This window comes from Vigna unguiculata, chromosome 11, assembly GCF_037176805.1.
Source record: "Vigna unguiculata cultivar grain cowpea cultivar isolate G323 ecotype 2 chromosome 11, ASM3717680v1, whole genome shotgun sequence".
Taxonomy (NCBI): Eukaryota; Viridiplantae; Streptophyta; class Magnoliopsida; order Fabales; family Fabaceae; genus Vigna; species Vigna unguiculata.
This window is the reverse complement of record NC_140802.1, coordinates 11,721,736-11,793,824: the sequence shown is the minus strand read 5'-3', so window position 1 is coordinate 11,793,824 and position 72,089 is coordinate 11,721,736. Positions and strand designations below refer to the sequence as shown.

Here is a 72,089-nt window from a genome sequence, read left to right as displayed (position 1 = left end):
TAGATTAGTTAAATAGATAGTATTATAACCAGTAGACTTTAATCTGTTTAATCTCTTGACTGCATGTTGAAGCTTTAGCGGAGCTTTTCATGACTTTCTTTTTTAAAAGTTATGTTTTTTTGTTTGTATTATTTTATCTATGCAGAGTAGTGACCAGGAAGCTCTGATAAAATTATTTGCTGAAAATGGCAAGTCTGAAGAGGTGATAACTCAATTTGATTGAAGTATTTCTCTTTTAATTTGGATTTTTGTTCTATATCTTATTGTTTTAACATGTCTGTAATTGTAGTAGCATTATGAATAAAAAATATCTTCTGAATTTTGACCTAATTTAACTACTCTCTCTGGTTGTGTTTTGCACTTATTTAATAGGTTTGTAAAGCAACAGAAGATGTAGAAAATGAACTTCAAGAGACTGAGGAACGTGATTCAAAGAGAAAAAAGGTAAGCACACAAACTGTGAAAGAGATTGTATCTTAAAAAGAGAGAGTGGAGGGTGGTTTTAATGCTTCCTGTTAAGAAGGTTTTCAAAATTTTGCCTAAAATAGTGTGTTTAGTATTTCCTTCTTGGGTGTGATATAGTTATATGCAATCCATTATCTTTTTTATGCCATTCTAGATCTCTTAATCTTGAATAAAGGTACTGTAACGAATATTAGAATTGAGGATTTGATGAAGAAATGTGTTTCTAATTTTTTTTTTTGTAATTATATGTAAAGGAGTGTTTCTTGATATTCTTAATTTTGCCTGTCACGAATGTATACAGTTGAGCTTAAAGACATTCAGTGTAGGTTTAGATTATTTTCCAGGATTTATTTATGGTGCTCCATGAAGGAAAAATGGACTGGTGGCCCAAGTTGTTAGAATGTATTATTGGTTTAATGAATAGCTGGGATGTGAAACTTGTAATTAAGGGCTTAATTTACCAATATATTGTCAGAATTGTTTGAGTTCGTTGAATTGGTTAGCTTGTTAGAAAAGGTTAACTTATGCATTGTATCACCTATTTGACCTAGGTGTTGGTTGCTCATTACTTCTCTGTTTATCTTTGATGTAAGAGTTTCTATAAATGAATGAATTAGTTAAGAGATGAAATAATCTCTCTTAACCTTTTGTATTTGTTTTAACTTGTCTGGAGTAGTAGTATTATGAATAAAAAAAAATTCTAATGAAGGACTATTTTTTATGTAGTCTATCTTAAAAGCAAGTCATTTAATTGGACTCTATAAGTGCTGAAAAGATATGGGGTTGACAAGATTTTGGAATTGTTACTCGCACGGTGATGTGATTGTCTTCACCACTGTCCTTTAGGAAAGAGCACAAACTCATGGTGCTAGAGAGGCTTCTAGGGTTTCTAGAGTCTGTAGAATAAGTAATAAAGGACTAATTTGTAACTTTAAAACATTGACAATAAATATTTAAATACTAAAATAATAGTGTTACCTGCTACATCTGGTTAATATGAGTATTTACCTGTGATCCTAAGTTCACTTGGGATTATCACCACCTTATGATCCTGTTTTCCAATTTCTATTTTTCTCGGTGAAAGGCCTTATCTCTGCCAAGATTGTATTGTTAATTCTCTTTGTTCTTAATGGTTATTGCTCACAGTTGTGGACACCTGATGTTAAAGCTGCGGTGAGCATTAAATTTTCAGTTTCTGATGTCAACAGCAAATACAAGGTAAGGTTATACTCTTTTCTGTCTCTTTTTTTTTTTCGCGATGGCTCTAATGTCGGATTATCAATGTTATGCTTACAATTTTCTTTACTATTTTGATCTATTTTAATGTCTTTTTCATCTCGTGTTTGATTAAATTATTTCCTGATTCAGGATGCTACCCTTCTACCAAAATGGAAGGTATTCCAAACAGTCATATTTCTGGAACGGGTGAGATTAATAGTCGTGGTTTTCATTTGGTTGTATGTACTTTAGACAACTATAACCTTGTGCAAGATGCCTAATTAAAAATTCATTAGGAACATACATATAAATGCATTCTGATATGCTTAGCTTACATGTTTCCCTTGTTCAATGTACAATAATTTACAGGATGATGGTCTGCGTGATTCAAGTAAAATTGCTGCATTTGATTTTGATGGATGTCTTGCAAAAACAGACGTGAAGAGGTATTTCTTCATATGAAGTCATGACTTGTGATTAATAATGCTGTTGGCTTTTGTGGATCTATGGATTGGATATATTTTATCAAAATTGTTCTTTCAAACTGATATTATTGTTGTTGTTGATGTTGTGAGTTGGCATACATAATGCGTTTCTGATTATTAAGAAATTTATCCTTTTCATTTAGAGTGGGTGCAAATGAATGGACCCTCATGCATTCGTCAATTCCTGATAAACTACAGAGCCTATACAATGATGGCTACAAATTGGTGTGTCCCCAATTTTGGTGAAAAATACTTGATATTTACTGTGAATATTTGGTGGACTTTGGAACTTCTCTATGAAACTTACAGTTTGCATACTCTCGCTTTTGTTTTCTATAGGTAATTTTCACCAATGAATCCAATATTGAACGTTGGAAGAATAAGAGGCAAGTGGCTGTGGACTCAAAAGTTGGACGTCTGAATAATTTTATTGAGAGAGTGAAGGTTCCAGTTCAGGTGAGTTTTTTGGCACAACAGATGTATCTTCTGGTATTAACAATTTAATTATGTATTATTTGTTTTGCTAGTTGACTTAAAATACATTTACAGTGTTTTCCATTTCTGGACTTAGGATTACTTGATTGAGAAGTTCTTATTAGTGAAACAAAAGCGAGGTGATGTTAAAATTACAGTGTTTTCCATTTGGGGACATAGGATTACGTGATTGAGATTGATTTTTCCAGTGAAACAAAAGCAAGGTGATTTTTAAAATTAGAGATGCTGTCTTTTTGCGTAATAGGTAAATATTTTTTTCTTTTTCTACCGGATAGGTAGGAATAGGCAATTAGGTTTATAGTATGAATGTATGTTTGATTTACTAAAAAATAAGAAACAGCGCACTGAGCATGAAAAAATGTGCCTTACCTTTTTTGTTTTAAAAATAGTCTAAAGTACAGGACAAAACACAGGTGAAGGGGATAAACCGGTGAATATTTCCATGCACTAATCCCGGTGAGAAAATCTATGCACAGCATAAGGGTTATTACAATAAATTGTGCGTTGTTTTATCTGTACTTCTACTTATCAAAACATAATGGCAATATATAGTTGTGTAGTCCTGTGTGCATGGAATAATAACACAACGACAATTCCTACTTGTTTGTGTTTCGTCCCTCAGTATACCTCAAAAGCACTCTTAAAGTTGGCAGTTCTTCAAACTTTGAAATATTCAATCTGTCCTGTGACATCCTTTCTTATCTTTAAACAGTAAAATATCTTTGTCATTGGCAACAAAGAAATTTCTCTTAAATTGTATTCTTTAGTGGAATTTAAAACTTATTATTTGTAAGTATTATATCATCATATTTTAATTTTTCAGGTTAAATAGTAATCAGATTTGATAATGTTATTAACTTACACCAGTATTGTGATCCCTTTTTGGGAAATTTTATTCTAAATTAGTTTGTTTGGTGTTATTTAAAGTGAAACATTTGTCAGTACTAATATCTTCCTAGTAACGTTGTTTTTCGTTTCTTCCTCCAACAGTCAAGTAAATAAAATTTTACCGCCACTTTTAAGGTGATATAGTTTTAAATTAAAGTGGTTATCCATAAAGAAGTTAAGTTGGTATCTTTGACATTTTTACTGCCTTTTACTGTTTGCCATTCAAGGGATTTCTTCGTCAATCCAATCATGTCCATGCTAGTAGTTCTTCTATTCACGGCCACAGATATTCAAATTGAAATTTGAACCTTTTGCATCTTTGTATTATTACTGGACATTAACTTTTTCGACCTATGAAAATTTAAGTCAAAGGTCTCACTATCATTGGGTGGTTTGGAGGTAGCAAATTGCCGGTTTCATTCCTTATTTAACAAGAGTAATAATGGCATATAACTCTTTTAAGTTGGGTGTATCCATACACCTTGTACAAGTTATCATTGGATCATAACATAATAGATAAACATTAATTATAGTCCAGATCTCGTAAGGTGGACGGATGCACCCTAATTTATACTGTGTATTTTGGAGTTCTTCTATGTAACACATACTATCGTGGTAAAATCAAGACTTTGTAGCTCATTCGCTTTCAAAAATATTTAGGCAATGCACAAGAAGCTGATTCAGTATTTATCTGTACAGGTTTTTATAGCTTGTGGGGTTGGTCTGAAATCAGGAGCAGACAAAAAGAATGAAGATGCTTTTCGCAAACCCAAACCAGGGATGTGGCATCTTATGGAGCAGCACTTCAACTCTGACATTGTCATTGATATGGATCAGTTATTTTTTCTTCCATTCAGTAGTTCAATTGATGCTATGTTTTTTTTATTCCTTTTTTTCGAATAGTACCATATTTTATCCATGAAGTGATGATAATCTTAAAGATTCATTATCAATGTTGTAGATCCTTTTATGTCGGTGATGCAGCCGGGAGAAAATCAGATCACAGTGATGCAGATATTAAATTTGCAGAGGTAGTCGGACTATTTTAGCCATCAAAACCATTTAGAAAATGGTTGGCTTTTATGATTAAATCTTGTGTGAGCGCTTTTTTCTCTCTGATTAGTTTTGAAATCTATGGGTGTTTACTTCATCCAGTTGTGAATATTTTACATCAAGTTTGTACTTAATCTTATTTTACTGTTTGATTTAGAAATTGCTTTTCAAACTTTGCATGTTTTTTGTCTAATCTATTTATTTATTTTCAATGATTTCAGGCCATTGGTTTAAAATTTTACCTCCCCGAAGACTACTTTGCTTGAGTATCTAATTATGTCACTGGTTCATATGAAGATTGTGGTGTTGTGGACTTAAGGTGCTTTATTGTATGAAAGTTACATTACCAAGTGGAAGTGTATGCAACAGAAAGGATGTAAATGGATTTTATGGATCATGGACTAATTTGTGGGCAATCCCATGTTTTTGTTCTTCAATACACTATTTTATGTCCGAGTACCTTTATTCATTTTAAAATAGATATAACTTCGTTGTGGGGATAAAAAAATAAAATAAAAGGCAGGTGACTTTTTTTAATCTTTATATTTCAAGCAAAGGGTAATGTACGAAAACAAATGAAGTATTAGAAGAATTAAAGTTAATAACGACAGTATAAATTATAGTTGGATTCAATGTATTGTTAATCCTTTATGTTTTAGTATGAATGTGAATCTAAGTTCGTCAAAATTAAAGTTTGATTAGAATGATAGTCCGTTATGATGCATCGATATTTTAATTTGGGTAATGTATCCGTCTGACACATATCATGTTTAATACTTTATGATACTTTAATGATACTTATCAATGAAGTATGTAATTTATAAAGTCTTTGTACACTCCAATCAAATCTTTGAATAATGACCAATTTAAGTGACAAAAAATAATTAGTTATTATATAACCAAATTGACAACTAAAATAGTTTTAAAAAATTATAATTAGTTACTAAATTGATAATCGGAATAGTTTTAATTATGAATTAGTGTTTAAATTGATCACTAACATTAGTTACTAGGTATTGGTCACCAAAATAATTGGTCTCTAATTAGAAAATTTTGATTCACACATTAACAAACATATATTTATTATATTTGTAAGAATTATTGTATACTTTTCAATATTCATATATCACGTATCTAGCACGTATTGTATCCTATTATTTTGAAAATAAACGTATCGACGTATTGGATACGTGTTGTATCTGATACACGTATCGTATCTGTGCATCAATGATAGTCCAGCTTACAAATTTAGTGAAAACAACAAAAATTAGGATTTAGGAAAATGTGGGTTAGTCCGGTTTGTCCTGCTCTAGACTCGTGCGAACTTTGGTTCGATCTGCTTGACCCACTCACGTTGCTATCCTTAAAACAAATACACACCATGCTGCATTATAAACTATGTACTTACATAGTATTATTTTACTTGTTGTTTTGCTCTTGTAACTCAGACTTCATGGATGTATTCCTCTTGACAATAGGAACTGTGACTAGGATGGCAAAACGGTCCATCTCAGCCTGTTTTAGACCGTCTCGCATTAAAAAATGAGTGTACTTTCTTGACCTGTCTCGTCCTGCAGGTTGGCCTGCGAGCTAACATGCATTTGTGATGAGCAAAATAACAACTTTTTTATTTTCCCATAATGATTTATATTCATTTTCTGTCGAACTCATTCCAATTAGTATAACTAATCAAAGATAAGAAATAATAGCAGCGAAGATTATAGCTAAAGTACAAGTTGGTCGAATCACAATCGAATCATAGCACTTGGGTTGCTACACTCTTAAGTAGAAAGAGTTGCGCCTTGACTAATAGTTATAACTTTTAGCCTAGTGGTAAGCACTCGATCCAACAATTGGTACAAGTGATGAAAGATGTGGAGATTGAAAATGAAGAATATTTAATTTTGTAAACGAGCTACCGTGATAAATACACAATAGACACAATGTTTCCCTAATTAACATGAAATGTAATATATCTAACAATTATATTATTATATTAAGTTAGTTTAAAATATTTTTTTTAAACTTGAAAATACAATTTTTCACTTTTGTACTTCCTTTTTCTTCTTTTTTTGGCATCTCTCTTCCATAGCTCTATCTCATTCTCACCTCTCATTTCTAACTCAATTTTCAACCTCAATCTTTCATTATTTTCAAACTCAAGTTTCACTACATTGAAATTGAGGATTTAAGGACCATTTTGGACCGAACAATTTTTTTTTTTGAGTAAGTTCATTTCTACCTTTGTGTTTTGAAGCAATCTATTTTTCTTTTACATGTGGTTTAGGGTTTAGGGTAAAATATTTTTTTCTTTCGTAAGAGGGAGGTTTGCGATGAAGATAAAAAAAAAATGCATCTACATCAACTAAACTTGAGAAATTTCATGAGTTCAAGATTTGAAGAAAAGAAAAAATAACTCTCTAAAGTTCATAGAATTACATATAATGAATTTGAAAATTCTTTAACAAGTAGTATGATAGCTTAGATTGAAAGGAATATTGCAACAAGTTTTAAATCTGATTCAATTATTGAAGATTTCAAGTCTTTTAAAGAAAGCAGATGAGCACATTGACTAAAAGTAATCTTTGACATTTAATGATAGTTTTTTATGATTATTTTATGATATCATAATGATAATAATCATATTTTTTTTTGTATTTTATTATTATGTGTGCTTATTTTGAGTAGAAGCAATGAAGAGAGAAAATAAATATATTTTTTAATAAAAAAATAATCTATATATAAAAAATATAGTTTGACACTCTTAATCTCTTTGTTTAAGTTTATTTTTATATATTTAGCTTGATGAAAGTAAACTCCATGAAAAAATTAGAATATTGTAGTTCTTGTAAAAAAAATATTAATGTTTGATAATTATAATATTTTATTAACAAAATTTAAACTCTCAGTTGATATATCATGAAAAAACAATTAATAGAGGCGTACACCAAAATCAATTTTTTAATCTATGTTTGTTTTTTTATCACTGTTATTATTTTATTATGAATTTCATAAATACTTTGTTTAATAAAAATATTAAAAAAATAATTTATCACAATTTACATGTTTAAGTTTTATAGTTAAAAGAATATTCATATTAACTCATTTAATATTTTTAAATGTTACTTAAATTATTATCATTAACTTTTGTACATTTTAATTTTAAAAGAAGCTTTCATCCTTCAATATTCGAATGAAAAGAAGACATTCAATTAATTCACTATTGACATTAGTGACATTGACATTGACTATTAGTCTATCGGATTTTGACCAAAAGTGAGTAATATAATTTTGAGATCATTAGATTCGATCATTAGTATAATGCTTCAAAAAAATGACTTCAATAACTAAATAATTTGATCATTAGTATACTGCTTCAAAATATGTGAAGAAGTAGAATCTATCTTGTTTTCATCAATAATTTCCTTTTCATCACTTTTGAACCATGAATTTATTCTTTTATTCTTTAACAATATAGCTTTTTTAAAATAATATTAAAAAATATTTCATCATAATCTAATAAAAAATTGAGACACATAATTATTAAAAGAAAAATGTATTAGAGTCAAGTCACAATTAAAAATCGGTTATGAAAAACACATAATACATTATTTTTTTTCTATATTCATAAAAAATGAATACATAAAAAGCTCATGAGATAAAAAGATAATGTTTTATTATAAAGTGATACAAGAGACAAGAAAGGAAGAGGATAAATGAGAAATTAGAGCAAAAATAATGAGTTTGTATCTAACTTTTTTTCCTTTAAAAACAAAAAGAAAACATATGAGAGCGAGAGATGATTACAAAATGTGAAAAACTAAAAAGACAATGAGAAGGAAAATAAAAATTATATTAATAAATATTTTGTTTAATTACTCTTTTGATTCATGTTTTCGTTTAAAAATGTTAAGCTGGTTCTCTAGTTATTTTTTAGTCTCAATTTGGTCCCGATTTTTAAAAAATTGATGCAATTTGGTCTTTTACGATAAATTTCGTTAAATTTCTTGAAACAGATCAACGACTTTTTCATTAAAATTGAATCTCTTAATATGGATGATTTGCTTTCTTGGTGTAATTAACATAAATCTAGTATCAATTTTTGGCCAAAAACAAGGAGCAAATGTAAGGCTCAATTATTTTATGCTTTTATTTTTAAGGGCTGCCCCTAATCAGTTGGGCCTAAAGGCTGGCCCATAGGGTGCCAAGGCCCCTAAAGCAGCCAAGGTCCCTCATTATGCACTCACTTGCCAAAATCAGTGCTCTCACTCTTTTCTTTTCTCTCCATAGAAGCTCTACTAGGGTTTGGGTCTTAATCTTCTTCGCGTTAGCTAAACTCCATTCTTCAGTCCATGTAAGTTGATTCTCCATCGTACCTTTTTCATTCCCAGCTTTGTCATCATGATTCTAACTAGGGTTCACCATGGTAACCCATTTTGAATCTATTCCACTGTTTTACATCTCGTGAATCTGCTTTGTGGTCGGTAGTACTCACTTGCTTGGGTGTCGGGATATTCTACTAGCTTTTTCCAGGTAAGGGAAGCTAGAGTTTATGTTTTTAAAGTTATTTTGCCAATTTTTGGTCTGTTTGTATGGCTATGGTGCTTGAATGAGGCTGTTGGTCGAATAAAAATGTATGGTGTGCGAGTATGTTTGATTGATGTGGTGCTACTCTTTTTTCAACACTGCACACTTTTCGTAAAATGAAGGTTCCTACTTCGTTAATCGTTGGATCGAGTTGACATTTTAACAACTGATCCTTAACACATAGTTCTTGACTTTGACCTGTCGAATCTTGAATCAGAGCTTTGTAGTGAGAGTAGTTTTTATCACAAGGTCACTGTAGTTTGGTTGTTGACAACACTGCACACTTTTCGTAAAATGAAGGTTTCTACTTCGTTAACCGTTGGATCGAGCTGATATTTTAATAGCTGATCCTTAACATATAGTTCTTGACTTTGATTGGTCAGATCTTGAATTGGAGCTCTATAGCAAGAGCAGTTTTTATCGCAAGATCATTGTAGTTTGGTTGTTGACAACCTTGACCTTTGTTGCTTGTTTGGTGCATAACTTTCTTTATAGTTATTCAATTAAGTTGGTTCTTGTTTCATTTGGTTCTTGATTCAATCATATTTAATTTGAATATAAATACAAAATTTTTGGAGCTTTACACAAGCTGCAGTTTTATTTCTAAAATCCTAAAATCGTTTGCATAATGTGTTGTTAAGTTGGATTGTTATGTTAAAGCATGAGATAAGTGGATATGCATGAGTAAAATGGGTTATGGGTTGTGAATGATGAGTTTGGCATGATCTTGACATGTGATGAGTATGGGATGGTTGGTTATAAATGTGACATGGAATTGGTATGAGCAATAATGTGATATTGATTGATGGAACATGATGTTGGTATGGTTAGGACGTAATTCCACCATAGTTTCATGGTGGTGCCTGATTTGGTAAGGGCGTAATTCCATTAATCTCTAGGTGATATCTTATGGTGGTGCCTCATTTGGCCAGGACGTAATTCCATGACCCCTATTAGTGGGAGTTCATTATTAGTGGGAGTTCATGGTGGTGCCTCATTTATATAATTTAGTAAGGATTCAAGGTAAGCATTGCATCCTGACACTCTAAAGAGTCAGTTAGTCTCACAGAGAGCATACTGTCTCAAGTGGTGAGAGTAACAGGAGGCCTGAAACACTTTAAGGCTAACCTTGTACCGCTTTATCTTGGCCTTGTATTTTGAGTACTTTAGATCCTTTACCCTGTTTTGTGTCGGCATCGTGGTGTGCCCTTGATTACTTTCCTTTAAAGTACCTTGGATACTTGTAGGAGCGACGTTATACTCCTTGACTCAGCTTCTTATATTATTATGTGTAATGTTTTCATTTAATTATTTTATTACTTAAATGGGACGTTACAGCAAAAGAGAAATTAAATCTAAATATTTTTATTCTTTATTTTATTTAATTTTATGTTTTATTATCTATTAATATTAAATGTTGTGCTTTATATAAAAGAAATAAAAAAATACACAATTTAATTTTCATCAATTCGTAATATATACTACCTACAATTTTAAAAATTTAATAAATTTCAAACATACTTTTATATAATATATATATATATAATTAATTTTTCTATTATATTTCATTATTTTTCTTGCTTTCAATGTATATTTTTTTTTCTTTTCCTTTTTCTTTTTACATGTATATTCTTGTTTAGATTAAATTATACCTTTGTCCCCTATTTTCGTAGCAAAACATCAATTTGGTCTCTCAATTTTATTTAACTCAATCTGTCTCTTATTTTGGGAAATTTGATGCAAAGAAGTCATTTCCGTTAGTGGTGTAGTAATGGTGTTAAATGGGGTGTCACGTGTCAATTTCTGGACTTTTTGAAATTTATTTATTTATTTATTTTTTAAATTTTAAAAATTAAAAATTTGTCATGTGTCAAGCTGACATTGTGCCACGTGGCAATGATAGTGCCACATGTCACTATTATGGCAAGTGTAATTTTCTCATTCTCAATTTGGTCTCTATATTTTAATTTTGGTTAAAATACCTTTTTGGTCCTAATTTTCGTCAAGTTTTTTCAAATAAGTCCTAATTTTGGTTTTGTGTTCAAATAGGTCTCAATTTTCGTCAATTTTGTTCAATTGGGTTCTTTTTTGCTAACACCATTTAAATCAGTCATGAACATTGACTGCCACGTGTCACTTCGTGGTTTTTTTGAATTTTTTTATTTTTATTTTGATTTTTTAATTTATTTTTAAAGGTTTTTTAAAATTTTTTAAATGTACACGTGTCAACCCAGTAGCGTGCCACGTGTCACTTCGTGGTTGTTTTGAATTTTTTTTTAAATATCCATGTGTCAACACAATAGTGTGTCACGTGTCAATGTCAATGTTCTATCTTCAATTTGGTCCCTATATTTGATATTTTTGTTCAATTTAGTCCCAATTTTGTTTAAAATTGACCAATTTTGTCTCTATCAAAGATGTGACCAAATTTAATTTTTATATCAAAGTTATAATGATGTGAATTTTAATATATTATATAAAAATATTTAATAAAAAATGTGAATTTTAATATAAAAATTAAATTTGATTTTAATTTGGAGAAGGGCTAAATTGGTTAATGTTAACAAAAATTAGGATCTAAATGAACAAAAATAACAAATATAGGGACCAAATTGAATATAGAACATTGACTTTGGCACGTGGCACGCTACTAGATTGACAAGTGGACATTTATTAAAATTTAAAAAAAATAAAAAAAGTTCAAAAACATGACGAAGTGACATGTGACACGCTACTAGGTTGACACGTGTACATTTAAAAAAAAGTTTAAAAAAAATAAAAAATAAAAAATAAAAATAAAAAATAAAAATAAAAAAATTCAAAAAAACCACGAAGTGACACGTGACAGTCACTGTTCATGGCCGTTAATAATTTAAACGGTGTTAGCAAAAAAGGACCCAATTGAAAAAAATTGACGAAAAGTGGGACCTATTTGAACACAAAACCAAAATTAGGACTTATTTGAGAAAACTTGACAAAAATTGGGACCAAAAAGGTATTTTAACCTTTAATTTTTGTCTCAATTTAGTCTTAATTTTTGAAAAAATTATGCAATTTTGTCCCCCTCCAAATTGAAACAAAAATTAACTTTTATATAAATGTTATACAAATATTTTTATTAAATTTGATTTTTTTATTCAAATTGATATTTTTATTATATATTTTCAACAAAACTAAGTTTATTTAAATTTGTTTCACATTCAATTTTACTTAAAATTGTTTTCAAATTTTAAATTTATTTGTTTTTTATTGTTACATAAACTAGTTACTTTTTCTTAAATTATATAATTTTTATTTTTACACCAACTAAAACATTTGTACATAAATTATTGAATTTTACACATTTTATTTTATAAATATACAATTATTTAAAATATAAACTCAAATAAAAAACAATATTAAAGTACGATGTAATAAAATATCAATATAATTTATGAATGTTTTTGTTATTAGCATTATTTTCTATTAACAACTTTAAAACAATTTTAAATAAAGTTTAATGTAAAATATAAATTAAAATAAACTTAATCTTGTTAAAAATATTTACTTTAAATATTAATTTTGATAGAAATATTTGTGCACATTTATATAGAAATTAAATTTGGTTTCAATTTGGAGAGGGACAAACTTGCACAATTTTTACAAAAAATGGGACTAAATTGAGATAAAAATTAAAATACTGGGACCAAATTGAGAATAGGAAAATGACACATGGCATAATAATGACACGTGACATTATCACTACCACATGGCACGATGTCAACTTGACACATGACAATTTTTTTTAAAATTTTTAAAAAATAAAAGAAATTCAAAATATCAAGGAATTGACACGTGACACCCTATTTAACGCCGTTACTACACCAGTAACGGAAAGGACTTGATTGCATCAAATTTCCCAAAATAGGAACCAAATTGAGATTAAAAAAATCGAGGGACAAAATTGATATTTTGCTACGAAAATGGGGACCAAAGGTATAATTTAACTTCTTGTTTATTTTAATTGTTGATATTAACCATAAGGTAGAAGATATTATGATGGAAACACATTTCACAAAAATTGAAGGAGACTCCATGAAGATGATGCGTCTGGATGCGAAATCATGAAATGGAGTTTGGAAAGTTTGGATGCGAAATCATGAAATGGTGAATGAAATGGAGTTTGGAAAATGGGTTGGGAGTGTTTCCTAAAGGAGGTTGGGTCAACCCTAAAGGAAAAGGTCTGGAGAAGTTAAGAAGACAAACTATCCTATTAAATTTAGAACAAAGAAAATATGCAAGAATGACATAAATTCTTATAATATTTCCAAGTTGTCTTTACAATGCGTGAGTTACTCCTATTTATAGAATGGACGAGTTAACCCAAGGCTCAAAAGAAGAAGCAAAGATACAAAGAATCTAAAAAGTTTCAAGAACCTTCTTCAAAAGCGAGGACGCATGCACCTTTTTTGGCTTGATGTGCAAGCTAGAGGGTGCCTTGGCCTCCAAGAAATGCTCTAAGGGTTACTTGAGGCCCAAGCAAGCCCAAAGAACGCCTTAGTTCGCTTGGTCACTCAAGAGTGAAATTGCAAAGCAAAAACTACACACTTTATGGGATGATGTCTGATTTAATCGATTATCGTACGTATATAATTGATTAAATTCACCAAACTTCCAAAAAAAATGGCCAAAATATAAGCCTAAAAGAAATGTTTACTTGGTCCAATATAAGGCCTAAAGAAATGACTTATTTACATTTTTACAAAGCCAAGAAAAGGAAAAGTCAAGCTAATAAACTATTCTCCACAAGAGTAGAGTTCTTCCTCTTCCATTCTCCTAACCATGGTCTAGTCAAAGGTCCAATATGGCTCCTTCCAAATGGTCCTCCATCATAATATTATGTCTAGAATTTTCTAGTTATTTTGTAAGTTAGGGTTAGGTATGCATCATTCTCCTTTCACGCATACCTTGTGTATATCATGAGTGAGGTCTTATGCCTAGGCCTGAGTGCAACTTAGAATTAGAGGAGGTGTGTAGTAGTGCTACTTGGGATGTACTTCTTGTTTGGCTATTGTGAGAACCGCAACTAGAGTTTGCTCTCTTCATTTGTATTTTCACACCTAGTTTATTACTCAACTATTATGAAAATGTTGTGAAGAGGGCATAACTCTAGTGACTTTGAATCCTTAAGTTTAGGGAACCCTCCTTGTGAGTGTGCATTTACTTTGCCTTAAACTGTTAAGTATTGAACCTCTGCTAGTACACAAAGGGATATGTTTGCTTTCCTGCACCCTTGCTCTTGTTATTTTTCACAAATAACTATATACCTTTTGAAATATGGACATACATTACATTAGTGCATGCATTTATTCTCATTATCATATTTTCTTAATGCATTACATACATTCATCTTATTTTAAGTGAGAAATCACATAGTTATTTAATTAATCTGATAAAAAATGGAAATTAGTATGGGACCCAAACGGAGAACATTTTGCAGAACATCAAGAAATCCATAGACCGGACAATGTCTACTCCAAATCTCTGATTCCTTTCCAAATCAATTCCTTGATGTTGGAGGAGTGCAATGGAGTCAGGCACATGAGGATCATGTGCCATGTTGAACTTGTAGAAGTTGAATTCCCAAATGGTGATAGGAGGATTAAAAGCTTGGAAGGTTTCCTTCAAAGTTTGAAAGAGTGAGACCAACTTGGATCATATGCATGCATTCCACGTTAGCTTTCAGTATGATGTAGTTATGTTGTGGTTGTTGGAGATCAGAGTTGGAGTGAAACACCACCCCAGGAAATTCTTTACCTATAATGATCAAAGGATAGAAGGTGATGAGAGAACGGATAGGGATGTATGTACCTTGGTTATGGCAGGGGGAGCCACAACTCCCCAAAATTTTCCCATTTTATTTTTATGTATATTTTAAAATTATATTTATATATTTATATACTATTTATATTAAGTTTAAAATTATATTTATATTTTTATTTACAACTTATTTTGGAGATTACTTCAACTACTTCAGTTTATTTCATATTAGGTAATTTTTTACATTTAATGATATTTTTTATGGTTATTTTATGATACTATAGTGAATGATAGTTATACTTTTGGATTCTTTGACCAAATGTGTTTGTTTTGAGTAGACAAAATGAAAGTTTTTTTTAATTAAAAAAATAGTTTATATATAAAAAATCTAATTTGACACCCTTGAATTTTTTGTCCAAATTCCATCACTGGGAATGAATAAGGTCAAACTCCAATTCAAGTTTGAAGGCAAACACTAATTACGTCACTACAGAACCACAATGAGGAAAGTCCATGTTTTTCTTCTATTCTTGTTCTCTTCCACAATGAAAAGCAACAAGTATAAAAGAGTTGAAAAGATGAAATTACCAATCCTTCTCATTGACATACATATTATATAGAAAAATAACAAATTGAAGCCTTGAAAAAGCATATAAAATAGTTTTATTTCTTCTTACCTTTGCATTTGTTCTTGTATTTATTCATTCTTTTCATTGTACATCTCATCATTTTTTTCTAATATATTTTATTACTCCTCTTTAATAGATAATTTAATTCACTCAACAACTCAATAATAGTTTAAATTGCATACCTAAACCACATGTTATCCATAAATAAAAACATCTTTTTTTTTTCAAGTCATATTGTTGTACCATGCTATCCACATTCATGACATATTGTTCTATGTTTCCTTTTAGTGATGACTTATAAAGTGATATTTCTTATCCACTCTTCAATCTACCATTTTGAACCACTTGTTCTCTATCCTTTTTTCTTTCCTTTGTTTGTTATATGTGGGGATATCTAAGAATCCAATGTGGTTCTTCACCTACTTGTTCAAAACTAGAATATAGATACTCAATTTTTAGACTCAATAAATCCACCCCAACACATGGTTCAATATTAAGACATGATCTCTTCAAAGAAAATTTGTAAGACATGATCTCTTCAAAAAAATTTTGTATATTCTTGTGACTTCTATGGATATAGGAATAGGAAGTATGAAATTAGAAACAACACCGAGTTAGAAGGGAAGTAAAGACTAATTGCGCAAACAATTGAAGAGAAAAAAAGTACTATTTATGTTTGTTTGCTCATGCCTTTAACCTTAAGTTTATTTTAAGCTTTAATTGCAAATACCAAAGTATAAAATTTTTGGAAAGTATGTAAATAATATTGCAAAGTAATAACTTAGTAAAGATAATAAGGAATAGAGAAAGTCAAACACAAAATTTTTATACTGGTTGAGATCAACAAAGATCCTACATCCAATGGTTAATCACCCCAAATAGAGTGATTAAAAAATTACTATCTTAAACTAATATTACAACCACTAACACAAAGTTAAACATGCAAAATTATAGTTAAGATTGCAAAGGTACCTCCTTTGCAAAACATACAAAGGATGAGAAAACACATTTCTTGAAATCACAAGAGATGAAAAACACCTCCCTTAATAACCAACAAGGAATGATAAACACGTCTCTTGAAAACACAAGAGATGAAGAACACTTCCCCTAACAAACTTAAAGAGATGAACCAAGGTTTAAACCCTAGTAGCAAAACGATACCTTATCACACAAGAACACACTTGGAGAAACTTAAAAGCCATTTTTTTGAAAATTAGGTTAAGTCAAAACTTGTTACATAGCTACTTCACACTCTAACTTTTGTATCTTTTTAGAACATAAAGCTTTGCTTAATTTATAGAGAAAATATCGCGCTTTGGCCCATTTTAGAAAAAATCTCATTTCAAAATTAGGTCAGGATAATCGATTATTACTTGTGATAACTAATTATTCCAAAACAAATTTGAAAACAAAGTTTTACTGGGATAATCGATTATTTCAGAGATAATAAATTTTCTCAGCCAAAAAAAGATTTTTAATTGACAGTTAAAAGTGATAATCGATCATGACAATGAGAAAACATTTTTACGAGAAATTCAAGAGTCTCAAAGTTGTTAATGATGTAGTCGCACTATAGTTGTCTTCCACTTACCATTCAATTTTTTTTTCTAACTCTTGTTTAACATGGATATTTATTTCTATGACCTCAACACAATGTTTACAAGTCTTTGGTTTTTGCATCGAAGCATTCTCCAAGACTTGGTCTTTTTCTTCATAAATCATGATCATGAAATTTTCTTTTCCTTATGATTTAAAGCTAGATGTCCATCTTCATCTTAAATTGACACACCATATTGATGTTTGGTTTTATAGGTATTGTTGGTCAATCATATGCATAATTCCTGTAGAGAAAATAGAACTACTCACTAGCAAAAAGATTTTTAGCGAAGTGTTGTTTTAGTAACTTTTCCAAGGTATAGTATGAACTTATTTATGTACTTATGGAACTTGTCATGCAAAAAGAAGTAGAACGACTATAATTGGGAAGGATGAAAATATAGTGACCAATTTAGACATTAATTTCTTTGGTGCATAAAACTTTAGTAGCTAATGTTAGAGGCCAATTTAGTGGTCAATTCACATATTAATTATAGTTTTTATTCATAATAGATACTATTTTGGATATCAATAATTTTTAGATAAATTGGTATCTAAATTGATTAATATAGAAACTAATTATTTTTTGTCTCTAAAATTTGTTACTATTTAGATATTTTCTTATAGTGTAAGAATACTTGGTGTTTTGATAAAATGCTTTTGACAATCAAATACATGCATATTTTAAAACTTATATTCAAAATTATGTGTGTCTATGTTGATTATATTGTTTTTTTTTTTATAAATAAGAAAGAGACAAGATATTTATGTTACTATAGATAAAAACATAAGATACTTTTGTTTTTGTATATTCGTTCGTCTTAGTGTGCAAACTATAATTCTAAATCAATATATGGAGTTCTTCTAAGCAAAATATACTCTGGGTATTCTTTGAATCATATTCACTCCTTCTTAACCCTTGAGTATTGTTTGGACTCATAACTCTTGTTAATAATCATTCAACAATTCACTCTTGACTCAACCAATTATTCATTCTCGAAGCACTCTTATTTGTATCAAGTAGTTAGTTTTGATAATATTATAATACTATTTATATAAAACAATTCTAGTATTTATTCATACAAAAGTATGTCACTACAAAACAAAAGAAAACAAGTATTATCGACGACCAATATTTGTCGATAACCAAAAAAATTCATCAGTAATCATGTTTTTTTTTGAAAAATTATGGACAAGCATGAATCCGTCGATAAAAACCTAATAGGTAATCTTTATTCGTTGGTAATATCATGTCTCGTGTATGGGATATTACCGATAGATAAATCCTTCAACAAAATATGTCAATAAATGAAGTGTCAATTTCCAATGTAGTGGCTTTTATTCTGCACTCAATCAAACTTGCTAATAAAACTACAATAAACCAATAACAACCTCACACAAATTTGCTAATTCCAATCAGGCAATCCAAACTAACATCCAATAATATTAGACAAACATCAATTACAATATGTATATATAAGTAAAGACAATCCAAACAAACATCAATAACCTACAAGTAACATATCCAAACTAGATTTATAAAAAAAACACATCAGTATGTAAAAATAAGTCACAATAATCTACATAATCATCATAATTATTTTCTTCTTCTTAAGGGTGTTGTTGCTACTATGGCTGGGGCTATGGTTGGACTGGGGCGGGCTGGATTGGGGTGGGCTGGATTGGAGTAGGTTGTTGCTGGAAAAATGTTAGACTCGACTGACAATGTTGAAAATGAGTTTGGGCATTAGGAGGTAGAATTGAGAATGTTAGGCTAGACTGACATTGTTGAAAATGAGTTTGGGCATTAGAGACATGTTATTTCCATATAAAAGAATTGAGAATGTTTTTTCTTTATTAAATTTGTTTTTTAAATTTAATATTAAAATGAAATTTCTAATTTAATGAGACATGTTTTTTCACACTACTCTTGTTGTGTTTTAAATAACATTATTTTAAATAATTTTACATTTTTTTATAACTTTACCTTTAACCAAAAGATAAATCTTAATTACTAGAAAATAGATTCGACGTTTCTTGCGCTTAGGAGTGACAAAATACGTTAACCTAACACATTTTACTTGACGTTGGCCCGTAAAGAAGAAGCGTGAAAAAAATATAATGTGTTCAAATAAATACTTATTGTACTGTACCTAGGCGGCCAAGACCGATATTGCTAACTATCCGGTCTGAACTGCCTAAGAGTAGTCCTATCATAAAAAAGAATAAATGGTTAGTTAGCCACACAAAATAATAACACATAAATAGTGGCTAATGCCGCTTACTTCAAGAATAACACATGTGTAAAAACCACCAACTCCAAACTTAGGAAATAACAATAAGGCTTCTAATGTCAGATCATAAACTCAGAACCTAGGCCTGGCCCAACGCAATAAATAGGGGTCTAGCCCATAAAAGGGGTAAAACATAGTTAATAGCTCTGTAAATACATGTGGACCCCAACAATTAAAGGTATGCTTTCATTAATTCACTAATCTATGATTTGACTTTTGAGAGTCTTTGCTGACTTGATCGTCAAAGTTCTTTCTACAGGTAACCCCCTAAGGGTCCAATCCACCAACACTAAAAGAGGATATATCCAAACCAAGGAGCAACTAGTTCGAGAAGTCAACGATTGGGGTAAGATATGATTTGTGCTCCCCCTGATACTCTGTTATCCTTTCCGTAGGAACAATTGGAGCCCACCGTGGGGCTCAAGTTAGTATCTTACCGCAACAATCCGAGAACTTGCAAGGATAGTTTCCACACATGGCAGAGCTGGAATCTTGAAGGAACCTGAGACAGGGTCAGGCATACCTGCAAGCAACAACTTGAATTTGGCCGCTATCCTGGAAGGGCAGGCCAAGATGCAACAAGAGCTCGCTGATCTTAAGAAGCGTAGTGTTGACGAGATGGAAACACTAAGACAAGAGAACTCCAGGTTGAGAAGGAAGATAAAAGATGATCTCACTTAGAAGGTGAAGGGCAAGGAGGTCCAAGAGGACTCCAAAACCCCAGTGCACCAACCCAGTGAGGAGGAAAGTGAATATAATCCTACCTCGCACACTTTCACCACCACTCATCATACACCCACCATATCCGCCCATCGGGCGACCACCCACCACATGCCCTCCCTCCCAGCACACCCCACAACTACTCATCATGAAACCACTCTTCCCACCACCCATATTCCTCCCCATGATTACACCATAACCTTCCCCACCATCATTTGACACCCTATGCGAGCACATCAACCCAACCGTCGCCATCCCTTTGTTGATGTCATCACCACCACCCCTCTTCCCAACTAGTGGAACCCTTCACGCTGGAACGATACGCCAAGGACACAGACCCTGACGAATACATCAAAGTGTATGTTACCCACGTCACCTTATACACATATGAAGATGTCGTTTTTCGCTAGGCGTTCCCTAACACCCTAAAAGGACCAACGCTAGAATGGTTCACCTCCTTGCCCCCACACTCCATTGATTGTTTCGACACCCTCTCCCATCTCTTCACCACCCACTTCGCAAGAAGCCGCCCTCACCAAGCCACGCCACTATGTCTCCTCAACGTTAGACAGGAAAAAAATGAGATGTTAAGGGCCTTCATAGACCGCTTGAGAAAAGCTGCCCTCCGAATACCAAACTTAACCCAGGAAATGATCTCGTAATGCATGGCCTTCACGCTAAAACCCAGCCCATTCACCGACAACATCTATCTTCGACCACCGGCCTCTATGCACGAGCTCAAGCTGCTACCGCCGATTACATATGTATGAAGGAAATGAAAACCCTACGCACCAGATTTTGTCCCGATTACACGCCCTCAACTCCTAAGATCGACAAACCAACATCAAGATCTGACTCTAGGCTTAGAGAGCCTAGACCACCGCAATTTTCGAGATATGCCCCGCTAAGCATTCCCTAGTCTCACCTCCTAGACGAAGCCCTGCAAGCAAACCTTATCCCTCTACCCCGTGAAACCATCAATCCACCCAACGCCGACATAACCAAATATTGCAAGTATCATCGCAATAATGTCCATACTACAAATGAGTGTAAGGCGCTACAAGATAAGATTGAAGAGTTCATATGCACTGGCCACCTACGACGATTCGTCAACAAGGACGAACAATACAACTCTAGGCAATCCAACAATTGCAATCCCGCACGCGATCCCCATAACAATAACCGCCAATAAGACAATAGTCGAAGAGACCACCCCTCATCCCACACCGACATCAACCACACAAATTCGCCCCAGCTACGCGGCACCATAAACACCATATTTGGCGAATTCGCGGGAGGAGGCTCCACCTCATCCGTCAGGAAAAAATACCTCCCCAGTATCTAGTCCATCAACCAAATCACCCGTTCACACCATAGATGGAGAATGCCGCCAATAATATTCACTGATGTCGATTTTTAGGGAGTCGACAAACAGCAAGACGACCCCATGGTTATCACCATAGAGCTTGAGAACTTTGCGGTCAAGAAAGTCCTCACAGACCTATCAAAAAATCCAACTCCCCATCCTATACATCCTATACTGGAGAACCTATCAAAAAATTCAACTCCCCATCACAGCTATGGTACCCTACGATGAGCCCATATATGGATTTTCCAGGGAAAAAGTATCCACGCGTGGGTTTATTGATCTTCATGCAGTATTCCGCAAGGGACGCCAAACCAAAACCATCCTCGTTCGTTACTTGGTTGTTGAAGCACCTACATCCTACAACGTCCTTCTAGGACGACCTTCCCTTAACACTTTGGGAGCGGCGGTCTCCACACCTCACTTAGCGATGAAGTTCTCGTCCTCCTCTAGTGAAATCATCACCATCCATACTGACCAAAGACTTGTGCGTGAATGCTATATTGCCAACTTGCGATCCAAAGAACCCGCTCTGGTTACAAACATTGAATGACAACCTAGTTCGGGCCTAACTCTATCTAGTGAAGACCTAAACCCCAGAATAGGGTGCAACTCGCACATTGAACCTGTAGAAGATACAAAAGCCCTGGATCTATCACTTGGAAGAATTTTTAAACTAGGCGTGGGCTTGAAACGAGATGACCACGAGATTTGATGGTTCCCCGACAATGCTAAATGATGAGGCTCCTCCGTCGTGGTACTCGCCGGAAAAGCTCTCCAATCGGCGTTCCACCGATTGAATCTCGCGGAGAGCGAGGGAAACGTAGCGGAAATACTCGAAGATGAAGACTAGGCTCGGTTCGCTCTGGTTTCTCATTGGTTTGGGGCAACCCGAGTAGGTAAGGACCTAACCTAGGGTTTAGGGTGAGCTGACGAATGTGGGAGTGATCTCTACCAGAATATCTCATTCATCAAAGCTACATTACAAAGAAATGGCCTTAACCTTTTATAGTTGAAGGGCAGCCAAAAGCAAACGGAAGAGAAATCTAACGGCAAAATTGTCGTGAACAACAAAACCTAAAGTTGCAGATGGAATTCGTGAGGAAAAGGGTTGATGTGTTGCCGTGTGTTGACGGCAAAGGGCTGTTGTGTGCGCGAGAAACCCTAGCCCTAAGGATGAAGTGGAACGCGTTAGGCCAAGAAGAAACGGCTGTGAGACGCGATCCTAGGTCAAGACGAAGGAAGAGCGCTGGCCGAGAAACCCTAGGAGTGTGTATCGACCAAAGGAGCTGCGTGTGTGGCTGGATCTGCATGATTACTTCTTAATGAAATTGGGCTGCTACACACAAGCCCAGTTGATGCTGATGCTTGGAGCCTGTTCGCATTTTGAAGCTTATCAGTAAACCATGATGCTGAAGCACGTGTGCATCACTTAATGGCAGCTAGTATGTTAAATGGTGGTGCGTGACAAATTGGGCTGCACTCGTGGATTGGCCCAACAGAGAGAGGCTTCAATATGACACTTTCAAGAAAAGCAAGTTGTCCGCATTAGAGTGATAAATTGGGCCGCAGGTCCAATATCAATTGGCAACTTAGAAATAAAAGACGGCATTTAGCAAACAAACCCAATTAGAACAAGTTTTATTTAATTAAAAATAAAATAAATTAAAAGAAATTAAAAGCAATGGGCCTAGGCATTGGCCCAATGCTATAAGCCTTATTGGGGTCACATCACTAAACATGAGCGCGAAGTTGAGTTCCTCACCCTGCAACAGGGGAATATGTCAGTGCAGGAATATTTGGAACAATTTGAGTATTTGGCGAGGTTTTACTCGCATGCAATTATAGAGGAATGACACTGCAAGAAGTTTGAAGGTGGCCTGAAACATGAGTTACGTCGGTTCATTGTGCCCCTAAGGGTCAGGGAGTTTCTGGTCTTGGTGGAACAAGCCAAGAGTGTCGAGCAGTTAGAGATGGGGCCTAGTCGGGTCAGTCGACCCCAAAAGAACAATACATAAAATAAACAAGAGAAGAAACCCTATAGTGGACCCTAGTCATCCTCGCAGAAGTTACAGTGTTATAATTGTGGAAGAGAACACCTTAGGAGGGACTGCACGAAATCGACAGGCAATGGAGGAGGCAGCGCTAGCACTTGCAAATGCTACGCTTGTGATCAGCCGGGGCACTTTGCTAACAAGTGTCCTAATAAGAAGATCACTTTAGGAGCATGACCTCAGCTACCTTCGATGGAGAGGCCTAGAGCAGCAAGCCGAGTCTTTGCCAGGACCAACACTGAAGCCATCCAGTCAGGTAGCCTCATACTCGACTATTGTTTATCGTTGGGTAATAGTGTACTAGTACTGTTTGATTCAGGAGCTTTGCACTCCTTCATATCTCACGACTGTGTGAAGAAGATGGGATTGTCGACTCATGATTTAGGATGTGAGTTAATAGTAACAACACCAGCATCTGGACAGGTTTCAACCAATTCTGCCTATGTTGGATGCTCGATAGAAGATGAGGGTCAAAGATTCAAGGTGAATCTTGTATGCTTGTCTCTAGAGGGACTAGATGTAATATTGCGGATGGACTGACTGTCTATCAACCATGTTATAATTGATTATGGACGGCGTAGAGAGTATTTCCAGAAACAAAAGGGATAGGGCTAGTATCGGCGAAGGAGGCCATGAGAGAAATGAAAGAAGGAGCTACTTGCTTCGTGATACTGGCTCATACTGAAAAGAAATGCATAGAAGAGCAGATCAAAAGTATATCAATAATGGATGAGTATGCCGACGTGTTTCCAAATGAAATACCCAAATTACCACCAAGTAGGGACATAGATTTTTCTATTGATCTAATCCTTGGAGTCGGTCCAGTGTCGGTGGCTCCTTACAGAATGGCACCGGCAGAACTAGAAGAGTTGAAAAAGCAGATCGAGGATTTGCTAGAGAAGAAATTCATCAGACCTAGTGCATCGCCGTGCAGAGATCCTATGTTACTGGTAAAGAAGAAGGATGAGAGTTCTTGGTTATGTGTAGACTACCAGCAGTTCAATAAGCTCACGATAAAGAATAAGTATTCACTATCGACGATTGATGATCTACTAGATCAACTGAGAGGGGCAGGTGTGTTTTACAAGATTGATTTAAGATCTATATACCATCAGATTCTAGTCAAATCGGAAGACATCCAGAAGACAACATTCATTTTGAAATGGTGATTTTAGCCAAGAAGGGGGGTTGAATTGGCTTTATAAAACATTTTCGAAAGCTTAAACCTCTTTTCAATTGAATCAAATAGACTGGAAAGTTAGGATGTAAATGCAGCAAAACAGTACACTTTCAATCGATTAAAAACATAAAACAACAGACTAATTTGTTCTTGAGCTATGAAACAATAGATTAAAAAGAGAAATCAGTCAGCTAAAATACTAGAGATTTATACAGAATGCAGAATTCACAAATTCAACTCAAACACCAATCTTTGACATACAAGACATGTTCTAATCAATATTTTTAACAAGTATACAACCTTAGATTACACAAGAACGTATTAAATCACACCAAAGAATGAATTGCTTGGTTTTCTTGAGTTTTTAAAGAGTTTCAAAGTGAGTGAGATGAGGGAAAAAGAATTGTAGAGTTGTTTTTATACTGGTTCACTCAATCACAGAGCTACATCCAATTTAGCAGGACAATCTGAGCCTGGTTTCCTCTATATTCAAAATTTTTACAAATCACACACCAAGATTACGCTTTTGAACAAAGAAACTCACAAGATTTTTGACTCACACAAAAATCTAGACACACCCCGCAAGAATCACACTTGCATACCTGAAATCACATCAGGCAAACCAACCAGAGGCATAAGAACATCCAAACCTGATGGTGGCTGTCCCTAGCCAACCATACATGTGTTCTTCAAGCTACTCACAAGCCAAAATGCCTCCAAGATCAACCAAGATCTTCAAACCACAAGTTGCAGTTGCATATTGTAGAGAGAGAGAGTTTTCCAAAGAAGAATGACAAAGTTTTGTGCTCAAAAACTCAGATTCGCACCTCTGCTCTCGAAAACACAACTTATATAGTCTAGTTTAAGTGAAAATAGTCGATCGAATTTTCTGTACAGTCAACTTATTTCGCTTGACTTAAGTGAAATTAGTCAATTGAAAAATAATTCAACTGACTGAATGCTGTCATACTAGAAACTATATACAACAAGTCTTTGAACCTGTTAAAACCCATTTTAACAAATTAAAAGAGACACACTAAGGTACACAAGACATCTAATTTATGTCATATAGCCTACCAACATGATATAACACTAACACATTACATTTAACATGTTATTTTCAGACTTAATACACTAAAACTTAATCTTCTAGTGGATCGTCATCAATCTTCATCAAACACCTATGATCTTTATGCACATGGCTTTATCAATTCTTTGCTTCAAGCTTGCTTATGCCAAAAATCTCCCCTTGAATTGATGAAGCCAACATCCTCGAGTTGAATTGATGAGCTAAGATCCATAGAGAAACTTGAAAAAACTTTTGCATACAAGATACCGATATACCAAACATACAACCAAGCAAAAGCACATAAGCATACATACATATCACATATGCATATGCTCCCCTTATCACTAATAATGTGATTTAACTTCAGATTTGATTAAGTTTGCAATGCAGCACACAAAATGCAGCACGAAAATGTAATGCATGGCCTATGAGCCATCCCCTTCACTTATTCCTAGGGTTGTCTCTATTGTAGACATTAGAAAGAAGGTCATGAACATTATGCAACTGGTCATCCTGGTCTTGCAACTGTACCTAGGCGGACATGATCGATATTGCTAACTACCCGGTCCGAACCGCCTAAGACTAGTCCTATCATAAAAAAGAATAGATGGTTAGTTAGCCACACAAAATAATAACACATACATAGCGGCTAATGTAACACCCCCGGATCCTCTTGGGCTTACCAGGCATCCCACCTGCCACCCTCAAACCGGTTGTGTTAGGTCTGCAGCCCAATACACCCCAACCCATCACCCTTCTCCGTCCATTCATACTGGGTGGGTTGTTGCCAGTGGGAATCGAACCCCCAACCTGACCTTTAACACCTCTGGCACACCAGCAGATGCTACCAGTTGTGCTGCAGCGCAACTGGTAGCATCTGCTGGTGAACCAGAGGTGTTAAAGGTCAGGTTGGGGGTTCGATTCCCACTGGCAACAACCCCCCAGTATGAATGGACGGAGAAGGGTGAGGGGTTGGGGTGTATTAGGCTGCAGACCTAACACAACCGGTTTGAGGGTGGCAGGTGGGATGCCTGGTAAGCCCAAGAGGATCCGGGGGTGTTACAGCTAACGCCGCCTACTTCAAGAATAACACATGAGTAAAAGCCGCCAACTCCAAACTTAGAAAATAACAATAGGGTTTCTAGTGTCAAATCATAAACTCGGAACCTGGGCCTGGCCCAAGCTCACTCAAAGCCTAAACACTGGCCCAACGCAATAAATAGGGGCAAAACCTATAAAGGGGGTAAAACATAGTTAATAACTCTAAAAATACATGTGGACCCCAACAATTAAAGGTACGCTTTTATTAATTCACTAATATGTGATTTGACTTTTGAGAGTCTTTGCTGACTTGATCGTCAGAGTCCTTTCCGTAGGTAACCCCCTAAGGGTCCGATCCACCAACACTAAAAGAGGATATATTCAAACCAAGGAGCAACCAGTCTGAGAAGTCAACGATTGGGGTAAGATATGATTTGTGCTTCTTGATACTCTGTTATCCTTTCCGCAGGAACACTTATAAAATCTGTCAAAGCACTAATTCAATGTTTAAATACAATTTATTGATATTAATAACACTATTATAATATTTAAATAATACATGGAATAATATTATAAATTATGATGTTAGAAATTAAAATAAAACATATGTTTTTAGATATTAATATATTTAGCATACACAATAATTTTTAAATAAAAGATTTATTATATTCAAATTAAAATTTCAATTGTATGAAAAAATATTTAGTGATAATTGTCGCAACTTAGATGATGGCAACAAAATGACTAACTTGATAAAAACATGGCATTTTAAAATGAAATATAATTTTGGGAGTCACCAGCATAATTTATTTTGGGAAACTATGGAAAACCATAAAATAAAACATGTGGTATGTAAAAAAAAAATATTTTGAGTCTTGGTGGTGGAGCTCCAAAGGTACATGTAGAACTCCATGGTGTAGCGGAAATTGGATGAATGAGTGGAGGCGATTTTTGAAGGCACTTGCAAGCTATGGTAGGTGAAGGAGGTGATAGGATTTCCTAACCAATGCTAGCCTAAGGAAGGTGGCTAGAGGTAGAGAGAGGAAATCTCTAGAAAGAGTGACTCTTAAAGGAAATAGAGGGAGGAGTGATCTCAACTCAATTAATATCTATTACATAAAATTCAAGAGTGCATATAATGCTGAAAAATTATGGCTTTTATACTCAAGCCATTACACATGAGGAATCTCGGCCCTAGGATGAGAAGGAGAAAGCATCTTGGCCTTTGATGCTAGCTTGGAGAAGAAGGTTTGATCTTGGCCGTGAGATCCTAACTTGAAAAGAAAGCCAAGTCTCCTAGCCCTTGGATGAAGGTGTGATGAATCTGTGAGCTCTCCTTCCTTTCACCAAGTGATGCTCTCGGCCAAGCATAGCAAAAATTGGGTCGAGCCCAATGTGTATCTCAATCAACATGTTTTTATGTCTTATGCATTATGGAAAGCAAAGCCCAAACAATGGCCCAATTTAAATCTACACTACTAGATTTACATGCACTTCTTCAAGTCTTTGTTATCTCTTTGGCCCATGTAAATAATGTGAGAAGCCCATTGAGTTTGTGATCATCTAATGGGAGACCCTTTTGAATCTTCTTCATCATTGATCTAGAAATTGGGCCTTTAAGTGGGCTTGCGCTTGAAATGGGGCTTGAAGGTGCATTTGAGCTTGTTGGGGTCACATCATCCCCTTCCCCTTGAAGAGGATTTGCCCTCAAATCTTGGTTGGCCTCCACATCAGCCACAATACCTCTAAAAGGAACTAATTCAGTGATATTAAAAGTAGGATGCACACCATATTCAGTTAGAAGTTTGGATTTTCTTAATTGAGGAAATATTTCCTTCCTTAGATGAAGCCAAACTAAGTCACCTTAATTGAATGACCGAAATCTCTTACCCTTAGTTTTAGAGTTTGCAATCTTTTCATTTAGGCTTGAATTTGACTTTTAACCTTCTCATGAAAATCTTTGATAAATTGAGACTTAGAAACCCCTTCTTTATGAACAAAATCAAAAGAAGTTAGAAGAAGCAATAAGTCTAGTGGAGTGAGAGGATTAAAGTTATAAACAACCTCAAAAAGTGAGAGTTTAGTGGTGCTATGGACCACTCTATTATATGCGAATTCAATGTGGGGAAGATACTCATCCCAAGATTTATGGTTCCCTTTAAGCACAACCCTAAGCAATATGGAGAGGGATCTATTAACTACCTCAGTTTACCCATCAATTTGAGGGTGACAGGAAGTAGAAAAAGAAAGTTGAGTTCCAAGCCTAGACCACAAGGTCCTCCAAAAATGGCTAAGGAACTTAATATACCTATCAAACACAATTGTATTAGGTAAGCCATGAAGACGAACCACTTCTCTAAAGAACAACTTTGCAATGTGGCTTGCATCATCTACTTTGTGGCATGATATAAAATGTGCCATTTTAGGAAAACGGTCCACAACCACAAATATGGAATCAACACCCCTAGAAGTCCTTGGAAGCCCTAGGACAAAGTCCATGTTTATATCCTCCCAAGGGGTGGAAGCCACAGGCAAAGGAGTATCCCAGCAGGTATTGCACTTAACTTAGCATGTAAACAAGTCAAACAACAAGCGCAATGTTTTTTATTTCCTCTTTCAATGTGGGGCCAAAAGAATTTCTCTTTAAGCATTTCCAAAGTTTCGGCGACCCCAAAATGACCCATTAGTCCCCCCGCATGCATCTCAATGATGAGAAGTTTGCGGTGAGAACCAAATGGAATGTATAGGCGGCCTTCTTTGAAAAGGTATCTATTGGAGATATAAAAGCCGCCTTGAGACTTATTGAAACAAGCAGAATAAATGGAAGCAAAGAAGAGATCTTGGCTATACAATTCACATATATTGTAAAATCCAAGAATTTGAGACCCAAGTTTGGCTAAAAGAGTATATCTTCTAGAAAGTGCATCAGCCACAACATTGGATTTCCCTTTCTTGTATTTGATGATATAAGGGAGTTGTTCTAGAAATTCAACCCACTTCACATGCCTCTTGTTAAGCTTGTGCTGGCTTTTTAAATACTTGAGAGTTTCATGATCAGTGTGAATTATAAAATCTTTAGACACCAGATAGTGTTCCCAAGTATGAATAGCTCGCACAAGGGCATACAACTCTTTGTCGTAGGAGGGGTAATTACGAGAAGGGCCATTGAGTTTTTCACTGAAGTAAGCAATTGGATGACCTTCTTGCAATAAAACTACACCTACTCTAACCCAGAAGCATCACATTCTAGCTCAAAAGTTTTCTCAAAGTTTGGAAGAGCTAGAACTGGTGCTTGGGTGAGTTTAGCCTTGATCTCATCAAAGGCTTGTTGTTGCTTATCACCCCACACAAAAGGTGTGTCTTTCTTGACCAGTTCATTGAGGGGTAAGGCAATAATGGAGAAGTGGGGTACAAACCATCTATAGAAGCTAGCTAGCCCATGAAAGCTACGGATGTCCCCAACATTCTTTGGCACAGGCCATTCTTGGATGGCTTTGATTTTTTCGGGGTCAACATGAACCCCACTTTTATTGACTACAAACCCAAGAAAGATGACACTCCCTACACAGAAAGTGCACTTATCTATGTTGGCATAGAGTTGATGGTCTCGAAGGAGAGAAAGAATTACCCTAAGATGTCCTAGATGAACATTGAAGCTATGGCTATAAATTAAAATGTCATCAAAATAAACAACCACAAAGTTCCCCAAACAATTTCGTAGGACATGATTCATTGGTCGCATGAATGTGCTAGGAGCATTAGTTAGGCCAAAAGACATGACTAACCATTCATATAGCACTGAATCACCTTTGGAAATACGAATTTGGTGATAAGCACTCTTGAGGTTTATTTTTGAAAACATTTTGGCTCCATGTAATTCATCCAACATATCATCTAGTCTAGGGATGGGGTGCATATACTTTATGGTAATGTTGTTGATGGCCCTACAATCACAGCACATGCACCACTTGCCATCCTCTTTGGGCACCAACAACACGGGAACAACACAAGGACTAAGACTCTTCTGGACCCATCCTTTGTCTAACAACTTAGTCACTTGAGTCTCTATCTCTTTAGTCTCAATTGGATTTGTCCTATAGGCTGGTCTATTAGGTAGACTGGCCCCTGGGACAAAATCAATTTTGTGTTCTATCCCTCTAAGAGATGGAAGGCCTTGGGGACCATCCTTAGGAAAAAGATCCTCAAATTCAAGGAGAAGAGCACGGACGGAAGGAGGTAGATTCTTAGGTGAAGGATGTTGGAGACATGTAAGGACAACATGAGAAAGGAAAAGATAGGAAGGGTGTTCAACATGAAGAGTTTGTAAAAGAGTTTTAAGAGTGAGAAGCACTGCATGATGAACATCTTTAAAAGGAGAGACTTCCTTTACCTTTGTTTTAGATTCCTTGGATAATTTAGTAGAGTTGGTGGAACTCTCTTCCTCCCTCCTAGCTCTCATTTGAGCTTGGTCACTAGCAACTTGAGTAGGAGTGAGGGGATACAACACAAAAGTTTTGGAATGATGTTGGAGGGTGATCTCATTCGTATGGCCATGGTGTGTGGTTTTGCGGTCAAATTGCCACGGCCTATCTAAAAGAATATGGCAAGCTTCCATTGGAATTACATCACATAAAACTTTGTCTTTGTACTTTCCAATAGAGAACTTAACCAACACTTGATGCTTGACTTCAAGATCCCCATCTTCATTAAGCCAATGAAGTTTATAAGGTTTGGGATGGGGTAACAAAGTCAAGTTCAACTTCTCAACCATTCTTGTGCTACAACAGTTGCAACAAGACCCACTATCAATTATCAAAGAACAAGTATTGTTCAAAACTTCACAACAAGTGTGGAAAATGTTTTCTCCTTGATCATTGAGAGGAAGGTTTGGCTGGTTATTGAGAAGCCTCCTAATCATTAAGAGAGACCTTTCTTGAGCATATGAATGAAGTTTGTCCTTAGACGATTTTTCAATGTGGGAGTCACTAGAGAAGGAAGATTCCTTAGAAGACTCCCCTTGACTGTTGTAGAGGTCTTGCCCCTTTAGCACAATGGTGCGCTTGGTAGGGCAATGAGATGGCACATGACCTCTTCCTAAACATTTAAAACATTTGATCTCATTACCTCGTTTGAAGGTTTCACCCTTATCTTGACCTTTTTGTGGGTGTCTATGAGTGGTCTCCTTTTCATGAGAAAAATATTTCTTATGAAAATCAGATTTTGAAAAAGAGAGTGAAGAATCCTTGCGAGGATGTTTCCTCAAAAGTTGTTGCTCAACTTTGATGCACATTTGAACAAGTTCATTTAAATTTTGATATGGGAGCAACTCAACTCTATCTCTTATGTTGTAGTGTAGACCACTCAAGCACCTAGCAATGGTTAGATCCTCTTCCTCATCTATCCTAGCTCGCAAGATGTACAACTCCATCTTTTGCCTATATTCCTCCACAGACATGGTTCTTCGTTGGAGCCTTTGGAGTTTATCCATAATCTCCCTTTTGTAGTATGAAGGAACATGGCGAGCATGGAGGGCCTCTTTGAGATCAAACCAATATTCAATCTCGGGAAGGCCTTTTTTTCTCTTTTGGAGGACAAGGGATGTCCACCAATTTAAGGCATGACCTTGAAAGCTAAGGACAGCAAGAGAGACACGTCTCTTTTCCTCAACCACGTGATTGTCAAAGAGTTGTTCAATTTTTGCCACCCAATCTAGATAGGCCTCATCATTGTCTTTTCCATGAAAGGGAGGCAATTCTATTCTAGTTTCTTTGGGGTGAGGAGGAACATGTCTTTGTCTCCTAGTGTAAGGAGATTGCCTTGGAAAGGGGCGTTGTAAGTCCTCCTCCTTGCCACTAAGATCATGGTGATGTCTTGATGGGGGGCGAGAAGATCTAGGAGAAGCACTGTGAGTGTGTGGAGGATTCCTTAATTGCTCATATATAAAGTGCAAATTGGCTTGCATGGCAGCCATTTGAGCCTTGATGTCACTCACCTCTTTGGTAAGATTGTTAAGCATACGAGGGGAAACATCTCCCTCATCATCCGCACTGGTGTTATGTTGTGAGTGGTGGTGAATTTTGTTGGGTTTGCACCCTTGCACGTGTAGCCCTTCTAGTGCTCACGATTGGCACAATCTAGAACTTTAGACAAAGTGTGAATAAAAGTTTTAAGAACACAAGTGAACCTCCGGGTAGGCGAGGTGAGTCTAAAAAGACCACTTAATAACCAAGGCCAATCCTAGCCAACGCATACTTATGCAAGTTAGAAAAAAATTCACACAATGGCTAAGTGCTAAATGATGAGAATCACTAGACACTAGTTCACAACAAAGAACAAAGAACAAAGAAAGCTATAAAACACTAAAGGCAGACCCTTAATTGGCCAAAATATGTAAAGACTTTGATCTCAAGTTTAAGCCACTAAACAACGTGAAAACTTGAATATAAGCTATGCGGCCTAATGTAGGGTGAGAAAGCACTTAGAACTTTCAACACACTTACAACTAAAAGCGAATTACTAATGGAGGATAAAGGTTCTACTTAGGAGATGGGATTGAACACCTTGTCGTTCCCCAAAACACCTAACTAGGCCAAAATTACAAGTTCAAAAAGAATTAAAATTGGTACACAAAAATTAGGCAAAAAGGAGCAACCATAGAGCACCAAACTTTTAGTGAACTTAGGGTAGAAAATAAGGCACAAAGGATGCTCCAAATTGACCAAAATAAGTGACCAAATTGTAGAAAAACTAGTAAACTAAAAAGATGCAACAATTACAAGCCACAATGGCCAACAAAAATTCTTAAAATTGGTGTTTAAAGCTACGCCCGAGGCCAACTTAAACCCCACAATTCTGGACAGCAAATTGATGCACCCTTGAGAGCACTTTGGTGCCAAAGAAGCCTTAGTTTATGGCTTTGAAGTATACACCAATTTGAGTAATATTTGGACCTCTTGTGGACACAAAATGCAATACCAAAAGCAACAAAACCTGGCAAAAATAATGAAAGAAACAGCAAACAACTTATGCCAAAAGTAATTGTTAGCTCTCACTCAAGCAAGAAATTGAAGGCTCAAAACTTTCTAAAAATTGGTGAAGTCAGAGGAAGAAAAACAAGCCCAGTCTCTAGAGTTTTACTTCTCAACCACCACCTAAAATGCTATCGTAGACTAGCAACTAATACGGAAAAAAAAATCACTTAATTCACAACCATGAGCATGGAAGCCAACATTAATTGCCAATTGAAATGTGTAACATAAGAAAAGCTAATTAAGAAAGCTAAACCACATTGAATATGATTTGACAAGATTGAATGGAATAGCCAAAAAGGACAATCAAGAAATTAAGGCTTGAAAGAAAGGAAAGCACATCAAAACGAATCCTATAATGGAACTAGAATGGATTAAAAACTGAAAACAAAAAATACAATGCTCATAAAATGCTTATGGTATTCATTGCATGTGGGCCAATATGAGGGGAACTAGGCCACTCCAAATGAAAGCAATTGATGGCAATGGGATACACATATTAAACAAGCAAGTAAATAGAGCAAGAACACTGAAATTCTGAAGCAAAACAAACCAAAAACGCACACCAAAAACGCAATAAATAGTGATTTTCCCGAAAACATAGCACCAGAAAACGCTGACAGATGCCTTAACTTTGAAGATTTATCATTTTTTTACTGAACATATTTGAATGATTCTTTTTGCTAAGTTTTCGTCCAGATGTTAAGAAAATTAGACAAAAATCAGAAAGTGGTTTGGTGCTATGAAACGTTCCAGTTAAATCAAACAAGAAAAGTGTGTGTCAGGACACAAGTGAAAACAGTAGCAGATTTGCACTAAAAAACGCAGAAAGTTGCTTCTACTTCAAAAATTTGTCTAAAATTCAATTCTCAATAATTGAATGATTCTTGTAAGAGAATATTCCTCTATGACTTAACTTTTCGAAACAACAATCAGATTAAAATTTTGTGCACCGAGTCACTCGTGACAACTCTCAAACAGAAGGTGTGCACTGGAAAAAAATTGCAAACTGGAGCAGAATGCTAAACTAAAATTTGAAGATGTTCAATGAAAAATCAAGGTGATTGAAGTATGATTATGATCTAGAATCAACCATAGATGAAGGATGAACATCTCAACACACTATGGCATTAAAACCAACAGTGAAAATGGTTTAAAACTGGCAAGAAAATTGTCCAACACATCCATATGGACCACGCCTCATTGCGCTTATGTGTGATGGTGGCTTGGTTTCATGCACCACAAACAACAATATGATGAAATTAAACAGTGGAAAAGGAAGTAAACATGTAAACAAATGAAGAACAAGACAAATAACACAACTTAAACAGTAGAAATTGAAAAAAAAAGATTCACCGATTAAAATGACAAGAAACACTATTGAAGCAATAAAATGGTGCTGAAATTTAAAGGAAAGCTAGTTAATGATGTGAACCATAACAAGCATGGAAATCTACAAATAGAGTGTAGAACACTCTTGTAGCCTTATAGTTGCATGGAATCAATGGAGAAACACAATGGAATGGCAAATGAACGGTAAAAGTGAAAGAAACACAAGACTAGGAAAGAACCTTACCAAACCGTGAGAGAACATGGTTTGATGGCTCTTTATACCATTATGGTGGAGCTCCAAAGGTACATGTAGAACTTCATGGTGCAGTGGAAATTGGGTGAATGAGTGGAGGCAAGTTTTGAAGGCACTTGCAAGCTATGGTAGGTGAAAGAGGTGATAGGATTTCCTAACCAATGCTAGCCTAAGGAAGGTGGCTAGAGGTAGAGAGAGGAAATCTCTAGAAAGAGTGACTCTCAAAGGCAATAGAGGGAGGAGTGATCTCAACTCAATTAGCATCTATTGCATAAAATTCAAGAGTGAATACAATGCTAAAAAATTATGGCTTTTATACTCAAGGCATTACACATGAGTGACCCTTGGATGAGAAGGAGAAAGCATCTTGGCCTTTAATGCTAGCTTGGAAAAGAAGTCTCTTAACCCTTAGATGAAGATGTGATGAAGATGTGATGAATCTGTGAGCTCTCCTTCCTTGCACTAAGTGATGCTCTCGGCCAAGCATAGCAAAAATTGGGTCGAGCCCAATGTGTATCTCAATCAACATGTTTTTATGTCTTAAGCATTATTGAAAGCAAAGCCCAAACAATGGCCCAATTTAAATCTACACTACTAGATTTACATGCCCTTCTTCAAGTCTTTGTGATCTCTTTGGCCCATCTAAATAATATGAGAAACCCATTGAATTTGTGATCATCTAATGGGAGCCTCTTTTGAATCTTCTTCGTCATTGATCTTGTAATTGAGCCTTTAAGTGGGCTTGCACTTGAAATGGGGCTTGAAGGTGTATTTGGGCTTGTTGGGATCACATCACTTAGAGTCTGTAAGGTATCAACACCCAACAACACTCTCTCAAAGGCAATACCTTTAACTAGATATACAAAGAATATGTGATTTACAAGATGTTTAATTTTCTCTCAAAATAATAAGAAAATAGTATAAAAAAGGAATAAATAAAAATAATAATTTTTAGCTTTTAGTGGGCCCAACAAGGTTGATTCCTCGCTCCTACATATTCATAATAGAGAATCGTAGCTCTTTCTAGAGAATGTTTGATAAATTGTGCCAGCACGAGCTAGGCTTGAAAGAAAGGGAATGCTAGTGAGAACTAGGCTTAAGTGAATAGTGTTGATATTTTTAATTTTGAAAATATTTTGAACAAAACGAAAGACATCAAGTATTAGACTTATGCGAACGATCGCTCGAGTACTCATGTCTCTTAAAAAACATACTTCGATTATTTATGAAAGTAAAGAAGAATATTAAGTATTAGGTTTATGCGAACGATCACTAAGTAGTCACAACCTTTAAAAAACATATTTTAATTTTATATTTTTCATTAGTATTTTTATATTACTTAAAAAAGAGTTCGTGAGATAGTGATGTGTAAAAAAACAAATGAAGAGTATAAAGAGTTTAAAATATATAAAAACTAAAATAGAGATCCAAAATTTAAAATTAGGCCTAAAGAAAATAAAAATAGCGCATATTCAAAATAGTAAAGTGTGTGGTAGAGTAAGTAATTAATGTCCCGTGTAGGGATATTGGGATGTAACAAGTAAACACAACAAACAAGCCTAAAAATCCATCCTAATTTACTTTGATCAGTAAACCCCCTTTCCAACATCAGATCCCTTCTCTGCCCTTTTCCAAACTCAAGCAGTTGTAGCCCCTCATCAAGCCTCCACCCGCTGTAACATCCTGCCTAGATATTACGGATTTTAAATAATAAAATAAAAATGTAATAATAATACTTCATTTATTATAAATCATTTTCCCAAAACTATAGGAATTTAAAACTTTATTACACCGATAAAACCAACTTAAATCCAATTTTTATAAACACAATACCTTATCAAAATCAGTCTCATTATAAAGCCAAGTTCCATAATTCTAATGATTACAAGAAATCCTTAAAACTCATTAAAATGATGAAACCACCAGAACCACCTGCAACGTCATCTGCTGTCGTATACCGCATACACGATCATCGTCAAACACACGTAGATAGGGTGAGCTAAAGGAATATAAACATATGCAACAATTTATATAACAAAACACACACATTAAAGAAACTTCATCCTTTGGTCTCATCACACAAGGTCACCACCATGTAATCCATGTTCTACGTCTTTGGTTGATAATCTCAAGCTATTGTTGTTGTCCAACCTACAAGCCATCACTCTTAGAACACATGCGGGAACACTCGCTATTCCATGCCACAACTCAAAGAATGCTCGTGTTACCCTCCATCCTGAGCCACAACTCCAAGAATACTCCAGCATCTGACCCTTGAGATATCGCCTAAAGCCTCGTAGACCATGCACATCCAAAGCAAGCAAAAGGCTTTCAAACCGCTTGGCAGGGGACACGTGCCACCAGGCGCCAAGCACCTCTAATGCTACTATTTCTACAAGTATCGCCTGGCGGGACAATCATTATCGCCAAGCGTCACTTGCTTCAATTCTCTACTGGTTTCGTAGCTATCGCCTGGCGGTCAAACACCACTGTCAGGCGCTACACCAATACTTGCGCAATACTGGTTTTTAAGCACCCAAAACAAAGTAAAATCAACGCATGCTCAAATAAATATAAGTAGTAGAACTCTAACAATTTAAGCACATGATCCTATGCACCAATGCAAATTAATGTTGACACACATGCATTCACCGATAACCAATTCTCAACATGTGACTAATCCACAGGGACATTAAAATTTGTACTACACCTAGGCAACTTAGCCTGAATACAACCATGGGATCCGCCTACATAACCCCCTCAAGGACGCAAACGGTCATCATGTATGTCGAACAAGCAAGAATAAGCGGCCTAAGCCGCTAACTTAAGGAAAACAAACGAGAACTTGATAGATCTAAAACACTACTAACCAGGCCCCCGGGGCCCACAATAATCAAATTGTAAGGCTTGGGCTTGGCCCAGGCCCATTTGCGGCCCAATCAAAAGCCCAGCCAATGACGTGGCCAAACATAATTAATAATCTATATATATGCATGGACCCCACGAATTAAAGGTACGCATTCATTAATCCCTTAATCACGAGATTTGACCTTTTGAGGAATTCCTTGCTGACTTGAGCCGTTAGTCTTCTCTACAAGTAACCCCTCTCGGGTCAGACCGATGCTAGCCAAGACGCCAACATATAGCATACATCAACCGAAGATGAGCCTACTGAGGAGATTGCGGATTGAGGTAAGGTATCATTCGTGTCAGACATCTTTTATTTGTTTTCTGCAGGAACAATTGGCGCCCACTATGGGGCACAAAGTAATACTTTACAGATCAACCCGCATTCTCTCGAAGATGGTTTCTACCCGCAGTAGAGCTGGAGTCAACAAACAAACTAAAGCAGGTCCTGTAGCACCTACCGGTACCACCCCGGACCTGGCCGCTATCTTGGAAGGCCTGGCCAAAATGTAGCAATAGCTAGTTGATCTGAAGAAGCGTAGTGCTGATGAAATGGAGGCACTCAGACAGGAAAACTCCCGGCTAAGGAGAAAGATTGACGTTGATCCCACCTAAAAGGGAAAAGCCAAGGAAACGTCAGATGCCACAAAGTCCCCAGCTTTCTAGCCTAGTGAAGAAGAAAGTGAGTACAATCCTACCCCGCACACCTTCACCACCATTCAACAGACTCCCATCATCTCGACCCATCATACACACTTCCACCCCACCCTCCTAGGACACCCTGCAGCACTTACCCCGCTGTCACTCTTCCCACTACCCACATTCCACCTCACCACTTTACCTCCACTCTTCCCACTACCCATATCCCACCTCACAACTTTACTTCCACTTTCCCTACTCTCATCCACCATCCCATTCCACCTCACCTGTTACCATCCCAACCACCTAGGCGCCGCCACCCTTTTACATATTTCATCACCAACACCCCTTTCCCCGCCCAGTGGGAACCCTTCACGCTGGACCGTCATTCAGGCAAGACCGATCCAGACGAGCACCTCAAAGTATACATAACACAGTCGCCATTTACAAAGCCTTTCCAAGCACCCATAAAGGCTCCGCCGTCGAATGGTTCACAACTCTACCTCCATATTCCATTGACTTCTTTAACACCCTCTCCCATATGTTCACTACTCACTTCGTCGATAGTCGTCACATCAAACCACAACTCTCTCTCTCCTCGGCGTCAGACATGAATAAGACGAGACGCTGCGGACCTTCATAAATCGTTTCAGCAATGTCGCCCTCCGCACACCACACCCTAACCAAGAGATGATACTACAATGTATGGCACTGACTCTTAAACCTGGCCCCTTCGCCAATAACGTCTTACCTACACCCACTCGCATCCATGCATGAACTGGATTCGAATGGAAGAGATGCAAACCCTCCACACAAAATTCTGCAACGACTACACACCCTCCACTGCCCCTACCCCTAAGCAACCTTCACGGCCTGATCATAGGCCTAAGGAACCCCGCCAACCTCGCTTCACCAGATACACACCCCTAAGTGTTCCTAGATCTCGCCTTCTTGATGAAGCCCTTCAAGTCGACCTCATCCCACCACCTCGCAAAACGTCTAATCCTCCTAACGTTGACATGACCAAATACTGTCGCTATCACCGTAACAATGGCCATACTATAGACGAATACAAAGCACTCCAATACAAGATTGAAGAATTGGTTCGTGTTGGCCATTTCCGTCGCTTCATCCGTAGAGACGATAACCCACACCCTCCACGATCCGACCACCGACATCCTCCCTGCGAATCTCGCCACGACAGAAGTCCTAACCAACCCACTAGTCATGACCCCCTACCTGCTCACACTGATGTTGCCCCAACCAATCCCCCATTACGCGGCACCATTAACACCATCTTTGGCGGCTTTGCTAGTGGAGGATCCACCTCCTCGGCCAGGAAGAAACATCTTCGCCAACTCTAGTCCATCAACCACATAACCCACTCCCACCACAGACGTCGCATGCCTCCCATAACCTTCACAAACGATGACTTCCATGGCGTCGATCATCAGCAGGATAATCCCATGGTCATCACGGTCAAGCTAGAAAACTACGTTGCCAAGAAAGTCCTGATTGACCAGGGCAATTCAGTTGACATCCTATATTGGACAACATACCAGAAACTACAACTTCCTACCATTGCCATGGTTCCCTACGATGAACCCATATACGGCTTCTATTGGGAAAAGGTCTCCACTTGCGGTTACATCGACCTCCACACTGTCTTTCGTGATGGCACTCAAACCAAAACAATACCCATTTTTTTCCTTGTTGTAGATGCGCCCACGTCATACAATGTACTCCTCGGCCGACCGTCCCTCAATACTTTAGGCGCAGTCGTCTCTACACCTCATTTGGCCATGAAATTTCCCTCTCCATCTGGAGACACCCTCACCATCCACGGCGACCAATGCCTCGCGCGAGAATGCTATATGGTCAGCCTACACCCACAATTACCCACCCTTCAAACAAACCATATTGAACGTCCACGCGGCTCTGACATAACCTTATCTAGAGATGATTTGGACCCTAGAGTAGGTCGTGATGCACGCCTCGAGCCTGTCGATGAAACTACACCACTAGAACTCACTAATGGAAGCACACTAAAATTGGGCACTGGTCTTCAACACGACCAACGTGAAATACTTACACCCACCCTTATCAACAACATCGACCTCTTCACCTGGTCTGCCGCTGACTTACCCGGTGTTGACCCTCAAGTCGCGGTCCATAAACTTTCCGTGTACAAAGAAGCCCGATATGTCTCCCAGAAAAAAATGTAAGCTTGGTGAAGAACGTCGGCTAGCAGCAAAGATCGAGGCCGACAAGTTACTCAATGTAGGTTTCATTGAAGAAGGCCACTACACCACCTGGCTCTCCAATGTAGTTCTGGTCAAAAAAGCTAATAGAAAATGGCGAATGTGCGTCGATTACACAGATCTCAATAAGGCCTGCCCTAGGGACGCCTACCCCTTACCCAATATTGACCGACTAATTGACGGTGTTGCCGGTAATAAAGTCCTCAATTTCCTATATGCATATTCCATATACAACTAAATTCCAATGGCCACAACCGATATGAATAAAATCGCCTTCATTACAGACGACGCGAACTACTTTTACAAAGTTATGCCATTCAGCCTTAAAAATGCGGGAGCAACCTACCAACGATTGATGGATAAAGTCTTCAGCCATATAATGGGCAAATGTGTGGAAGTATACGTCGACGACATGGTTGTAAAATTCCCAAGTCATCACCAGCACGCTCAAGACTTATCCACAATTTTTTCCACATTACGGCAGTATAACCTCCGCCTCAACCCTGAAAAATGCGTCTTCGGCGTTGATCATGGTAAATTCCTCAGCTTCATGTTGACACAACGCGGCATAGAAGCAAACCTCGAAAAATGCAACGCTATCATTGAGATGCGAAGCCCCAACAATGTAAAAGAGGTACAACGCCTCATTGGTCGTCTAACCGCCATATCTTGTTTCTTACCAAAGCTAGCCGAGCAAACCTAGCCCATCATTCAACAACTCAAGAAATCCGCAAGGTTCTCTTGGAGTGACGAATACGAACGGGTGTTTCAAAACCTCAAAACTACTCTAACATCACCACCCATCCTCCACAAGCCAAACACCCACCAACCCCTTCTTGTCTACATCACCATCATAAATCACATTGTAAGCGTCGCGCTAGTTCAACACATCGATGGCACTCAACATCCTGTATACTTCGTCAATCGTACCTTACAGGATCCAGAAACTAGGTACCAAATGGTGGAGAAGCTAGTCTTATCCCTCGTGCACACAGCACGACACCTACGCCCCTACTTCCAAAACCACAACATCATCGTCAAAATTGATTATCCCATCCAGAAGATACTCCAAAAGCCAGACATCGCCGGTCGTATGTTGTCGTGGGTCGTAGAACTATCCGAGTTCAACATCTGGTACGAACGGCCCCATCAAAGCTCAATATCTCCTTGACTTCATCAATGACCTGCAACACACCCCGTCAAAGACCAGTGGACACTCTACATTGACGGTTCTTCCAATCCAAAAGGAGTAGGGGTCGGTATTGTCCTTGAAGGCCCCAACGACATCTTGATCGAAAAATCCCTCCATTTCACCTTCAAGACCTCCAACAATCAAGCCGAATATGAAACCATTCTCGCCAGCTTATCCCTCGCACGCGACGTTGGCGTCAAAACACTCACGTGCAAAACCTATTCTAAACTCACAGTGGGCCATCTAAACGACGACTTTCAGATCAAAGACCTTACCCTCTTGCAATATTATCACCTAGTCCACAATGTCATTCAATATGCCTTTGAACGAGTACACATCTAACACATCCCCAGAACCGAAAATGTCAAGGCTGACATATTATCTAAACTGGCTAGTACTAAGCTCAAGAGTCGGCATAGATCCCTCTTACAACAGACACTATACGCACCATCCACATTAAACACTTACTTTAACCTAACCCAAAACCAAACTAACAATTTGACAACCCCATACATCCAGTACCTCTAAACCGGTAACCCCCCACCTGATGCTAACAAGAGTTGACTGGCTAAAGCCGCCAGGTACACAATGATAGGAGACGACTAATACAACCGAGGATACGGCCAGCCACTCTTCAAATGCGTCATAGTCGAACAAGCGCAATACATAATAAAAGAATGGGTTAAGTATATTTTTAGTCCCCTAACTTTAACTTAAAATTGGAATTCGTCCCTGTCTGAAACTTTGATACATTTTGGTCCTTAAACTTTAGAAATGAATGAATATAGTCCTTTTAGCTCAATTATGTTAACTTTTTTTATGTGTCGAACGCTTTTCATATTAGTATTGAAGTTTTTTACACTATTTGACACATTCTTGGTTCAATATCTACTGAGAAATATGTTCGACACTTCAAAAAAAATTAATGTAATTGAATTAAAAGGACTGTAGTCATTCATTTTTAAAGTTTAGGGACCAAAATATATTGAAGTTTCGGACAGGGACGAATTCCAATTTCGGGTCAAAGTTCAAGGACTAAAAACATACTTAACCTTAAAAGAATTGCATGAAGGCATATGCGGATATCACTCCGGCACACGAACCATGACCACTAGAATCCTTCGCGCCGACTATTTTTGGCCAACCATGGAGGCAGATTGCCACACCTTTGTCAAAAAATGCATACCCTGCCAGAAGCATGGTAACCTCATCCATCAAAAGCAAGAACAGCTCCACTCCATACGCTCCCCATGGCCCTTCGCAAAGTGGGGAATGGACATTCTCGGCCCTTTTTCCCCCGGAAAGGGCCATGTGAAATTCCTTATAGTAGCCATTGACTACTTCACTAAATGGATAGAGGTCAAACCATTAGCCATCATTACTGCTCAACAAGTCCAACAGTTCATCTGGAAAGATATTATATATCGATATGGCATCCCACACACGATCATAACCGACAATGGTTGATAGTTCATAGACAAAGAACTCGCTAAGTTCTACACTAGCCTTGACATCAAACATGTAACCAGCTCTATCGAACATCCGCAGACCAATGGGCAGGCCGAAGCAGCCAACAAAGTCATACTAATAGAATTGTGCAAATGGCTGGATAATGCCAAAGGTCGATGGCCAGAAGAATTAGTGGAAGTGTTGTGGGCCTATAGGTGTACCCCTCAATCAGCAACAAACGAATCTCCTTTCAGCCTGGTATATGACGTAGAGGCCATGATACCAGTAGAAATTGGCGAACCATCTCTGCGCCGAGAACTCTACGACCCAGTTCAAAAGCACCAAAACATGACCACCCACCTCGACCTCCTATCTGAATTAAGAGACAAAGCCCAAATATGCAACTTAGTAGCTAAACAGAGAGCGGCCAGAAAATATAACGCAAACTTATGCCCGCGATCATTCGCTAAAAGAGACCTAGTTTGGAGGATGGCCAACAGCGTAAGAAAGAAGAATGGCAAATTCTCCGCCAAGAAGGATGGCGTAAGAGTGCCCTGGGTGTACTCTTTTTCCTCGCCTGGCATTTTTCCCTAAGGAGGGTTTTGGCCAGGGAGTTTTTAACGAGGCACCCAAAATTTTATGAATAATATAAAGGGTTCTTGATTACACGCTCATCTCTCCATCAATCCTTTACATCGTTTAAGTTCCTCACCCTTACCACAAGTAAGCGGTCTGGGTCGAACACTTGTTATCTAATTAAAATCGTTTAAGTTCCCCACCCTTACCACAAGTAAGCGACTTGGGTCGAACACTTGTTATCTAATTGAAATCGTAAGTTCCCCACCCTTACCACAAGTAAGCGGCATGGGTCGAACACTTGTTATCTAATTGAAATTGTTTAAGTTCCCCACCCTTACCACAAGTAAGTGGCCTGGGTCGAACACTTATTATTTAATTGAAATCGTTTAATTTTTCCACCCTTACCACAAGTAAGTGGTCTGGATCGAACACTTGTTATCTAATTAAAATCGTTTAAGTTCCCCACCCTTACCACAAGTAAGCGGCCTGGGTCGAACACTTGTTATCTAATTGAAATCGTTTAACTTCCCCACCCTTACCATAAGTAAGCGGCCTGGGTCGAACACTTGTTATTTAATGGAAATCGTTTAAGTTTCGCCCCCTTACCACAGGTAAGCGGCTTGGGTCAAACACTTGTTATTTATTTAAAATCGTTTAAGTTTCCCCATCTTACCACAAGTAAGCAAACTGGGTCGATCACCTCTAACCTAGTTTACAATCATTTAAGTTCCCAACAAATAACACATACAATAAACGAACTAAGTACATAACGTCATTTGAACAAGCGCGTTTCTACTACATGCTATCGTTCACAATCAAACATCATATATAATCCACAATATACATCACATTAACCGACAAAGAAAAATATTGTACCAGTTATTACAAACTTAGAATGACTAGAAAAACAAAAGCATCAAGAAACTTCATCCTAAATCTGCTCATCACCACCCCTCACGGTTTCTTCATTCTTCTTGTCCTCAACCGCTACTTTCTCCCCTTCCCCCTCAGGACTCGACTCAACCTTATTGGCAAGTTGTCCATCCACCATATCCTTATTTACATCAAACCTCAGATCCACCACATCAATATCCTTACAAAATATGCCGCCTGTCTCAAGCCTTTCTGGAACCCATTGATATGTTTTTGAATAATGCACCCCTTAAGATCCTCTAGTTCCACTTCCAAGCCCTCGTGCTTTTCCTTTAACTCATCATAATCAGCTTCAAGGTCAGTAACCTTAGCCTTAAACTTTTCCTCAGAATCCAAGCACCTAACCCTCCACATCCCCAGCCTTTTCTTCTCTTCCTTCCACTCTTTCCTTTCCTTCTCCCACGCTTCCTTCTCCTCTGCAAACTTGTCTACTTTACCTTGCAATTCCTCCAGCTTTTCCTGATTCCCCTCCTTCAGTTCCCATTGATACAACGACCTAACTCGACGCCCCAATATCAGCGCCTTGCTGCTGAACTCCACTATAGTCCTCACCAGAGCATTAGGCTCCATGCTATCAATTGAATTGATCAGCGTCTCTGGCACATTGATTTTGATGTCTCGCCGAACAATCGTCTTCGGCAACTCGATCAATCCAACCTCAGGACCCTTACCACCAGTGGATGATCCCAGCCCTAACAGTGCGGCCCAGACCTTCTCCACATCCTTTCCCTTACTGGGCCTAGCCGGCAACTCTGTTTTCCTCTTGGTACCCCCATGCACGTGTATTTCCATGAGGGATTCTTGCAAATTTGGAACTTAAGTGCTCCCGGCAGCTTTTGCCCTAGCTGCCTTCTCCTTTCTTAGTGTTTGAAAAAGGGTCAAATTTTTTTCCCAAATGCTGGTTAGTTCACTTAGACACATTAAAACATTTGAAATTACAGAAAGATACCTTCAATATCAATAATCGGATGAACCGAATTATAAACCCTAACTAAGCCCTTAGTGGGCAACCTATCAGTAAACTTCATTAGCACCTCCACCACCTCCTTATCCTCCACCGACAACTCATCAGGCTTCATGTCCTTATATCACCATGGGTTATCCGTCCAACTAAAAGGAAATTTAGTACTCCCATCATCATTAAAGAAATACGGCCTCCCACCCTCTTTCACCACCACTTTGAAAAATCCATCTTTGAAATGTTTAAACGACTAGGTAAATGCGTCTAGCCTGCTTATACTCGGCCTGCTCACCAAAGATAACCATGTTGTTGGCTATCGTGGCCTTGTGTCGTAGAAATACAAAAACGCATGTGGAGAAGGTTGCAGGTATAACGAGCGACAAAGAACGCGAAAAGCTTGCAAGTATGCCCAGCTGTTCGGATGCAGTTGGGTATGAGCAACATTTAATAGACGGAGTACCCCCATGGTGAAGTCGTCCAATGGTAGCCTCACATGCAATTGTGAAAAATGACACATATACAAGTAGAAATATTTATCAGCCACTCCTTCCTGACCATGGCAGACACGTTCAACAGCGCTCACCCGCTCTAGGGACACTATATCACGGCTTTTGTCCCTCCCTATGACAGGAGTAGAATCCAGTCATGAGTTAAGCAGCCTTGACCATCTAAATAACGAGGATTGGTTTTGAACATCAGCAATAACCCATTCATAACCGGTCTTCCCTCACTTTGATTATAGTCTCCATAGGGATTCTTCTCGTCCCAACTGCGGGGCTACCACTCCCCTCATCAGATTATCTACCTATATCTTCTCTAGACCGCTTACTCCCACTACTCGAGGTAGATAACGACACACTATCGCTAGTACTAGACATACCTTTTTAAGTAAGAAAGATGCTGGCATGAACAAAGAACTAATCGGACAGCTCTAACGCATGCAAATTAGTGATCTCAGAATTCTTACAAATGAGCCAACAAAAACATATCCTTAATAGCACCCTCATTTATAAACGTTGATCCCAAACGCTACAACTCCTTCTCGCCAAAAGTCACAAAGCATGTGAAACGTCACAACGCACATGAAAAGTCACGACCATCAAAATGACGGTGTAAAACCCCTCTTACTAGACCTCTGACATCTGCCACCCCTTCACCTCCCACAAACCTATTCAGATTCCAAGCCTTAACACTATTCATCACACTTAAAGGTTGGGGGACTGGTGTACTACACATAGGTGACCTAACAAAACACACCAACACTTCTCATCCTTTGTCACTATGGATACACCAACACAGGCTGGGGGACTGGTTTACTACACCTAGGTGGCTTAGCCTGAATACAACCATGGGATCCACCTACATAACCCCCTCAAGGACGCAAACGATCATCATGTATGTCGAACAAGCAAGAGTAAGCAGCCTAAGCCGCTAACTTAAGGAAATTAAACGAGAACTTGATAGACCTAAAACACTACTAACCAGGCCCCCGGGGCCCACAATAATCAAACTATAGGGCCTGGGCTTGGCCTAGACCCATCTACGGCCCAATCAAAAGCCCAGCCCATGATGTGGCCAAACATAATTAATAATCTATAAATATGCATGGACCCCACGAATTAAAGGTACGCATATATTAATTCCTTAATCACGAGATTTGACCTTTTTAAGAATTCCTTACTAACTTGAGCATTAGAGTCTTCTCCGCAGGTAACCCCTCTCGGGTCCAAACCGATGCTAGCCAAGATGCCAATATATAGCATACATCAAACCAGAAAAATGATGGTGCCTAGAGCCCAGAAATCAGAACACCACGCATCTCTGGTATGGCGCTTGGCGGTCAATTGGGTGCCGCCAAGCGGTTCCTGCTATTCCAGGAACCCAAAAATTTCCTCAACACCTACGAACCTTATTCCAACCCCTACAATTTTGATTTCACTCGATTTACGATCCAATAGGTTGCATTCATGTGTTTATATTCACTATTCCTTCATAAGACTCCTCTATATACGAAATTCCATTAACCTTACCACTTAATCTAGTGCGACTATGAAATTCCCAATTTATCAACCCAAAAATTTATATTCATGCAATTTTCACCCAATCTTTCTGGAAAAATTCCCAGAAACGCAAATTATTAAAATTACATGATTAAAATAACACCTAAATGGTATCATAGGATTTGAACCCAAGTCCTCTCAATCTAACTAAGTGCTCTCAACCATATGATCTAGCACTTTTTTACATAATAAACCTTAACATTAAATGCCATAAAGGCTCCACTACCCGTATTTATTAAATAATTATTTATTAACTTATTTAAATTTCACGTGACTTACACCCGTCGTACCTCTGAAGCCGCAATCACCGACGTCTGCCATTGTCGGTGGTGTCTCCGGTCACCAACATCGTTGTTAGTGGCGGAACTTGACCAAAAATTGTAGGGGTGCCAAATTATATTTGTTGTATATAATTTTTTTTAATTAAAAAATAATAATTTCTTTTAATTAAAAAAATTAATTTTTTTTATTCAAAATAAGCATTCATGACAATAGAATCTAAAAAATATAACAATAATATATATGACAGAGTAACATAAAGTTTATCATCAACAATAATATAAAACAAAAGTTACCTTTATTCAGAGTGCTCCTTTACGCTCTTTCAATGACTTAAAATCTTCAATAATTGAATCAGAGCTGAAGCTAGTTGCAATATCCCTTTCAATATAGATTATCATAGTGCTTGCTAAACATTCAGCCTCCATCTTATTTCTCAACCTGTTCTTGATTATTTTCATTGCAGAAAAAGATCTTTCAGTTGTAGCTGTAGAAACTGGAAGAGTCATGATAAGACGAAGTAATCTATCTATCAAGTAGTAAACTTCAGACTTTTTTGTTGTTGCCAAACATGTACATAACTCTTGCATTGTTGATAAATTCTTCAAATTTGAATCTTGACGAGCATCAATAATGAAATGTTGAAGTTGAAAATTCAAATTAATCTTCTCTTGCTCATTGAAATCCATGGGATAATATTTTTCCACAAGAGTGCAAATTTTATCAATATTAAAAGCTTTATAAGCATCCTTAGGATCCAAAGCAGAACTTAGAATTAATAACTCCATTGCTTGGTCATTAAATCTACTATTTAACTCTTGTAATTGCTTATCAATGGTAACAAAGAATATTTCAACTTTGAAATAATGCTCCACTATAATATGATCCTTTTGGTGACGAGAGCATCCTTGCCTTGCTACATAAGAAGCCCCAAAATTAGGCACCTCAATATCATGTTTTTCACAAAAAGAAGTCACATTTTTTAATAACTTATCCCAACCATTTTCTCTCAAGTTTTGAATAAGTCCTTTTGTAGAACAAACTAGACGCATAGCATTAACTATATCCTGAGATTGTTGTTGTAATGCTTGACAAAGAACATCTGTTATCCCCATAATTTCTCTCATCAAATACAAGATCAGTATAAACTCAAATGAGGTCAAGCTTTTGTAAGCATTATTAGCATCACCACGTTGTGAATAAGTAGATCCATCAACAGTAATTTTTTCTAGAACTAAACAAGTTGCATCATACGTATTGATCAAGCTACAAATAGAAGAGAAATGGGAGCTCCAATGGGTATCCGCAGCTCGTTTTAAAGTACCAATTTGATTTGCCCCTTTACCCTTTTCAAGCTCATCAATTTCTAACAAATATGCAATTTCATCTAACTTGGCAGCCTGTAACTCATCATGACGTTTACTAGAAGAGCAAACAATATTGACAATGAAAGTCAATTTTGAAAAGAATTGATGAATTGGAATAACTTCTCTTGATGCAGCAACCAAGGCAAGTTGTAACCGATGAGCAAAACAATGAACATAATATGCATAAGGACAATCAGTCAAAAATAATGCTTGTAATCCATTCCATTCTCCTCTCATATTGCTAGCACCATCATACCCTTGACCACGGATATTAGAAACATTAAGATTATGTCGAGATAGTACAACACACAATTCATTCTTCAAAGTTATTGCTGCAGTGTCTTTAACATGCACAATATCAAAAAATCGCTCTTGAATAAAACCATTTTTATCAACAAATCTCAAAACAAGAGCCATTTGCTCTTTTTTTGATTCATCACGAGCTTCATCGACAACTATACAAAACTTGGAATCCCCAATTTCCTCACGAATATGATTTTTCACTTTACTAGAAAGAATATTCAATAACCTTTTGAATTTTGGGTGAAGTATATTTGGAATTGAATGGAGCATTTTCCAACACAACTTTTGCAACTTCATCATTGTATGATGCTATGAGTTTTATCATCTCAAGAAAATTACCTTGGTTCCTCGATTCAGTACTTTCATCATGACCTCTAAAAGCACAAGCTTGAAGTGATAAAAAACGAACTGTGTCGATTGAAGTCTTGAGACGTAACCGATTCTTCATAATTTGATATGAGCTTTGCACTTCCAAAACATTCCTAATGTGACAATTTTGATTTAACAAGTCTTGACAAGCAGACACTGCAATATTGTGTGGTGAACAAGGATCCTTCCCAATGTGTTTAAGGAAAGCACAATTTTTTCCATTATTAACTTTCCTCCAATTTTTAAAACCTATAAAATAACATTCAAAAAGTTAAAACATGTTGATGACAATAAACTTATTGCCAATTAGAATTCAATGAAAATAAACTCAATTACCTGTAACAATGAAAACATCTGAGCCAGGTCGTCCGCTTGGTTTTTTACTAAAAAGATAGCACGGTAAGCAATATGCAGCATCTTTTAATGGCGAATACTCTAACCATGAAGGAAATAAGCTAAACCATGTGTACTGAAATCTTCTTGGATGATCATCTTTACCGAAAAATGGATAATTTTCTAGACGCATTTGATATGGACCCCATTTTAGATAAGCCCTTCGTACCTCATCAATTTGATTTGGTGGGTATTGCCAAATTTGAAGACGCTTTCCCGGATCACGTTCTAAAGTATTTTCAAATTCATTATGTGTAACTTTGGGAACCTTAGAGAGTTGTTTTTCATTTTCTTCAATATTTGGATTCTCATGAAGTTTCTCAATTTTAGATGACGTAGATGCATTTTTTTCATCTTCATCGCAAGCCTTCCTCTTGAAAAAAGAATCAATTCTTTTACTCTTTATCATAATTTTTCTAATATAAATTTTTCACCTCTCACCTATTTACAAAAAGATAAAATTATGAATACCCAAAATTAAATCTTAAAAGCAAGACTCAATATTTTAAGAACACTAATAACTTCTAAATGATTAGCTTCCCTTACCTTAGAGTAGATTCCTAATCTTGTTCTTCCCTTACACAACTTCAAAGCTTAAAATAGGTCTATCTACACAAAGAAGAGTTTGATCAATAATTAAAGCATGATTTTATGATCTATAACAGATAGATATATGCCTAGAGCGTAGAAAAGCCACATACAAGAGGGAAACATATTGCTTCAAAAATAAAAAGGAAAAGATGAACTTACTCAAAAGAAGAAATTGTTCGGTCCAAAATATTCCTTAACTCTTCAATTTTGCCGTAGTGCAATTTGATTTTGAAAATAATAAGGAATTGATGGTGAAAATTGAGATGGAAATAAAAGGGGAGAAAGAGTTGGAGACACGGAAGAGAGAAACTAAATACAAAAGTATAAAAAATTATAATAGAGAACAAAACGTGATTTTTAAATTTTAAAATAGATTTTTCAAATTAAATTAATATAAATAAGGTAATAATATATAAATAAAGTAATAATATATAAATAAAGTAATAATATATAAATAAAGTAGTAATATATAAATATTTTTTTTAAATATATAGAAAATAAAATAAAATAAAAATAATTAATATAAATAGAGTAATAATTTTTAAATATTATTTTTTAAATATATAAAAAAAAAAACGGTTGGGGGAGCCTGGGCTCCCCCCTGTCCCTTAATAATTCTGTCCCTCATCGTTGTTAGGTTTAGAAGGAGATTTATTGGGGAAATACAATACTAATGAGTCCTGAACCCAACCTCACAAGGCATTGAGATTACTCTCAACTAAAAACCTTAAGTTATGGATTTTCATCCTTATACGTTATTCCACTACTTTTTTCCACCTAATGTGAGATTTAGACTCACACTTGAATTCTCATGATGACCCTCTGGTCGTCGCGCGTCCTTCGCTTCGGTTCGAAACTCCAACCAGCTGACGGCTCCTTCCTTTTTTGATTTAATTGGGTGCTGTAAAATTTTCTTTTGCTCTGTGATTGTTGAACGTTGGAGTCGAAGGATGGTAATTGTATTTTCTATTTTCTGCCATGGATTAGTGTTTGTGGGATTGTTCTCTTAAGATGCAGGGGGCGCAATGGTGTGGCCTAGGAGTATGAGTGTTTGGGAGAAGGAAGATGAAGACGGTGGTGGATGGCAATGGCAAAAAGATAGCTTGAATTTGGTGAAGGATGGTGAAGTTTAAGTTGTTGTTTCAGTTTATACAGGTGAAATGTGATGGCGTCTCTGTGTAGGTATAATGGAGGAACTGGCTGTGAATCTGGTGAAAGTAGTGTGATGGTTGGTTTGGGTGGAAATTCAGTGTGGAGTGTGGATCATTGACAACCTTAGTGAAAGAATGGAAATGAAGCATCCTATTTGGTATACAAATTGAATGACAGTTTAGTTGGTGCACCACTGAACATCTTTCTGTTAACCAAAAGAAGAAAGGTATAGGTCTGCCACAATCAGAGACCTTAGTTTGACTTTTTCGTTTTTCTATTTTTTTTTTCTTTTTTTCTTTTTTTTTTAAAGAAAGAAAAATAAATGAAAACAAAAATAGAAAACAAAAAATAAAATAAAAAAATAAAACGAAAAGAGGAAAAAAAACAAAATAAAATTAAGTTGACTTTCCATTTATTTATAAAAATATCTTTCCAGATTTTGAAAATGATATATACAGTGAGGTTTCTTGATTTTAAAAACTAAATATAGATTTCTTAGTCTCAATTTCAACTCTTGATTTTAACTAACTTTTCCTCGTGTGATCCTGCCTTCCCGTTTGAGATAAGTTTATATTTTATTTTCTGAAATTTTGATATTAACTAAAATATATTAAATTTATTATATTAATATATTTTTAATATATTTAAAAATAATAAAAGAGATTGGGTTAAGATTTCAACATCTATGGGTTGTTGACAGTGGCGGACCTATGCATTGACCAAAGGGGAGACGGCTCCCCCAATTTTGTTTTTTTGAGTTTATTATATATATATATATATATATATATATATATATATATTATATTTAGATATTATTTATATTAAATTTATATTATGAAAGTTATAATAAATGATAAAATAAAAAATTTAATGTAGACATTGATTTATAAAAGAGATTAGGATTTTTTTTTCTATAAGATTTTTTCACTATCTAAATTATCGTGAAAGTGTGTGAAAAGAAATAAATACAAAGAAATAGATGGAAAAGAGAGATTGGGAACACATAGATTGAAATTGAAGTAATTCTGACATGATCCCTCACGATCAAGGTTAGTATCTTATTATGATTTATATATGTTAGATTTATGAGATTATTTTTAGGATGTTTCTCCAAATTAAGTTTATCCCAAATTAGTATAAACCTAATTATGATTTTAAGGATTCTTTTATGAAATTGGTATGAACCCTAATTATACTTTTTCCCAAATTATTATAACACTTAATTATGAAATTTAGGGATATTGTGTTTTCTAATGCTTATGGTAATTTTTTTTAAAGTTTTGAATTTATACCATGTTGCTTATTTAATTAAAGTGGTATGAGTTTTTGATATGTATTGCAGTGTGATAATTGTGATTTCTGAATATAAATTGTATCTCTCTCTAAATAGGTGAGATGTGATAAATTTATATTAGAAAGATTATGATAAAAGAGTAAAAATTGATTCTTTATTTAGAGAAGCTTTGTGATAAACATAAAAAAAAAAAATGCATATATGTTAACTAAACTTTTCATGAGAACCAAGAATTCAAGAAAATGAAAATCAAATCTCTAAAGTTCTTAGAGTTTTATATAATGTCTTCAAATTTGACAATACCCATCAAATCAAATTGATGAGGTACAAAGGATTGTTCTAAAATGATATTCATGGTTTAGTATCATGATATAATAGCAAATAATAGTCATATTTTGTTTGAATTCTACTATTATGTGTGTTTGTTTTAAGCAGAAAAAATCAGAAGAAAAAATGAAAAACCTTTTTTTAACTAAAAGAAAATTATATATAAAAAATTTAATTTGGCACCGCTAAATTTTTTTTCCAAATTCCACCGCCGGTTTTGAAGCCTGTGTGTCCTCTCCTCCTCGGTGCATTTCATTTTTGTTTTTAATGGAATTCACTTCATTGCTTATCTATTTATTCTGCATTTTTTTTAAGTTTACTATTGCAAAAACAGTTATTCACATATTGTAATTTATGTCGATCAACGTGAAAATCGAATTTAAAAATATACAATGACAGTTTTTTAAACCAGTTTATACTCAAAATTTAGTGATAATAATGTGACAGGTTGATAATGATAGTATTATTTATTTTATATTATTTGGGTTATAGAGTATATATGGGTTCATATGTGTGTACACGAATTGTTTTATTCTATCACACAACTCAAAACCTAAAAATTGATTTCAGTTTTTAATAATTTTGAAATTTGAAAGAGATTAGATAAAATAATTATCTACCATTTAAATATAACACTTTCTTCTAGATAACTTAGTTATTTATCATATTAAAAGAAACTAAGATAAACATTAAGATTCCAAATATATCCATCACAAAAGATAAATAAGATAATCATATATTAATTAAAATCTAATTATGACCTAAAGTAAATATAATAATTAGATACGGGTTTTGAAATATATATATATATATATATATATATATATATATATATATATATATATATATATATATATATAAAGTATTAATTTCTTCATATCTATCATTAAAATATGTCAAAGTAGATATATTATAAGATAAATTATAGAATTCGGGTATTATCTTTTTTATTATCATAGTGATTTTACAATAACCCATTACTATAAAAGTTTTGTAGAGAGAGGTCCATTGTTATAGCTTTGTCTTGTTTGTTGTTCTTGGGAAGAGAGATAGGAAGAAATACTAAGATGGCCGTTGTGATGACATGATCAGTGTGGTCATATAATCTTGAAACAGAATTCGAGTTAATTCGCAGGGTGATTGAGTTTTTCCCTTTTATCTCTATGGATACAGAGTTTCCCGGCGTTATCTTTCAGTCAGATCCAACACTCCGACAGTCACAAAATAATTATGCAGTGATGAAAGCTAATGTAGATTGTATGCACCTCATCCAAGTTGGGATGACTCTTTCAGACCGTCATGGAAACCTTCCAACCTTTGGAACCTCCAATCGCTTCATTTGGGAATTCAACTTCTGTAAGTTTGATGTCATGTGTCATCCTCATGCTCCTCACTCTATTGCGCTCCTCCGACGTCAAGGTATGAATTTTCATAAAAATAGAAACTTTGGAGTCAACATTTTGCGATTCGCTGAGCTTATGATGCTCTCAGGACTCCTTTGCAACAATCATATTCATTGGATTACTTTTCATGGTGCTTATGATTTTGGCTACATGGTTAAAGTATTAAGCCACTGTTTTTTGTACACGCAACCACTTCTACCTCCCAACTTGGAGGACTTTCTACAACTTGTTAAATTCTTCTTTGGACACACAATATGTGATGTTAAACATCTCATCAAATTTTGTCCCAACCTTTATGGTGGTTTAGACAAAGTTAGTGAGACTTTAGGTTTCGATAATAGTGCTAGAAAAAGTCATCATGCAGGGTCTGATAGTTTGGTTATTTTACATGTTTTTAATGAGATTAAAAGGTTGTATTTTCATGCACAAAATGACTTGGAAAAACATACCGGTGTTGTGTATGGTTTGGAGATGCTATGATATTTATAGTTCAAAACGTTTGTACTTCTCTTATTTTCATTATTTTCCATACAAATGAGAAAATGTACAAGTGCTGGTTACGAAGATAGTATCTTACGTTTGTATTTTGTTTTTCAAGCCTTATGTTTGCTGTTTATTAATGATCTTATATCATCGTATGTAACTATATAAAGGGAAAATATTTGTTTTCTATATACATACTTTAATTTTAGTTTTTATTAAGTAATTGTTTTTTTAAATTAAAATAATTTTATCAATTTTATACTTTTTGAATGGTTTTCTTTTTAAATTTAATTGTTTCTTATTTGACTTTTTTTTTAAATTTAAGTATCTTCTTAAATTAAAATAATTATTTATAATAATAAAACTGGTTATAAAATAAATAATTAATTTTCTACAATAAAATTATTAAATTTAATATATATATATATATATATATATATATATATATATATACTAGTAATAATAATAATAATAATATATTCTATTTGGACATGTTTTTGCTTTCGAATGGCTCTCTAGTTTTTGGTTCTAAGAGAGAAAGACCATACCATGGTTGCTTAGATATTCGACGCAAATTTGCAAAATGTTTCTTACGATTCGGTAAACTGAATATTTTTATTTGCAGAAAAAAGAAAGCTTGCATGGTAAGGGAAATTTTCTTTTATGAAAGTTAACATATTTATATGCGTGTACTTAAAAGGTCACTGTACCTCTCTTTCACCATTCCATATTAATTGAAAATATTTTAACTAAATGTTTTGAAAACATTTTTGAGATATTCGCAATTTTTTAATTTATCAGATACATATTTTTATGTAAATATTTTAATTTCTAATAAAATTTTATTAGTTATGCATTTTAGTGTATCATCAACTAAAAGAAATCTTTTAAGTCAAAATTTATAAAAATTTACTTGAGGTTATTCCTACAAATTGGTTTCATAATTCTATATATTAGAAAAATTTAATTAACGTCTCTAATACTACTAAAAAATTCATATCTCTTTGTCAATTTTATTTTAAGTTCTTTTCGTTGGAAATAATTACAAATTTTTGTTATAAAAAATTTGCAAGAAATTGTTATCAATATTTTTTCAAAATATTTTGTATAAAATATTTTTCGAAAAAAAATTGTAAGAAGTACTTGTGAATTTTATAATTTTGTAGGAAATAATTATCTATAAAGGAATTATCTATCAATTAAAATTTGTATAAAAAAAGACAAAAAAAGTTTTCTTTTGCAAATTTTTTTAACAATTTGTAAGAAAAATCTCATATAATATAAAAAATTCTAGTAGTGTAATCAAATAAATTAAAATAATTATTACCTAAACATATTATCCTATTATAATAAATAATTGAAACTTAATTTGTAAGTGCAAAAGGATTTAGTTATGATATAATTAAATGTTTGCATATTTCAATAATAGAATACAAAAAATTTAATATTTTAAATTATTTTTATTTTAAATTTTAATTTAAAAAATGGGGTTAAATATGTTTGTAACCCTTATAGTGGAATGCAAAATTAGAATTCATCATTGTCTCAAACTTTTATACATTTTCATTCTCAAACTTTAAAAATGGATCGATGTAGTTTCCTTAAACTAATGATGTTAATTTGTTTTACGTGTTAAACGATGTTCTAGATAGACATTTGAATTGGAACATGTCAAACAATGTAAAAGTTCAAACGACAGCTGTAAGGCCCATTAAAATTTCTATTCTTTTCTGCCCTAAATTATAAGGGTTGCCTTGGTGAATTGGGCCTAAGGGCTGCCCAGAAAGGGGAAACCAGACCCCTAAGTCTGCCCTAACACCTTACTTACTTCACTTTACATAAAACAACATCCTTGTCCCTTCGAGCAGCCGTGTCTTTCCGCTAGGGTTTAGACCTCAGTTATCTTCAAGCTTGTTCAACCCCTTCTTGCTCCACGTAAGTTATCCCTCAGCTCACACTTCTCCTCACTGACCATATGTTCGTTTTTACAGTAGGGTTTCATCGTGAGCTTAGTTCCTAACTCAGTTCCACTGTCTTGTTCAGTTCGCAAGTCCACTCTTTGAGCTGCCGTGCTCCGCTAATTAGAGTCGAGGCACTTTCTAGCTACTTCCAGGTAAGGGAAGCTAGAAACCTTTTGTTTAATGAGATTACGGTTTGTTTTGTTGTATTTTCATGAGTCTTGAATTGGTATGTTGTTGTGGATACATGGAATGGTTTGTGTTGTCGTTGGTGTGTGAAAATATAACTACTGCAAGTACGGACAGTGGCAGCAACTGATAATCTCGCCTAAGCGAGCTTGTCTCGCCTAGGCGAGGTGAGCAGAGGCTCGCCCAGGCCTTCTCGCGCGAAGAGTCGCTCAGGCAACCCGCTCAGTTTTGAGCAAGCGAGCGTCTCGCTCAGGCAAGGAGCGTCTCGCCTAAGCGAGAACGTGCAGAGGCCACTGTTCCAAATTCTCGAGCTCTCGCCTAGGCAAAGGGAACTCGCCTGAGCGAGAGTCTCTCTCGCCTGGGCAAGGCCCTTCAGCCTGAGCGAGGAGCTGGGCGAGAATTCGTTCCAGATTAGTGTTCTTCTTGTTCTTGGGTGTTTGGCCTGTATTTGATTGTACTATTATATGATGGCATGGGGGAAATGAGTATGCATGAGTGGGAGGGGTATGAGTTATGAACAATGGATTTTTTAATAATGTTATATATGTAATGAACATGAGATGGTTGGTATCAAAATGGCACGGTATTGGCATGAGGTGAAATGCTATATTTATGGTTAGGGATGGATGAGCTAGAATGGAATTCTACATGAAATGTGAATGAGGAAATTTGGTTATGAAGATTTACATGAGAGTCCTGTGCATGGAAATGATTAATTTATTGACTGATATGCTTGGTCTGTGTTAGTACGTAAATCCTTGAGATCCCTAGGTGGGGTCTCGGGGTCGTGCTTCAGTGGTCGGAACGTAATTCCACGACCCCTGTTAGTGGGTGTCCATGGTAGTGCCCCATCTGTATAACTAGGTAAGGATTCAAGGTAAGGTTGCATCCTGACGCTCTAAGGAGTCAGTTAGTCTCACCTAGAGCGGACTGACTCCTATGGTGAGAGTAGCAGGAGGCCTGAAATTCATTAAGGGCTAACCTTGTGGTAAGGAAAAATTGATTCATTGTAACACTTGTAACACATAGCTCGGGGGTGAGCAGAGGTATCCACCACAAGTGCAAGCATCCGCTGAATCCGACCAAGTTATATGTATCCGGATGAGTTGAGTCGAGTCTTAATGTATTGGTTGAAAGTCATAACATGCTTGGGTGTTGTATGTATAGTTGACTGCGAAAGTATATCTGATTGCATGATGAAATCTTTTGGCTCTAGCTTACCCTTTGCTTGTTTGATTGACTTGTGTGTGGTTCTTCTCTTTTGCAATGATCATCAAATTATTGATGTGAACAGAAGCGAGAGGTTCTCGCGGTCAACAGGGGAATGGTGACTCCGCTGTGTTGCTCGCCTAGGCTGGATCCTGATTTATGATCTTTCTTTTAGGGCCACGACCCATGTAGCATCTGTCCTTTACATTCCAATTTGATTTCCGTAGAATATTTGTAACTATTTCTTTTGGCACCGTTTCGCGTTTTGGTTGGTTGTAGGGAGTTACTTTTAAACTCCGGGACTACGCTGAGATATTATTCTACTGTGACGCTTCTTTTAATTACGCTATTAATTAAATGGGTTGTTACAACAGCCTAAAATGCCATTTGACATGTACAAAAAATTTAAAGCAGTTGAGTTAGGAGGTAGAGATGACAAATAAACCCGCCCCCATGAGTATTACCAAAACTCGCCCCCATTTTGACGGAAAATTCCCGCATTGACTAGGTATGGGTATGGTGAATAATTAACTTTTCTATTAGGTATGGGGATAGGGATGAGGATGTACATATCCGCCCTATCCCCATCCTCATACCCACCATAATACACATCTCTGTCATATCTCCGTCCATGTTTAAATTATTAAAATACTCGTTGTCTATTATATATATATATATATATATATATATATATATATATATATATATATATATATATATATATATATATATATATATATATATATATATATATATATATATACACACACACACACACATAGAGTGAGACACACACACTTTCGATTTTTATTTCTTATTATTTGGTTTGTCATGAAATTCATTCTTACTTCCAATATATTTCTCGTCTTATCCCAACTTTTATGCAATTATGTTCAAATGATGTATGTCAATTAAGTACTTTTTCTATCTCATATTTGAATATTTTTACTCTTTTTTAAGATTTTTATTTATTGTAAATTTTCTTCTTACATGAGAATGTTTAACACTATTAATTTAAATGTTGCATAGTATAAGCCTTTCATTTATTAGGTAATATAAAAAATGTATCTTCTTTATTCTATTATTATTAATTTTTGTTTCATTTGAAAAACACTTTTATTTCGCTAAAAGCATTTTTGTTATATATCAATCATCGATTAAGTTGATATTTGAAAAGTTTTCATAGATCTCTAAGGTATTTTTCATCTTATCATACCCTTAGTTATATATTTATTTTACTTTATGTGATTTCATTCAATGGTCTCTCAAATTGTTTCTAAGACACACATTTGATAATTTTTTTAAATATTTTTATTTGTTGTTTATTTTTATAATGTAGAATACTATTTTGATATTTTTTTATATAATTACTTTTATTTTCTTACTCATATCATATGTGTAATTTTATCATTATACTTTTATAAATAAATTTTATTTACTATAATTTAATAATTTAATGTAATTGTCATGAATCTTTTTTTATCGCTATCCAATATAGATTGAAGATCAAAAGGTGAAAGATCTATGTTAAAATTTTATTATTATTAGTTTAATCTTTGTTCTTTGTATGATTTTGGTGAGATGATGTAGTATAACTTTTATTAGTGTATAAAAAAAGAGATTTCATTAGAATTTAAAAAATTGAAGCAAATAGACATTTAAAATAATTTTTAATTTTAATATTTATTTTCCTTTTATATATTTTCAAAAAATATTTTTAAATTTTATCAACCGGTTTCATTTATGTTTACAAAATAAATGTTTTTTTATTTGGTATTCTAATTTGAAATGTATATAATTATAATATAATTTATTTCTAAATATTAGATATTGAAGAAACAACACTCCTTTTGATATTAAATATTTAATAATATTATATTTCATTTACCGTAATTTTTTATTATTTTATAAAAATTAATTAATTGATATTGAAACCGTAAGAAAGCGAGTATGAGTATGGGTACGAGTATATATCCATTACCCGGTGAGGATGGGGATGAGACAAAAACTTGATACATATTGAGTTTGGGTATGAGCATGAGGATGGAACTTTTCTCTCGGGATGGGTATGGGATAACGAACCTCGTCCCCGTCTCGTCTGTTGTCATCCCTTAAAAAGACTATATTTGTTCATTTTTAAAGTTCAGAGATAACACTATATAAAAGTTTGGTATATGGGTGAATTTGAATTTCGAGTCAAAGTTTTACGAGTAAAAGATATTTAACAAAAAAAAAAGGCTTAAATACCTTTTTGGTCCCAATTTTCGTGAGCTTTGTTTCGTTTGGTCCTCTTTTTTTTTAAATGTTTAAAATGGTCCTAATTTTTGTAATTTGTTGTCAATTTGGTCCTTTCTGCAGACGCCGTTTAAATTGTTAATGGAAGTGAACAGTAACTGCCATGTGTCACTCCGTGGTTTTTTTATTTTTTTTTTAATTTTTTTTAATTTTTTTTAATTCTAAAAAGTTGTCCATGTGTCAAGTCAGCATTGTGACACGTGGTAGTATCTTGTGGCTTATATTCAATTTGGTCCCAATTTTTGTTAATTTTGTTCAATTTAGTCTCAATGTTTTCTCTATCCAAAATGACCAAATTTATTTTTTATATAAATGTTATATTGAAAATTTTATTTTTATTAAAATTCACATTTATTTAAAATATTTCTTTCATTATTTTTATACCAAACCTAACTATATTTTTGGAGGGAAACTATTATATATGGGTGATTTTTGGTACATGTAAGAAATAGGGTTAAAGTTAGTTTGGAGAAATTAAATTTGGTCAATTTGGAGAGGAGCAAAATTGGGACTTATTTGAACAAAATTAACGAAAATTGGGACTAAATTGAACAAAATTAACGAAAATTGGGACCAAATTGAATATAAGCCACAAGATACTACCACATGTCACAATGCTGACTTGACACGTGGACAACTTTTTAAAATTAAAAAAGTTTAAAAAAAAATTAAAAATTTAAAAAAATTTAAAAAAATTTAAAAAACTATGGAGTGACATGTGGCAGTTACTATTCACTTCCGTTAACGATTTAAACGACGTCTGCAAAAAGGACCAAATTGACCACAAATTACAAAAATCAAGACCATTTTAAACATTTCAGAAAAATAAGGACCAAACGAAACAAAGTTCACGAAAATTGGAACAAAAAAGGTACTTAAGAAAAAAAAAACTAGCAAATGAGACCACCTTGTCGAGCATTTGACATAGTGTTTGACAGGTTAGACAAAATGTGCCAAAGCTTTGCTTCAAGTTTTGCTTTGCTTCAAGTTTCTTTCCACTTCTTAAAGTGACAACCTCAACATTACCATAATAACCTCCACTAGGCTCCTTTTCTTGTTCATATAATTTCACCACTGGTTGCATTTTTCCCACGTTAGGATGTTGTCTCAATGAAGGAGGTATAGATGTTTGTTGCATTAGTTCATCTTAGAGAATTATTTTATGCTCTTCGGTTCCAGTTCTTGTCCACCCATCCTTATGGTACTCTATCATTGGTCTTTGAAAATCTGGCTGTTGGATAAATGCATGAGCAGAGAACTGGGCCTGAGTACACTATTTCATGATCATCATCAATTCAGACATTTGATTCTTTAACTCATTTATCTTAGTCTTCTGAGCAAACTCAGTCTCTTCCCACATTGCCCCCATGTTGTTGGTCTTAAAAAATGTTTGGGACCGAGTTCCTAGCTTCTGTTGGAATTTTATCCATCAACGTTCCTCTGTTGGCAGCATCAATGAACAACATATTCCTTCTTAAAAATACTGCATCAACAAATGTTTAGGCAGTTGGTGAATAGGACAGCTTGTACAAAGTTGGTAACATCAATTTGTGGGAAAGTCTACTGTTTGGATTGTATTATAGTACCCCAAGTACTATATCTTATAATTATATAAATAGACTTGTATTACCTTTTGCTAATTGTATGGTGTAATTTTTTCAACATAAGAGAAGGGACCTAACCTGGTGTTGCCGGTAAAAATCTCCTATGCTACAAATAACACCAACCCTTTATGAGAGATTCTTGCATAGTATAAAAGTGTAATGTAGTGATTTTGGTAGTATTACCATTCGTACCCAATTACTTGACTGCTCAAGTTTATCATTTATTCATGAAATGCAATATTATGCTTAATGTCATTGTTGGAACTAGGGATGTCAACAGGGCGGATAGGGTACGGGTATTAGCACTCCCATACCCTACCCGCTGGATAAATATTTGTCTTGTACACGTACTCATATCCGTTAAGTATCCGTTATTCAGGTACCCGTCTATTTTTTTCATATCCGCGGGTATCCACGGGTACCACGGGTGTTTGCAAAATTATTTAAAAAACAAATTTAATCATAAATTCAAATAAAATAAAATAAAATACATAACTGTTATAAATTTTAAATAAAGTTCAAATAAACTCAAGTTGATACAAGTCCAAATAATTGTAAAAGTAAATATAAAATGACGTTCAACATAATGGAAATTATTTAATTAGTGCTTTGATCAACAAATCCACTTTCTCCAATTGATTCTAAAAAATAAACAAAATAAACAAATAATAAACCTCAATTGTCACGTGCCAAGTATTCTTATTTTGATTCCATCATTTGGCAATAAGCATACCATAAACGTCATTGTCTATATAATGTTTGATGTATATACCTAATTTCAAAGAAAGGAAAGAAAAGAATATTAAGGAGTGTAAGTTTAGCGGGTACGCGTATCCACGGGTACGGATAATATAATACTTGTACCCGCCCCATTAACATGCGGGTATCAAAAATACTCGTACCTGCCGGTAGCGGGTATCCGTTTTTAATATTCGTTTTCTACCCGTTGCGGGTTTTATCTGCGGATACCCGCGGGTACGGATTTTGTTGACATCCCTAGTTGGAACTCAAGACTATATTGCCCCTGAGGTATTACTAAAAAAGGGTTATAGTGTGGAGTGTGATTCCTTTGTTTTTATATTTTCATTTTTTGTCACTTAAGTTACATATATCTATTTCATGTGTTAATGGTTTTGTAATTTTGAAGTGAATGCACACAATCACTTTCCTTCACTCTTTTTTATTGGGCGATTAAGAGTAGTATAAAAGGTTAAAGTTCCAAATTTTCTAGTCATCATAAGAACTATATCAATGCATTTCTAAAGTTGAGAGACTAAATTGAACCAAAGTTTTGAAGAATGACTAATTTCAACTTTAACTCAAAATTAAGGGACACAAATGTATTTAACCCAAACAAAAATATTATAATAAAATTAATTATAAATAAAGTAATATTAGGTTTTTTCCTAACATGTTCGATAACAAGTCTTATGTTCTTAAGTTTTTATTGACTTTCTACAATTTACAAACTAAACTAACAATTCACTTTCATTTGTTTTGGTTTTAACTTTGATCTTGCAAGTGCTACAAGTTGGGTAACGTGACTAACAACAATGCAATAAGATTTTAGAAAATCATCTCCTTAAAGCACATTATTGTTTTATTTTATTTTTCTTTGCAATTTTTGTTTCATTAACAACTTTGCTTGTTGTTTCAAGTCTACATAATTGTATAGGTTTGGTAGATTTCATTTTGACAACAAATTTTCTTTAACGTTCTGTTTTAAGTAGATGGAAGTTAGCTTACATGCTTGATTTTACGTTCTGTCACAATTTTAGTTGCTAGTTTTTATTGGCTTAAATATACATTTGGTCCTTATTTTTGTTGTTTTTATTCAATTTTATCTCTATTTTCGTTTTGTGTTCAATTAGATCCTCATTTTCGTCAAATTGTGATCAATTTGGTCCTTTTCACTAACAGTGTTTAAATAGATGACGTTTTTGAACAATACATGCCACGTGTCAACTACTGGTTTTTTTAATTTTTTTAAATTTTTTTAAATTTTTTTTTTGTATCAAAAAATTTGTCCAGGTGTCAAGTCACAATTGTGCCACGTGTCAATGCTAGTGCCACGTGTCAGTTTGTAATAGTATTATTTTTTTTTTGTTCAATTTAGTCCATATATTTGTTATTTTTGTTCAATTTAGTCCCAATTTTTGTTAAAATAAATCAATTATGTTCTTTTCAAAGTGACACTATATTTAATGTCTTTTATGCAAATTATATTAATATTTTTTCTTAAATTGACATTTGAATTTATTATTTTTTAAATTCAATTATAAATTATTAAATTTAATTATAAATTGAATAAAATTCTTATATTTAATTGCTAAATAGAATATAATTATTTAAAATATTATAAGAATATAGTTATTAAAGTTTTTTTTCTAATATTTATATTCTAAAATACTTTTAAAATTGATATATAAAAATATTTTAAATATTCAAAATATTTTAGAAAAGTAATCTAATATTTGTAAAATCAACATTAAAATATAAAATATTTTAGATTTTAATATCTAAAATGCAATAAATATTTTAAATATTTTAAATTTAAATGTAAATTTTACAAATGTTAATATATATTTTTAAAATTTTAATAATTATATTTTAATAATACTTAAATAATTATATTCTATTTAACAATTGAATCTAAGAATTATATTCAATTTATAATTAAATATTATAATTTATAATTGAATTTAAAAAATAACTAATAATAATGTCAATTTTAAAAATTAAATGGTTCTATTTTAACAAAATTTGGGACTAAATTAAACAAAAATAATGAATATATGGATTGAATTGAACAAAAATAACGAATATTAGGACTAAATTGAAAAAAAAGAAATAATACAACCACAAACCGACATGTGGTACTACCATTGACACATGACACAATTGTGACTTGACACGTGGACATTTTTTTTGAAATTAAAAAAAATTTTAAAAAATTTTAAAAAATTTTAATTTTTTTAAAAAAATTAAAAGATTAAAAAAAAATAGGAACTAACACATGGCATGTACTGTTCAAAAACGTTAACTATTTAAATATCGTTAGTGAAAAGGACCAAATTGACCACAATTTGACGAAAATGAGGACCTAATTGAACACAAAACAAAAATAGGAATCAAATTGAATAAAAATAACAAAAATAAGGACCAAATGTGTATTTAAGCCTTTTTTATTTTAGCCATATGTTGTTATCTTAAAGTCGTAGAAAGTAAGTAAATATGATTTTATTTACTGTTTTAGATTAGAATGTTGATCCATTTCTACTTTCTTCGTGTGCTTTTTCTGTTTAGCTGTTTTAAGTTTTTTTTTTTTCAAGGTTCACGTAGTCATATATTTTACACCCTTAGTTCTTTTGAATAGATAAGTGTAGTTTTAGGGTAGTTTAATGAATTAGAATTTGTTCACATAGTTTTTTTTTTACAGTTTTGGTAGTGTTGAGATTAGACATTAGATTTAGTTGCATTTTTCTAGTTCATTCTTATTAGTTGTAGTGCATTTTCAGGCTTTCATAGGTAGTAGATTTTGATTTCTTTGCTATCTTCGGTAACTAGCATAGTTTTCAAATAGTCTTTTAACATTTGAAACATGTCTAGATAGTCACTTTACATTTTCCTTTTCTGGTTTGGTGTAGTCCTCATGTTTAGCCTAATTTTGACACTCTTTTTAGGTTCTTAATAGTAAGTTTTTGAATTTTGTAGAGATGTAGCCTTTAAGTTGATTTTATGGGTTATTTTTGTCATTCAAAACTTGCTTAGGTAGTTTCATTACAGTCTGCACGAAAGAGAAGTAGAATTTCAGTTTTGAAAAAAAATTAACCCTCAAGAGCTTTTGAGCCTTAATTCTTTATTGTACGATTGCATTCATGTAGAGTTGCATTTCAAAATTTGCATTGATTCTTTTCGGTTTTGCTTAATCTTGGATTGCACTCTGAACATGATCTAGGCCTTATTTGTTACAACCAATTAGCCAAATTTGACTCACCCTAATAAATTGCCATTGCATCTAAGGTTTTTAGCATGATTTGACCCTTTTCTAAATCCTAACCAAAAACTTGACCACATTATAAGCCAACATGAAGTCCTAGTGATTTGGAGTGTGTTTTGGATTGAGTGATGTTGTGATTTTGCTAAGATATAAACACAAGCCTATAGACATTGAGTTGTTGAGTGCAAACACTAGTCTTGGGAGGTTAAATCCGATTTTGTTGTCAGTCTTAATTGTTTCCTATTTGATTTTGATTGAACTAAGATATTTTGACTTGCTTAAATTTCTAAAACTTGAATTTTGATGTTTGATGGCCATTTTGATGTTTTTAGCTAGGATTGAAACAACTGAGTTATGCAAAATTGTGTTTAAGTATGAGTTGTAAGTGTGTTGGGATGTGTTTTTGTTTTTGTTTTGGCTAGGAGTAAAAATGGCCGAGTGTAGGAGTGTGTTATAAGTACATATTTTGTGATGTTTTTACTAGTTAATAGGATCTTCTATAGAAATTATTTTAGTTAGTTAACTTATATTAGAGTAGATTTTATTTTTGTTAACTTTTTTTTATTTTAGAATTAATGTTAATTGGGTAGTATTAGCTAATTTTTTGGAGTATGTAGGTTGTCATTTGTTTTCGGTAGTTTAGTCTTGCATTTATAAGTTTGGTTGACTTTTGGCATTTTAACTTCAAATGATGTTCAAACTAAGAAAATTCCAAACGGACATCGATTCACTTTTGTGTCAAATTGTTCTGACCTATAAGAGTAAAAGAAGCTACTCCAATTAGCTAATATGTGGAATTAAGTTAAGGTAGAAAATTGAACGAGTATGTTATATTTTAGCTATTGTGTTTTTTGGTGTAGTTTATTTTTCTTTATTTGTTTTTGTCACTTCATCTTAACTAATGTTTTACTCTTGCCACATGTTTTAATTGAATATTTTGTTGCTTTAAATTGTTAGTTTTAGTTCTATTGTATAGTTTCATTAAATAGTTAAACTTTCTAGTTTTAATTTTTATTTCTTGACCTTTATAATGTTCTCATTTCAGATTTAAATGTAGTTTGTTCATTTAGGTTTACTAACATGTTCACTAACAAGTCTTTTTTTCTTAACTCTTTATTGACTTCATGCAATTTACTAACTAAAATAACAATTTACTTTCATTTGTTCTGATTTTAATTTTGATCTTGCAAGTGCTACAAGTTAGTTAGGTAACATCATGACTAACAATAGTGCTACATGGTCTTGGAACTTTGAAGTCAAGTGTAAAAAATAAGGTCAATGATAGTTAGTTGGTATAAGAGAAGCTAAATAAACTAGAAAACACAAATTACAGGAGAAAGGTCTCCCTTGGTCTTGTCAGGTTGTTTGGATGATAGGTAAGCATCCAATAATTTTCATCTTCAAATTGAAGTTCTATGGTGTAATCGTTAAAAAATTAATTTGAAATTATATATAAAACTATTTAGAGTTTTTTTAAAATAAAATTATGGCAAAAATATAAAATTTTAAAGTAAGCAATACCTTATGGTGATTATATATATATATATATATATATATATATATATATATATATATATATAAACCTATTTAGAGTTTTTTTTTAAATAAAATTATGGCAAAAATATAAAATTTTAAAGTAAACAATAACTTAAACATGGTAATTAATATTAACGATATTATTTTAATGAAATAAAAGTAGAAACATTGGTATTATTTTCTTTTTTAAAATTCTCTTAATAGTTTTATTTTCTTATTTTTATGAAAATATCATTATTTTGTTGATATATATATATATATATATATATATATATATATATATATATATATATATATATATATTATTCTTTGTTGAGAAAAATTATTTTCTACATCTTATTGTCAAGAAAACCTCACCTGATATAACAACATTAAATGTGTTTTGAAAAATGTGTCAAAATAACTTTATGTCCCCAACCTCTCTTTGTCACTTGTACAAAAATTATCTATCTTTTACTGTCTTGGTTTTCTCTCAAGACAGTAAAAGATTGATAACTATAAACTGTCACGTGGCACGATATTTTTAAAACGATTCAATTTTGTTCTCTCCAATTTAAGATCAAATTAGTAAATAAGTTCAATTACAACTTATATATACACATGTTACAATAATTATTTTTAATATATACATCAAATCACTTCACCTAAATATTCAAATTATTTTATTTTTTACATTTTCACCTTTGTAATCTTTTACACTTGAAATTTTGTACACTTGTAAAAAATAAAATGATTTGAATTTTTAGGTGTTGTGATTTGATGTATAAATTACAAATAATTATTTTGACATGTATATATAAATTATAATTAAACTTATTTACTAATTTGGCTCAAATATGAAAGAACAAAATTGGATCATTTTAAAGAATTAGGGTACTAAATTGAATAAAAAATTTGAATAGAGGACTAAATTAAAAATAACTATTACCATTACCACGTGTCATGACTGTAAACTGTCACGTGACACGAAGTAACCTGATACGTGACAAATTATAAATTTTTAGAAAAAAAATAAAAAATTGAAAAAAAATTATAAAAAATTAAAAAATTTCACTGTTAACAAATGTTCTGTACGGACATGGTGCTGGACACGGTAACTTAACGAAAAAGACTAAATTGAATCTTTTGAAATAATTGAAATACTACATTGTACCAAGAATTAGAAAATTAGAGAATAAATAAGTAATTATATATATATATATATATATATATATATATATATATATATATATATTTTGTTTAAGAGGCTAAGCCCATGTAACTCGTCCCGTGAATTTTAACTTATAAAAGGTAAAACGGCAGCGTGAATTTGCCCAAAATCGATAAAACCCGGTTGAATGAAAAAAATATAAAATTTAAGCCATAAATAGTAACTCATCTTTTAAGGTAACGCGGTGCAAAGAGGTAAAAACCCGACCCGAATATTTATTTCATCTTTACGTAATGTATGATTTAGTGTATTATTCGTTTAGTGACACTTGGGCTTTCGTTTTTCCGTTGGGCGAGTAGAATCTCAGAAGCCATGGCGAAGCGATCGTACAAGACGGAGTTGGGGTGCATAGCGTGCGATGAACTGCGCGAGCTCGGAGCGGGAAAACCTAACTGGCTGGTCGAAACCCCTCACCTCCTCTGCGCCATCGACACCCACTCCCTCCTCCTCGCCAACCGCTCCACCATCCTCCTCCTCTCATGGTCCGACAACTCCGCCGCCTCCCCGCCCCTTAAGATCCGACCCGAACTCTCTCCCATCGACGCAGAGTCAATCACGGCCCTCGAGTGGCTCGTCTTCGGAGACAACCGTGTCATCGTCGCCGGCACCTCCTCCGGGTATCTTCTGCTCTATTCTCTGCGGGGAGATTTGATTCATCGCCAGGTAATGTTTTTGCTGCCCCTTTCTTCGTCTTTTTTTCTGTGTGATGATTTTTGGGGTGAGTTGTTTCAGTTTGAGAACTCGAAGACGTGTGTGTTGTTCAGTTGGATCGATGTGATTGTTTGGATACAGCGAGGGGTGATGAATTGCAGTCGTAATCGTTGAAATTTATGTCTTTTTTTTTTATCAGCAAATTATGTCGTAGTTTGTTATGTTTATGTTTGTAATTTGCACAAATATCAATAATTGATTTTCTCATCAATGGATATTGATTGAGATCCAGATTGATTAGTAATATGTTATGACTAAATTAAAATATACGAGTTGAGGTAATTCCCACCTCACAGCCTGTTTCTTTCCTATGCTCAAATTAAAGCGTTAAAGTTATGTCCTAAGCACAAGTTCTAAAGATAAAATCAGAGTCTAACCTAGTTATTGGTATTAGGACTAGCGGGTCATTTTATCGGAACATCCACAAATATCGAGTCTTGAAAATTTCACGTTTGAGATGTGCAGTAGTAGTAATAGTGTATTGAAGATTCACATTGACTACTCATGTGGTCAAATTGAAGTATATATTAAGGGATATTCCTCACCTTACAAGTTGGATTTTATAAATTAGTTTTGTGGAATTAATGTAGGTCTTAAGCCAGAGTTATATATCCTTTATCCTTAGAAGTTTACATGGTTCAGAGACTCCCGCTAAAGTGAGGAGGCGCACTTTAGGGGAGTGCAACCACAATGGTTGATTACAAAATCAATGGTTGTGAATTGTGACAAAATCAAGTTTATATTTGATAAGTCTACAGTTAATTACAATATCAATGGTTTCTACATTCTAATTAATGTAATTTTGTTCTCTAAATTATATTTCCTAACCTTAACGGAGTCAAATCCTTAGTTTAGAGGACCAAAATCTTGGATTTGGCTTCTC

The 72,089-nt window shown here is 34.7% G+C and overlaps 5 protein-coding genes and 1 pseudogene across 6 annotated transcripts in view; 3 read left to right on the top strand and 3 right to left on the bottom strand.

The window, feature by feature from the left end:
• LOC114168586 (phosphoesterase) overlaps positions 1-5,041 on the top strand; it is a 6,881-nt gene extending 1,840 nt beyond the window's left edge. The window contains exons 2-11 of one of the 2 annotated variants that reach the window (XM_085668562.1): positions 146-202; positions 373-444; positions 1,612-1,683; positions 1,834-1,890; positions 2,053-2,129; positions 2,312-2,393; positions 2,508-2,624; positions 4,251-4,387; positions 4,513-4,648; positions 4,826-5,041. In XM_085668562.1, the coding sequence (XP_085524688.1) occupies positions 146-202; positions 373-444; positions 1,612-1,683; positions 1,834-1,890; positions 2,053-2,129; positions 2,312-2,393; positions 2,508-2,624; positions 4,251-4,387; positions 4,513-4,600 (759 nt within the window). In that variant the 3' untranslated portion in view covers positions 4,601-4,648; positions 4,826-5,041. The remainder of the gene's footprint in view (positions 1-145; positions 203-372; positions 445-1,611; positions 1,684-1,833; positions 1,891-2,052; positions 2,130-2,311; positions 2,394-2,507; positions 2,625-4,250; positions 4,388-4,512; positions 4,649-4,825) is intronic. The other variant, XM_085668561.1, reaches the window with a different exon arrangement.
• Positions 5,042-29,440: 24,399 nt separating this feature from the next.
• On the bottom strand, positions 29,441-32,910 carry LOC146881003 (uncharacterized). Its single transcript, XM_085669204.1, has 4 exons — positions 31,743-32,910; positions 30,860-31,640; positions 30,170-30,601; positions 29,441-30,116 (listed from the first exon to the last, which is right to left on the bottom strand). The coding sequence occupies exons 1-4, from the start codon at positions 32,908-32,910 to the stop codon at positions 29,441-29,443; spliced, it is 3,057 nt and encodes a 1,018-aa protein (XP_085525330.1).
• A 16,204-nt stretch (positions 32,911-49,114) lies between these two features.
• On the bottom strand, positions 49,115-49,954 carry LOC114168866 (uncharacterized). Its single transcript, XM_085668465.1, has one exon. It carries the CDS (start codon positions 49,937-49,939, stop codon positions 49,115-49,117), a length of 825 nt encoding a protein of 274 aa, XP_085524591.1. The 5' UTR covers positions 49,940-49,954.
• Positions 49,955-50,073: 119 nt separating this feature from the next.
• LOC146881002 (uncharacterized) lies at positions 50,074-50,782 on the bottom strand. Its single transcript, XM_085669203.1, has 2 exons — positions 50,137-50,782; positions 50,074-50,078 (listed from the first exon to the last, which is right to left on the bottom strand). Exons 1-2 carry the CDS (start codon positions 50,780-50,782, stop codon positions 50,074-50,076), a joined length of 651 nt encoding a protein of 216 aa, XP_085525329.1.
• Positions 50,783-55,675: 4,893 nt separating this feature from the next.
• LOC114170169 (putative CCR4-associated factor 1 homolog 11 pseudogene) lies at positions 55,676-56,491 on the top strand (annotated as a pseudogene).
• A 14,259-nt stretch (positions 56,492-70,750) lies between these two features.
• Positions 70,751-72,089, top strand: part of LOC114169834 (Rab3 GTPase-activating protein non-catalytic subunit) — a 5,223-nt gene continuing 3,884 nt past the window's right edge. Inside the window, exon 1 of the mRNA XM_028055158.2 lies at positions 70,751-71,158. Within this exon, the coding sequence (XP_027910959.1) occupies positions 70,808-71,158 (351 nt within the window). The 5' untranslated portion in view covers positions 70,751-70,807. The remainder of the gene's footprint in view (positions 71,159-72,089) is intronic.

Bases quoted from the DNA above. Each gene is read 5' to 3' on its own strand.
- LOC146881002 (XM_085669203.1), bottom strand. From the start codon at position 50,782: ATGATGAAGTTGCAAAAGTTGTGTTGGAAAATGCTCCATTCAATTCCA.
- LOC146881003 (XM_085669204.1), bottom strand. From the start codon at position 32,910: ATGGCTGCCATGCAAGCCAATTTGCACTTTATATATGAGCAATTAAGG. The intron at 31,641-31,742 runs GTGGGTCTTGTT...GGCTTAATGAAG, and splicing joins TTGTTCTTTGATAATTGATA to ATGGGGATCTTGAAGTCAAG. The intron at 30,117-30,169 runs GTTAGAGTAGGT...TGCTTACTTCAG, and splicing joins CTAGAATGTGATGCTTCTGG to TGAAAAACTCAATGGCCCTT.
- LOC114168866 (XM_085668465.1), bottom strand. From the start codon at position 49,939: ATGAGAGAAATTATGGGGATAACAGATGTTCTTTGTCAAGCATTACAA.